Genomic DNA, 62,022 nt, shown 5'->3' on the forward strand with positions numbered 1-62,022 from the left:
TGAAACATAAGCCGCTTTTCCACCGAAATTACCTGGAACAATATGTCCCAGGAACTTTTTTCCCCCCAGGCCTGTTGCTGTCTGCGTTTCCATCACGGTCTAAACTACCGAGAAGATTAGGCAAATAGTCTGGTGACGTAACGTTAGGTCTGCGCGCGTTTCGCAATAACAAGTACGCAAATTTTCAACTCCCGCGGAGGAAAGACGCAAGTCCGGTAATTCTGCAAAAAATTGAATTAGAATCAATCTAATTCAATTAATAGAATAGAATTAGAATTAATCTGTATTCTACAAATTAATTCTTCCTCACTGTCCTCACTAGACGAAATATATCAAACACCACTGCCTCTTTTCGTTTTCATTTAAACATATTAATAGCTGCAGAAATGTAGTTCAGGGAATTAATGTACATACATTACAATGAAAAAAAATATTATATCAAACATTGCCTGTTTTCAATTGAATTTTAACACATTAATAGAACAATAGAATAAAGACCAAAGATTACCTGTTAGATTTACCCAAAACTAATGATATCTTATGTTTATCCACTACAGAGACATCAGAGCCAGCGGGAAATATCACAAGGACAAGCCGAGGTTGTGCTCCTCTCTTCGGGATACATTCACGGCTCTGAAATCGGCGAAGCACATATTCAAATAGGCACTGTTTTTATAAATAAACCGCAGATTTGAGTTTTAAACAACTACATTCTCACCTGAAATACACGCGTCCTGTGTAGGCAGACTGTAGCTGTTGTGGGGCGGCGCGTCCGGTGTAGACACAGTGTTACTCTCCTATCGGGAAGAACCAAAGCAACCTCGGCGTCTGATCGCAGGCCTTACGCTCCTCGAGTTCTCTCCAGCGCTGGAAAGCTGATCAGATAGTTATCGTTCAGCAGACGTTTTCTTCTTTTATTTTTTATTCGCCATCTCTATCTTTCTGTCACTCGGCTCAGCTGTTCACTGAATGCTCTCTCCTCCACATCACGAGTAGACACGCCCCTTACTGCTGATTGGCTACAAGTTTGTTTTGGTACTCGGCCCCGACTCAGTTTTCTAAAACGTTTTTGAAAAATTGCATATCCCACCTTTAAATCGTACGTACATCTGCACTTTGTTGTTCACAATAAGAGAATTCACGAGAGAGCAGAATTAATTCAGGAAGCACGAGCACTAAACAAAACTCCAGCATTTCAGCGTTGACTGATCTGAACGCTTCTGATTGGCCAGTGCATTCATAAATCAATAGAATCGTGTGTGATTGGTTTACGCTGTAAAAAGAAATACGAGGCAGATCTAAAACACTTTTCATTTCATTTTCACTTTATTCGCAACAGTCTGTATGCTTTATATTGAGAGCTACTGTATAATAAAGATCACGCTTTCTCGTCCCGTTTGCTCTGTTTTGTCAAACACCGTACTTCAAACTCATCAACGCAACTTTATTCATTCTTGAAGTGAACTTTTGCCTCTTTTGTTATTAGATTAACTGTTTTGGATTGCAACACGTCCAGTGTATGAAACTCTTTGCAGTTATGTGATGCGTTTCTGGTCTCAAATTGTAGCTTTTTTATTTCTTAGAATTTATAAATTTGTGAATATTGTCATGATGGTTATTATCCTTAACACTGAATGTGGTAATGAAGAGTTGGAAAAAAATAAAAAAATAAAAATAAAATCATTTTCGGATGTATGCATCAAAACAATGCTCTACTACATTGCAACACATTGTGTCAATACAACGCAGTGAACAATAACTTAAAGAGGCTGCCTGCGTTTACTAAACTGTGAAGCTTTGACTCTTGCTGCTCATTTGAATGGCAATGCTTCCCATTTTAAGTGTCAGTTGATGGCCTTTCATTTTTAACCAGAAATGTGCACGCTGATTTTCTGATGTTCATTTAAGTTTTCCGTGTCTTTTTCCTGTGTCACTTGAAATGTGTTCGTTTTGAATAATTGTAGTGAGACACGTCAGGAAAAATAATAAACCATCAGTTCTGGGACTATTCTGTCATAAATCGCATACATTAATTTCTGAACTTTCTACCATGCGTTACTGGAAATGAAATTACTGGTTGATATGTCCCGATCTCAGTAACGTTTACACACACCTTCAGTCCGCGAACTGGATCTTGCTCAGAACTTGCGCTGTCTGTGGAAGTTCGGCCAGGACTGAGACATTTTTGTCCCATCCATTGCTTATCACTGATATTTTGATAAAGAATCCAGCATCATTCCAGAAACTTTACAGCATGTATGTGCTAGTAAAACGAAAATTTCATACAAATTCTGAATGGATTATAGCCTGGAAAACACACAAAGCGCACTCCCTTTATCAAATCATCACTCATCAAAGTTCATCCCCAGATAGCACATATACGTCTGCAAGATGTCTGTTAAAGATCTCTTGATCTGGAAAGCATCTTCTGTCTACAAACGTCTGACAGATGTCTTTCAGATGTCCGTTTTACATACATTCTAAATCATAAACATCTTAAGGACATCTATAGACGTCTATTTGACATCTAAAAGGAATCGTCCTATAGACGTCTTGCAGATGTAAATGCAGACGTCAAATAGATGTCTCCGAGATGTACGTGTGCCATCAGGGTCGCAATCTCACAAAGTTCTGTAATAATCAAGCTCTCTAAACTACACAGTAAATCTCTTATTTACATCGCGTCTGTATTTAGTCATGAGATGATTCACAAGTGTGCAAACTGAATTCTGAAAAACTACAATGTTTCTGATTGGCCATTGTGTTGAAGAAATCAATAGATATGTCTGTGATTGGCTACATTGTTCAATGCCGAAAAACACATTAGATAGTTTGCCAGATCATTTAATTGTTTGTGCTTTCATTTGAGGGTATTTAGCACCATCTAGTACCCCCGTACAACTGGGTCTGGGCTGACATGGGGGATTCCATGACGATATGGGGGAGGGGGGGGGCAACTGCTGATTTAAGTTTAAGCATGATTTAAGTTTCACTTTCCATGATCCGTGACAGACAGAGGAGCAATATTGGCAGCGTCTGCTGGCCAACGTTAACACCTTGTTCTAACCAGACGTGACACGACAAGATTCCGGTGACAAGCAATGTCCATACCGGACGTGACACGAGAGAATTGCTCAAGCGAGAAGCGCACTGCACTCCCAATGAAATGGACAAGTTTATAATCTAATTCATAAATATTAATATAATCACTACCTGAGATTATCACTATCATCAGTTTCAATGTTGCTGTTTCAGCCGTGATGTCGCAGAAATAGAAACCATTTCTAAAACAGAAACTTCAAAAGTTTGACTGACCCAGCACTATATAAAAAAAACCACCCAGCAAATGCGTTAATGTATAAAACCCAACAGGCTGGGTCAAAATAACCCAGTATGTGTTCTGTCCTATATTTACCCAGCACTGGTTTGTCAAATAACCACATATTGCCAAATATTTGCCAAATTATTGCCAAATAATTTAGTGTGTATGTATATATGTATTTATTTATATACGTATTTGTTTTTTTTGTTTTTACCATAGGAAATATCTTTGCTTTCTGGAAGCTGTGACAGTCTACCTTGATTATGGAAGCCAATGATAAATTACAAGTTGTCCTTCTTGGTTCAACTGGCTCTGGCAAGAGTTCTTCAGGATGTACACACGTCATTATGATTGTAATCAAAGTCGGGCGAGTTACTGAGGAAACCTTCAAAATGATAAATAACATACAAGGGTGTCTTGACAATCCTATAAAACACACAATGATCATCTTCTCCAGAAAGGATGAGCTAGAAGCGAAATGTATCAAAGAATACATTAAGGAGAGGTCAGAGCTCAAGAATGCAGTGGAAATGTATGAATCAACGTTTTCTGCACTGAATAACAAGGACATCCATGATCAGACTCAAGTGTTTGAGAAGATTTCAGCAATATATCATCGCAATGATCATCACTTTGTCAAAGAAAGATCCAGACAGCATGGGAGAGTTAATCAAATAATGTAAACACAGAACATGAGCAGTTAAAATTATGCATGAAATAATCTTGAAATAACTTGCTTGGCTATGTTTGTTATTATATGCGTGTTTGTTTGTTTCATTTCAGCAAAAAATCAACAACAACAAAAAGAAACAACAGCAAAAAGGTATAATTTATTAGGAATACAATTTTTGTGTACGTTCAGAAAATGACAGAGGACGGGATGTTTATCATTGGTTTTCATGTGGTGTTGGCTGTTAAATGATTTGAGGAATATGTTTTGTGTAATGCTAATAAATGTTATGCAAATGTAACAAGTGACTTGCTTTCAGATAACAATAAGATCCTGTGATACTCTTTAATAAATGCATTTTTATTTTTAAATGAAGTTAGTAAAGAGCCTACAAACATTATTAGCGTCATGTAATGTTGAAATAGGCCACATTTTGCAATAAGGTTCACAAAAGTGCATAATAAATATTTTATTAAAAGTAAATTATGATAATAAGGAGTCCACAAACATTATAAGCTTAACAAATTAACTGATGTTTAAACGTTTTTTAATTCCACTTTGCAATGAAATTTATAAAATGCATCTTGCTTTTGTTTATGTTTAATAAAGTGCTGTCAATTGTACATTAGTGTTGCTAATTGTTAATTCACGGTAACTAATGCTTTAATAATGTTAACACAGTATGTATCTGAAGTGTTAAGAAATGTATAAATTAACATAAACCAAGATTAATAAATATTTTAAAAAGTTGTTGTTCATTTTTACTTACCTGTTGCAATGACAGATGTTAAAAGTATACACTATTAAAAAATGCATTAGTATAAGTGTAGTGTAACATGAAGAAAGATCAACTACTGACATATACGGATCTAATGCATTAACTGTTAGGTTAACAAATAAAACCTTATTGCAAAGTTTTACCAGAAAGTCAATATTCTTCAAATGATAAGAAGGGGTATCAATTGTTCACATATTCACACACATACAATATTCAATCTATTGATTATTCATTGATTATGAAAAAAAAAAAAAAAAAAACTATGTTACAATAAACAATTATACCAACATATGAGTAGTAATTCAAGTTTTTAAAAGTTTATAAAGTTAAAAAAAGAAAAGATAAAATTGATAATTTTGTATGCTCAGAAAATGTTTATGTGGTGTTGATTGTTAAATGATTTGAAGAATATATTTTGTGTAATGCTAATACATTTTCTGCAGATGTTAATGTGTGACTTGCTTTCAGGCTACAATAAGATCCTGTGATACCCGTTAACTGTAATAATTAAGCCACTGTATGAGAGTTTGAAGGACCCATGTGCAGCTTTATTGATATAATACAAAGTGATCAAAATAAGAAAATAACTGAAGCAAACCTGACTAAGAACATAAATGAGAGCATAAACATAAACTTGAGCTAGACTTCACTTGACTTTAAAACACTGGACATACGGTCAACACACAATAGTATTATATTCCTGTTGTTTCTTAATGGAAACACTATTACACAACATACAGGAGACTGCACAATCATGTTAACATGCATCCTATCTACACTTTTTTTTATTGCACCCCTTTCTTTTTCTATGGGCCTCTGGAATTGCACATGTTAGTTTGCAGTCGGTTGTAGTCTGTGCGGTGTGTTCAAGTGCAGCTTTTTGGTCCGGACGCTGTTGACGCAAGGCGACAACACCATTGGCTTTCGTCCCACTAGTTCTTTGAATTCGGCTTGGTGTGTCCCAGCCTTTAGTCTCTTAGGCTTGGCGGAGACCTGGATTAGACCTGAAGACAAACAACCCCTGCTGATTTTTCCAACCACACCCCTTGTCAGGTTGGGAAAGGTGGGGGTAGTGGTCTCCGCATTTCCAAAATCTGAAAATATCTCACTTGCTCTTATCCATTAAATTTCATGCCGTTACAGTCACACTCCCTGTAAAAATCCACATTGTAGTTATTTATTGTCCTCCAGGTCAGCTGGGCAACTTTCTAGAAGAACTCAATATGCTGCTGTCCTCATTCCCAAATGATGGCAGCCCTCTGGTACTTTTTGGTGATTTCAACATCCACCTTAAGAGGCAAATGTCACGATTCTCTGTAATGAAGGACCAACTGCAGTTAGATGCCCCAACAAAAACTTTTATTGCAAAAGTTCAAAGCCCGAAAAATGATCTGGAAATGAGAGAGAAGGCCAATCAGCAAACACACTCCAGGAAAGCCATAACACGTAGTTTGATGGGTGAAGATGAAATACCAGGCTAGTGGCTGCGGAGAGAGGCACATCATAGTCAGGGACAGGCGAGGATCAATAACAATGATCAAGTCAAGTCAAGTCAAGTCTGCTTTATTGTCAATTTTTCCACATGTACGGCGCATACATACAGAGAATTGAAATTGCGTTACTCTCAGACCCTTGGTGCATACAGTTAACATTAAACACGTTCAAATACAGATAATACAGTTTAAACATATGTACATACCACTATACAGATATACAAATGAGGACATTGTAGAAAAATAAAGAAATAGATAAAGTGGCATAAGGCGCATGGCAGAATAGATAGAGTGCAAACCAGTTAAATAAAAACAAAACGGTGCAGATATATTTGTAGTGCAAAAAGAGCTTATCAATCTGAGGACATTGTAGAAAAATAAAAAAGAGATAAAGTGGAATAAGGCGCATGGCAGAATAGATAGAGTGCAAATCAGTTAAATAAAACAAAACTGTGCAGATATATGTGTAGTGCAAGAAGAGCTTGTCAGTAGGGAGAACAGTCCTTATATCAGACTATCCGAAGAGGTAGTTTGCAGTCAATGCTGGATGAGGTAGTGATCAGTCCAATGTTGCACAAGTGACAGGTGCTGGTCACAGTTTTTAAGTTGGTGAGGGGGGGACTCATAGTGTCAGAGTTCAGTGTTGCATGGGGTAAAAGAGGGGAGGGGGGGGCAAGGACGGGAGGGAGTTCAGCTTCCTGACAGCCTGATGTATGAAGCTGTCCTTCAGTCTGCTGGTCCTCGCCTGGAGACTCCGCAGTCTCCTCCCTGATGGCAGCAGACTGAAGAAGCTGTGTGTCGGGTGGGTGGGATCACCTGCAATGCGGAGGGCTTTGCGGGTGAGACGGGTGCTGTAAATGTCCTGGAGGGAGGGGAGAGAGACGCCAACGATCTTCTCAGCTGCTCTCACTATGCGCTGAAGTGACTTGCGGCAGGATGCGTTGCAAGCGCCATACCACACAGTGATGCAGCTGGTTAGGATGCTCTCGATGGTGCCTCTGTAGAAGGTGCACATGATGGGGGCAGGGGCTCTGGCTCTTCTCAGTTTGCGGAGGAAGTAGAGACGCTGCTGTGCTTTCTTGGCCAGTGCTACAGTGTTTTTAGTCCAGGAGAGGTCCTCTGTGATGTGTACACCTAGGAACTTGGTGCTGCTCACTCTCTCCACAGTCGCACCGTTGATGGTCAGGGGGGCATGCTGAGTGTGTACTCTCCTGAAGTCAACAACAATCTCCTTCGTCTTCTCCACATTCAGAGAGAGATTGTTGTCACTGCACCACCCGGCCAGGCGGCTCACCTCGCTCCTGTAGTTTATCTCATCTCTGTTGCTAATGAGACCCACCACAGTTGTGTCATCCGCAAACTTAATGAACAGGTTGGAGTTGTGTGACGGTGTGCAGTCGTGGGTCAGCAGAGTGAAGAGGAGGGGGCTCAGCACACATTCTTGGGGGGCAGGAAGTCCAACAGTCAGTTGCACAGAGAGGTGTTGAGCCCCAGCTGGACCAGTTTGTGAGTGAGCTGTTGAGGGATGATTGTGTTGAATGCTGAACTGAAGTCTATGAACAGCATCCTGACATATGAGTCTTTTTTGTCCAGATGTGTGAGGGCTGGGTGGAGGGCAGTGGCGATGGCATCATCGGTCGAGCGGTTGGACCTATATGCAAACTGGAAGGGGTCCAGGAGTGAAGTGAAGTGAAGTGAAGTGACATACTGCCAAGTATGGTGACCCATACTCGGAATTCGTGCTCTGCATTTAACCCATCCATAGTGCACACACACAGCAGTGAACACACACACACCGTGAACACACACCCGGAGCAGTCCAGCTCCTGCTGAGGGATCTCCTCACACTGTCCGGGGACAGCGTCATCACCTGGTCGCCGGGAGGAGGTGGAGTCTTCTGTGCAGTGGTGCTGTTTTGTGGATGCTAAACAGTCTACAGATAACATTCTGGTACAACCACTACATATCTCTGACCATTTCTTCATTACATTTACTTTACATTTTGCTACCCAGGTGCCACCATCTCCCTTACCGGGTACTTTCAGACGCAACTTACGCTCCCTTTCCCCCTCCCTTCTTTCCTCTGTAGTATCCTCCTCTCTTCCCTCGCCTACCCATTTCTCTTCTCTGGATGTAAATGCAGCCACTGACACTTTATGCTCTACCTTAACCTCTTGTCTAGACGACATCTGTCCTCTCTCCTCCAGGCCAGCACGGGCTGCTCCTTCTAACCCCTGGTTATCCGATGTTCTTTGTGAGAATCGGACCAAACTCAGAGCGGCAGAGAGAAAATGACGCAAATCAAACGATCCGTCGGACCTGAGTAGGTATCAGTCTTTGCTTTCATCTTACTCTGCTGAAGTCCACACTGCCAAATCCTCGCATTTCCACAACAAGATCATCAGCGCTCCAGACATGCGTAATCTCTTCAGAACATTTAATTCTCTCCTCTGTCCCCCTCCTCCACCTCTCACCACTTTGATAACCGCTGATGACTTTGCCTTTTTTTTCACAGACAAAACTAGAACAATCAGTAACCAGTTCTCAACTCCACAGGACCTCCAATCAACCACATCCACTGCTCTAACTCCCATCTTCTCCTTCTGTCCCCTCACCGAGGCAGAAGTATCCAAACTTCTCCTCTCTAGCCATCCTACAACATGTCCTCTCGACCCGATCCCCTCACACCTTCTCCAAACCATCTCTCCCACACTCTTACCGGCACTCACACACATTATCAACACATCTCTCCTCACAGGCATAAACCTACATTAAACGCTTCTCTTTTAGATAACTACAGACCTGTCTCTCTCTTCCATTCATAGGGAAAACACTCGAACGAGTTGTCTTCAACCAGCTCTCGCGGTTTCTTTCACAGTACAATAAACTGGATGCTAAACAGTCAGGTTTCAGGAGTGGCCAATCGACAGAGACTGCGCTACTCTCAGTCACTGAAGCCCTGCGAACTGCAAAGGCTGATTCCAAATCGTCAGTCCTCATTGTGCTGGATCTTTCTGCTGCTTTTGACACTGTCAATCATCAGATTCTCCTGTCTACACTCTCATCAGGGGTGGTGATGGCGCAGTGGATAAGACACATGCCTTTGGTGTGAGAGACCCGGGTTCGAATCCACTGTGAGACACCAATGTGTCCCTGAGCAAGACACTTAACCTAGTGTCTTGCTCTTAACCTAGCGTGCGACCTCTGACATATATAGCAATTGTAAGTCGCTTTGGATAAAAGTGTCAGCTAAATAATAATTTATCATTGGCATCACTGGGATTCCACTTCGCTGGTTTGAATCTCACCGGTAGATCCTTCAGGGTGGCCTGGGGAGGGGAGGTATCCAAACCACATCAACTGGTCACTGGAGTTCCTCAGGGATCGGTTCTTGGACCCCTCCTCTTCTCCACATACACTACATCGCTGGGTCCCATCATACATGCACATGGCTTCTCCTATCACTGCTATGCCGATGACACACAGCTCTATCTCTCTTTTCAACCACATGACCCAACGGTAGCTGCACGAATCTCAGGCTGCCTGGCGGACATCTCGGCATGGATGAAAGAACATCACCTACAGCTCAACCTGGCAAAGACGGAACTTCTGGTCTTCCCTGCCACTCCGACTCTACAGCATGACTTCACGATTCAGTTAGGCTCATCAATGATTACCCCATCAACTTCGGTCAGAAATCTTGGTGTAATCTTTGATCACCAGCTGACCTTCAAAGAGCACATTGCAAAGACTGCTCGATCCTGCAGGTTTGCACTACACAACATCAGAAAGATCAGGCCCTTTCTGACAGAGCATGCTGCGCAACTTCTTGTCCAGGCCCTTGTTGTTTCTAGACTGGACTACTGCAATGCTCTTCTGGCTGGTCTGCCATCAAACACAATCAAACCTCTACAAATGATTCAGAATGCAGCGGCACGACTGATCTTCAACGAGCCCAAAAGAGCGCATGTTACACCTCTCTTCATCTCCTTGCACTGGCTACCTGTGGCAGCTCGCATCCAGTTCAAGACACTGATGCTTGCGTACAGAACTACCACAGGCTCAGCACCCTCCTACTTCCACTCACTATTACGAACCTACATCCCCTCCAGAAGTCTGAGATCTGCTAGTGAGCGACGCCTTGTGGTACCATCACAGAGAGGCTCAAAATCACTCTCCAGAACATTCTCGTTCACCATTCTTGGCTGGTAGAATAATTTTCCCACCCCTATCCGGAACGCCGGATCCCTGGCAATCTTCAAGCAACAACTGAAAACTCATCTCTTTCGGCAGTACTTGACTTCATCCTAAACTCAAAAAACTCTCCGCTTACTAGCTTGTACTTATTTGAACAATGACTGAGACTTGGTGTTACGAGCACTTCCTCTGTCTGATTGCCTCTTCAAGATTAATCGCTTTTTGTATTCCCCAATTGTAAGTCGTTTTGGATAAAAGCGTCTGCCAAATGACTAAATGTAAATGTTTGCGTCAACATATCGTCCATTTCGACATTAATCACTGTCATCTGTAAACACTTGGTCTGTGGGTGGGCACTGTGACAATATCTGATCAGTGGTAAAGGTATAGAGTAGGTGCCATGGGATGATGTGCCACAAGTCCTTGTCCCATGATGCTTCGATCCTGGTTCTGGGTAATCTGGAGAATTCGGTTTTCTAGGTCGAGTGATATACTGAGACTCGGACATGTTAATGCTCTTGCTCCCTGAGGTAATGCCACACCAGCTGGGCTTTTTCACCAGATCCAAAGCCTCCATGGAGTTTGTCTTTAACGGACGAATGCCACATACAAAACACAAAATAAAGTCCAGGCCTGGTCCTCTCTTGTCTTGCACTGTCGTCGCTCCTCCTTATATCCTTCCGGAGCTCCCCCGTGGGACTCAAGACCGGTGAGTGGCGCAGGTGTCGCTCATTATCATTAAACTCCACCAGCCTCACTCCGCTCCCATGGCTCTCGGCCCCACACCACTCACTACAGACTGGTAGGGTTAGGGTTAGAATAAGTTGACGTACTTGCAAAATTACTTACAGTCAGTAGAGTATTTGTTGGGAGACTATCACAATAAAGAGTTAGCAGATATGAATCAGACAGTCTACTAATACTCTAATGAGAATTTGTTGACATGTAGTTGCAACATTACTTAGTGTCAACAGAACAGTGGATAGAATAAGTATGTTTTGGGCTAAATTTATTTCAATTATATTTAAGCCCCATATCCTCGCAAGTCGTGACTCATGATTCTCAACTCGAGAGGACTCTCTTTTCGTTATTGTCACATAGAGAACGATTTGACTGAAAAACTATCAGAAGAGATAATGAAAGAAAGATAGTGGTCATCTACGCAATTCGGAAAAAGAGGCAGCTTTTCTGCATTAGGTATGTTTTTCACTTTCTCTATAGTGAATTGACGTTCACCATTTTGCGCAAAGTTTGTGCGTTGCTTGCTTGAGTTGCTTGAGCCCTTCCCCATAATATAAATTGTTTATAGGCCACATATTAGGCAATATTTTTAGGTTTTTAATGTTTATTTTTCAATGTTAATGAGAGTGACACCGAGAGATAAAAAACAGGAAAAGTATTTGGAAATCCTTGGGGGGGGGGGGGGGGGCTGTGCTGGGGCTAAGGAAGTTTCTGATGGGGCTATAGCCCCGCCCTAGCGCCGCCACGGCAGAGGAAGCTGCCGGGATGACATCCTGCACCCGATGGTAAGAGCTGGAACAGGAGGAGGAAAGCACGTACTGAGGTCCTACACCCTCCATTCCTGACTTCACATCAAAAGATAATGTCCAAATGTCCTCACAAGGAAGGTAATACCAGTCATTTTTAACTCCTTCCTTTTATTGTTGTGATTAGTTTAATTCCTTTCATGTAAAGCACTTTGAATTACCATTGTGTATGAAATGTGCTATATAAATAAATTTGCCTCATTGCTTGCCTTGTGGGGACATTGTTTGGGCCCCACGAGGAAATCAGAAAGTTTCTGAACGGGGCAGGGTTAGTGGACTGAAATGTTTTTATTTATTTATTTATTTTTTTTAAATAAATTTGACATTCGACTAACACAAACAGAAACTACACTTTCCATTGTTTTGTTTTCTTGGGTTGGGTCAAGTGCTATGATCAAGTTTTACACGTAAATCTTTCACCACACAATAGGACGGCGATGTCCTGTTGTGATGAGACAGAAAGCCTTGCTCACATCACTGTATATTGTGATCTGTAACAAAGACACACAAATAGTTTGCACAAGATCAGAACAGAGACCTTTGGAGGGGCAGGTGCTCTGAAAGGGGCAAATGGAACAAGGTTTTAAGGTCAAGGTCCACCTGGTCGGGTAATCTTTCTGTAAAATCCAAAACAAAGATACTGTATATTGTTCGAGCTGCCATGAAAATTATAGGACTGAAAGACTATCCGAGTATTCAGACTCTGTACGAGCAATGTACACTGACTGAGGCAGAAATGATCCTAAGTGACCCATCTCATGTAGGCCTACTCTATCGTTGTTACGAACTCTTACCCCTCTGGAAGAAGGTATTCATAGCTTTCAGTCACGTGACTGGCTCGAAGACTTGGAGGGCAAACATCTATAGTATAGAACTGCAGCACAAGCGTCTACATTTTTCATGTTTCCCAGCTGCAAATATTTAGATCACCTCTCAAAAGAATAAACAAAGGTATTTCGGAACAAAATGCAAGTTTTGGCCATTTGCAATCCATATTAAGCACCCTCGGCAGTATTTCAATCATAAACAGTGTGACAAAATGTTGTAAAAACACTTAAAGTGCCGTAATATATTTAAAACAGTAATATTAAAAGATGAACTTCAGTATTCACAATATTAATGATGCATAGTTTACACAGGCAAGCAGATGAGGCTTTAACGTGAAACTTTGCACATTGTGTTTATATTCAAGCTTCATCTTCTTGCCTGTACAATTTAAATGAATCATTTGATATAATGCACTTATTGTGCGCATGTTTTCATGCATGTAATTACATCTGTAATTTCTGTAATAACATTCATAATTACTCTGTTGACCCATCCCTTACACCTTAACCCACCCTTAAACCTACCCATACCACCAAACCTGTCCCTAACCTTACCTGTATCCCATGAACATTAAGTGTTTTTCAATACAATAAGTGCATTGTACTTATTTTTTGATGCAAGTACATAGTTAAAGCCACCTAATATAAAGTGGGAAGTAGTAGTATCCTATACCATGTGTCCAAATGATGATTTATGACATTGAAATTATGATCCCTGTCAGCGTTGATTGACAGGTTATCATATGTCAGATGTGTACATGGGTAGTTTTTATGACCTGATTCATGAGTAAAACAAACTTATAAAGTTTTTGAAAATCTTAAAACGCACAAAGTTTTCTGTAAGGGGTAGGTTTATGTGTAAGGTTGGTGTAGGGTGGTGGAAAATATAGTTTGTACAGTATAAAAACCATTACGTGTGTGTGTGTGTGTGTGTGTGAGAGAGAGAGAGAGACCAAATAATCAGCCACAGTGTTGATTATTTGTCTAAAGCAGGGCTTATTTAAAATGCTTATTTGTTTGTCTTGTCATATCCTGTAATGTACTTTGATTTCTTTTAAACTATATTGTTCAGCACAATGGTCAACCATTATTGTTTTATTGTGCTTTATAAATAAATTGAACTGAACTGAACTAAAGCATGATTCTGTGCACATCTATATGAGGTGGATGCTGTACAGCCATTAACACAAGCACATAGAGGATATCTGTCAGTTAGACACCTTCACTGTTAGAAGGAAATGGATAGGGTGGGTGGTCTGAGAAGTTGGTGATTTGAATAATTTTTAACTTAAGACTGCTTCTCATAAGTTTATCTATTTAACCTACAGATTAGGCTGTTCTGATCCTACAGAGGTGTTAGCATACACACATAGAGATGATAAAGAAAAACATGCCCGGACATAGCACCTTTTTTCAGAGGTGGATGTAGTCGGCCGTAGGAACAAATTGGTGACTAGGCATTAACTTATAACATACAGCTCAAACAAACATTGATCCTGTTAAGGTGTCAATATGCACCCCTTTGCCCCCCCACTATTTTTCCACAATCAGGAAGAACCTGACACGTCCAGCTAGCTACAGCTCAGGAAGGAACACCATAAAAACGCCATGGCACAGGAGAGAGATAAAAACATCATAAATCCATCAAAAGTCAAATCTAACATCTCATTTGATCTTTGATTTACACACCCTACTGTCATGTCAGTCAGGGGGTGACAGAGAGGGTCACATAGCCATGAATCAGGTCATAAAAACTACCCATGTACACATCTGACATATGATAACCTGTCAATCAACGCTGACAGGGATTATAATTCAGGTCATAAATCATCATTTGGACACATGGTATAGGATACTACTACTGTGGAACCCAAAACTTTATAGAGAATGTGAAGTTGATGTCATGCCGTGTTGAGCTCTGGGTAACGTTTTGACTTGTTGTTTTGATTAGGCACCACATTAGGAGGATTACACTTTCTACTAATGAGTTTATGTAAATGTTTAAATTTTCTTTTGCGATTGTGAAAAATGTTACCACTATAGGTCACTACTGCTGTAAAGAGATGGTAGGCGCCATTTACGAGTTATTAGGATAGTAAAATGCTAATATGTTGTGCAAGCAATAGCAAATCGAGTGATATCAGATTAAGGTGCAATATTGGACAATATCAGATATATGGTGATGTTTCAGTTATATTTGGCAATATAAACAACAGGGAATAGTAGTAACATAGAGACTGAAAACAAAGCTTTATGGAGCTCCAAGTGCAAACCACTCTGCAGAAAGGCAGAAATTGGATTACTTATTACTAAATACTTTCTAAATCCAAAATCAACCTCAACCAGTTGAAAAAAATACAAGGATAGGCACAAAACTGCACTTTTAATTCTTTCAAATAAACAATATACAATTGCGTAAATTATTCTTCAACTGACCAAAGTGTGTAAAGGGAGAAGGTTACACTAAAATATACATGTTAACCTTAGATGTTAAATTTTGATTTTAAATTTTGTTTTATACAAAATTGTTCCATACAGCATTTAATGCAATTACATCAGAACAGTAAATTACAGGAAAAATAATAGAGTAATATCTTACTTTTTTAAAAGGAAAAGTAATTAAATTACAGTAATTAGATTACTCTGTAATGAGTTAATAACACAGATAATAATTTAGACACTCAAGCCTATGATGTGTTACAATTGGCTGCTTTTTCCAGTACTTTTATTTTATCTTGTAGGCCAGCAATAATTTCCTCTTTTTCCTTCACGATTCTCCTTGTATTGTTGAGCTCATTAGCCATTTGTAACATGTGGTAGTTGTAGTAGCTGTTTTGATTGTGTGATATCATGACTTCAATCTTCCTCATGAGCTGATCCACTTGTGTACGGTCTGATTTCTTTCTGTTGTTAAATGCATGACACCTCCCCTCACATGTGATACTCACTTCATTCAGCTCTGGAATCTCGTGAATATACTCTTCAATTGTTCTGTCTTCAAGATCATCTGCCCTGGTGAACAAGATCATCATGTGTCTGAACACAACATTTCCAAAGTGTTCTTGGATCAGTCGAATGATGGATCTCTCCTCTGCAGTGAAGCGGCCGATGGAAAGGACGAGAAGAAAGACGTGAGGACCTGGAGCTGCAAGAGTGATGCATTTCTTGATCTCCTGTACCACTTCTTCATTAGAGAGGTTTGTGTCGTATAGACCAGGAGTGTCCACAACAAGCACCTCTCTGCAATTTATCATCTTTTTTCCAGATGAGCACTGTTTAATGCTCGATGTAGCTCTTGCTTCTGAATTGAACATCTTCTCACCGAGAATAGTGTTTCCTGTGGCGCTCTTGCCAGCTCCTGTATTATCCACCAGAACAATACGAACGCTGTTCTGACCTGTTGTACTTCAAGGAGGTACACAAAACACGGCAGGCAGGTATATCAAAAAGAATAAGCTTTACTCACGACAACAAAGGCAGGTGTAACACAATAGCGGACAAATGAACGGGAGAACACAGGCTAGAAAGGCAGGTCACAATCAAGGGAGAACAGAAACAGGTGTGGAGTTAATTAACTAATAATCATAGGGATAAACTAGGAAGGTAGACAGAGACATAACTAAACAAAAACAGATCAGAATCGTGACAGTCAGTCAATAAATGGGAAAAATGTAACTGGCGTTACTTTTTTGAAAAAGTAACTCGGATATTTTCTTGTAAATTAAAAAGTAATGCGTTATTTGACTAGTTACTTGAAAAAAGTAATATTATTACGTAACACGTTACTTGTAATGCGTTACCCCCAACATTGCTTATGACTGCTTTTGTGCTGCGGGGTCACATTTAGTTATCACTGTTAGTCATAAAGCATCACAAACTGCTAAACTGTATTAAATCTGACTGGCCTAGACAGAGACGGCCTTTCTACATCATCTGGGAAACCGCAGGCAATACAGTATGTAAAAAAATCTCATTTTAACTATTGCTTAGAAAAGGTTATGCCTTTTATTAATTATGAGCTCTATAAATTCAATTGATAAGACATCCTTCTTGATTATTAAAACTGAATTAAACCATAACAATAATAATAATAACAAAACAGATTTAATATGGCCCCACAAATCTGTTTTTTGTTAAACCTTTAATAAATCATTGATAATTTGTATATGTTGTAGAATTTCAATCAATTGGACATGTTTTTTATTTTATTTTATTTTTTATTACAAGAGTACAAACTGTAGCAAGCATGAGGGGTCTTGGATCATTTCTCCATTCTAAGTGATTCCTGGCCCCAAACATTTAGCTGGCATAGACAAATCAATTCTAAAAAACAATAAGTGGAAGGCTAACACGTGAGCAGCAATCGTTTGATCATACATTTGAATTAGAGATGGCAGTGAGCACCCTCTTGAGGACAGACCACCAGAATAAAACCAAAAATATAAATAAAAATAAAAAACAGCTCATGATACATGCACCTATAGCTATTGTATAAGGAAGGACACTGAAGATGTTTTGACCCTTGGATTGAGTGCTAATTCATTCATATATTTACATTACATGTCTGTCTTAGTAATTGCACTATATAGTGCTTGAATACACCTGTTTGGCGTATTTCTGACAAGATTTCAGCAATATTTAATTCTTAGTTAAACTTGTCAGTTCTACTACAAACACTGTTTGTTTGTTTGTTTTGAAGTCAGTGCTGTTGACCAACCACGAGATGATGCCCTTTGATTAGACATCAAGTAAGTCTTGCTCTTTGGAAGACTTGAAATAATGCTGCACCTCTTTTTGAGCATTTAACATACTTGTCCTTCTCATGTTGTTTGTAAGTGCTAGAGTTGTTCCTCCATAAGAGGTTTGCTTTACTATGCACAAAGGAGTTTTCTTTTTTTTTTATTGTTAGACAAGATCAAATGTAATTAATGATTTAATATTACCTCACAAAATTTTGTTAGATTTTTGCCAATTTATCCAAAGTTAAAGGGATAATCCAAGACCAGCTGTGCGTTAAACAATTTTAATACATGCTATGGAGGCAAAGAACCTCACTTTGTGTCATTTGTTTCAAAGATGTGTTAATACACTCACCTAAAGGATTATTAGGAACACCTGTTCAATTTCTCATTAATGCAATTATCTAATCAACCAATCACATGGCAGTTGCTTCAATGCATTTAGGGGTGTGGTCCTGGTCAAGACAATCTCCTGAACTCCAAACTGAATGTCAGAATGGGAAAGAAAGGTGATTTAAGCTATTTTGAGCGTGGCATGGTTGTTGGTGCCAGACGGGCCGGTCTGAGTATTTCACAATCTGCTCAGTTACTGGGATTTTCACGCACAACCATTTCTAGGGTTTACAAAGAATGGTGTGAAAAGGGAAAAACATCCAGTATGTGGCAGTCCTGTGGTCGAAAATGCCTTGTTGATGCTAGAGGTCAGAGGAGAATGGGCCGACTGATTCAAGCTGATAGAAGAGCAACTTTGACTGAAATAACCACTCGTTACAACCGAGGTATGCAGCAAAGCATTTGTGAAGCCACAACACGCACAACCTTGAGGCGGATGGGCTACAACAGCAGAAGACCCCACCGGGTACCACTCATCTCCACTACAAATAGGAAAAAGAGGCTACAATTTGCACGAGCTCACCAAAATTGGACGGTTGAAGACTGGAAAAATGTTGCCTGGTCTGATGAGTCTCGATTTCTGTTGAGACATTCAGATGGTAGAGTCAGAATTCGGCGTAAACAGAATGAGAACATGGATCCATCATGCCTTGTTACCACTGTGCAGGCTGGTGGTGGTGGTGTAATGGTGTGGGGGATGTTTTCTTGGCACACTTTAGGCCCCTTAGTGCCAATTGGGCATCGTTTAAATGCCACGGCCTACCTGAGCATTGTTTCTGACCATGTCCATCCCTTTATGACCACCATCTACCCATCCTCTGATGGCTACTTCCAGCAGGATAATGCACCATGTCACAAAGCTCGAATCATTTCAAATTAGTTTCTTGAACATGACAATGAGTTCACTGTACTAAAATGGCCCCCACAGTCGCCAGATCTCAACCCAATAGAGCATCTTTGGGATGTGGTGGAACGGGAGCTTCGTGCCCTGGATGTGCATCCCACAAATCTCCATCAACTGCAAGATGCTATCCTATCAATATGGGCCAACATTTCTAAAGAATGCTTTCAGCACCTTGTTGAATCAATGCCACGTAGAATTAAGGCAGTTCTGAAGGCGAAAGGGGGTCAAACACAGTATTAGTATGGTGTTCCTAATAATCCTTTAGGTGAGTGTATATGTGTGACATGCTGCATGCTTATAATTGAATATAAATTTCTCCCTTTGATTTCATTTCACTGTGGCAATTTTAGTAGCATTTTTTTTCTTTTATTACTGATGTGATCTCAGTCTCGGTCTGGTATTTAAATTTCTACCTTTACATATTTCAATGTTTTTGCAAGCCAACACAAAGTTTCTCAAGCAAACGTAAAACATTAATGCTATTTTTTATTTTTCTTTCACCTGTATATGTTCTCTCACAAACATTTTATGAGGGATTGCTAATTTCTGAAGGAACACAAAAGTTTTGTGAGCAAAGGAAAAGCAGCTAAATATAAATATCCATACTATATTAATCAAGATTATTCAAGGACACAAGTCATAATGAAGTATAATTTTTAATTTCTCATATTTGAATATTCTCATATTTCAATTTCTCTTTTCAGCCACCAAATTACATTAGGAACCAATACGATATGAATTGGAAATAAATCAAATTTTATAAGAGTCTCATTTTAAGTCAGCCACTTTATTTATTACTTTCTTAGTCACAAAAATGGTTGAATTTTAAACACAACAATCAACTGCTTCTTATGAAACATTTTTTATTTTAAATTTTATACATAATATTATTAACGTTTACTTTTCTACTAAACATACAAAACATTAAATACATATTAACAACCATTAATAAATAAGTGCACAAGTTAAGGAAAATACAAGAATTCAATATAAAACTAAAGTCATGTGGGAGTTTGGAAATTTGGAAAAGTTGGCAACTTTGCATTGTTTAAAAAAATAGATTAACTTAAAAAAAAAAAAGTTTTCACAAAGAACAACAAACGCTAATCTTCCTTCATTAGAAGTACTAGAATTGGTTAAGTGTAAGTGCTAACTAATTCAGTTCTTTTGTAACATTCACAGCAGACAGAGGAAGTTTGGGTGAGTCTCCTCAGTGAGATCACAGAGGACCTTAGTGAAACACTCATCACAGTCTCAATCTGTGTAAGAAGGAGTCAGATTGACGTTAAAGCGTCCGGTTCCTCTCATCTTGATGCTGTGGTCACTGCGCTGGATGCTCGGTGTGGATGAAGTATGTGGTCAGTTGTCCTTTGCCCTTCACGTTGACCACTCCTCTCAGAGTTATTTTGTAGCCCAGCGTTTGAGCCACCTGCGCAGTCTCCTCTGTCACCTGAGAACACAACAAACACACACCTGAATGAGATCACCTGCTATGAAGGTAATTTAATGCCTAAAAAATTTGCATGTGTAGGGTAAGAGTTGTTGTGCAATTGTACATAAGATGTACACTTAATTCACAAACATAAATTAAATTTGCATGCACAATAAAAGTTTTGTAAAGGTGCAAATCAAGATTCAAGTGCAAGAAAAAAGATTCACAGCATTTTCCTTTTTTTGCAAGTGTAATTCATGTATTGTGAAACTGCAGCTTCATGCTAACGCAAAATAAATAAGATCTGTATTCTTCCACTTTCCATTTCTTTGCACTTACACTTTTGGCAAGTTTTTTTTCGCCAAAATACGGTCAAATATGCTATTTTGACTCTAATGCTGTGTTTCTATATTCCTATATTAACTCTCAGCTCATTTTATTATGATATGGATATGGAAGATGGCGGTGCGATCAGATGCAGCGGCTGCTCCGGATCCCAAAGACGGTGCTTTTATGTCTTTTAATGTCGTCTGTTCGTCTCCAAATAGTGTCAGTTTACCGCTAACTCACAAGGAAATCACTCCAAAACACATCTATGATCGCCAAAGTCTTTTGGATATCAGCAACGCATACAAACATCAACTCTCGTCGGCGGCTACTGAGAAGCTACGAGGCCTTTGTTTACTGCTCGAATCGGACCTCGAGACCGCGGCCTCGCCTACTGACACTACCCGCACAAGGCAGCGTCGCAAGCGGTGTGAGAGAGGACGGAGGCGCGGTAAGTGCGGAGGTATACGGGCTAGGCTAAGAGCTAACCCCACAAGACCGGCTCTTCCAACACTCATGCTCTCAAACGTTCGTTCTCTGGAAAACAAACTGGACTTAATTCAACTCAGTCGGTCTACACAGCATGAGGCAAGGGATTGTTGTGTGTTTTGTTTTCACCGAAACATGGCTAAACGACAACATCCCGGACTCCGCCATTCAGCAGCACGGGCTATCCCACTTCCGAGCGGACAGAGATTCATCACTGTCTGGTAAGACCCGCGGAGGTGGCTTGTGTGTGTATATCAACAAAGACTGGTGTAACAATGCTGCGGTATTCGGGAGTTCACGGTCATTGTTATCGTCGCGGTTTACATCCCCCCGTGTGCAAACGCTAAGCACGCGCTTCGTGAACTGTATAGCGCCATCAGTGAACAAACAAATAACCCCGACGGGTTTTTCATCATAGCCGGTGACTTCAACCACGCAAACTTAAAGACAGTTTTGCCAAAGTTCTACCAACATGTGAACTTTGCAACAAGGGGAAACAACACACTGGACTTTCTTTACTCAACAGTAAAGCACTCTTACAAGGCTGTTCCCCTGCCCCCACCTCGGGTACTCAGACCACATCACTGTTATGCTAATCCCAGCATATAGACCACTTCTCAAACTCGCCAAACCGGTTCAGAAGCAGATCACAGTATGGCCAGACAATGCCACCTCAGCACTGCAGGACTGCTTCCAGGACACAGACTGGAACATGTTTAAAGAGGCAGCCACCTACAACAACCACACAGACCTGAATGAGTACACTGAAACTGTGACTGCTTACATCAAAAAGTGCACTGATGATGTGACAGTCACCAAGACCATTACCACACGTGCCAACCAGAAGCCATGGATGACAGCAGAGGTTCGTGGGCTGCTAAAGACCAGAGATGAAGCATTAAGATCAGGAGATAAAGCTGCCCTCAAAACAGCAAGAGCCAATCTGTCTCATGGCATCAAGAAGGCAAGACAACAATATGCTAAAAAAAATCAACAACAACTTCACAGACAGTAAAGACACTTGGTCCCTGTGGCAAGCCATTCAGACCATCACTGACTAAGCCCCCGCCACAGGCCAGTGACGATGACACATCCTTACCAGATGCACTCAACCACTTCTACTCACGATTTGAGATACAGAACGACACACCTGCACAGAAACTACTCACATCTACTTGAACTTGAACATCTCCAAACGACCAGGTACTCTGTCTCTCTCCAGCCGACGTAAGAAAGACCCTGTCCCAGATTAACCCACGAAAGGCTGCGGGCCCTGACAACATACCTGGACGTGCACTGAGAGACTGTGCTGCACAGCTGACGGATGTCCTAACAGACATCTTCAACACCTCGCTGAGCCAGGCAGTCGTCCCCACGTGTCTCAAATCCACCTCCATAATTCCAGTACCAAAGAAGTCACTCATGTCCTGTCTGAATGACTATCGTTCCATAGCACTGACCACAATCATGATGACGTGCTTTGAGAGATTAGTCATGCATCACATGAAGTCCAGTCTCCCAAACACACTGGACCCATTCCAGTTTGCATATGCAAAATATTTGCTAACAAATGTAAATTTATCATGTATGTAAATGTAAATGCTTCCTTAAATTACAACACAGACAGATTGATATTTTGATAGTTACAGGTGCATCACCTGTATTTTATCCAGGACTCCAGTGCTGTCCATCCTGCTGGCCACATTAACTGTGTTTCCCCAGATGTCATACTGAGGTTTATGAGCGCCGATGACGCCTGCGATCACAGGGCCGTGATTTATACCTGAACACAACACAACACCAAACGCAAGTCAAAGTTATGGTAGATAAATACGATTTTTCAGTGTTTTCAAAAGATGTCCCTTCTGCTCACCAAGACTGCGTTCATTTGATCAAAAATACAGTAAATACATTAAAATAGTTTTACAAATTAAAATAACTGTTTTCTTTGTGAATATGTGTTAAAATATAATTTATTTCTGTGATCTGCAGCTGTATTTTCAGCATCATTACTCCAGTCTTCAGTGTCACATGATCTTCAGAAATCAGTCTAATATACTGATTTACTGCTCAAGAAACATTTCTGATTATTATAATGTTGAACACAGTTGTGCTGCACAATATTTTTGTGGAAACTGTGATAAATTTTATTTTTCAGGACTGACAGATGAATAGAAAGTTCAAAAGAACAGCAATTATTTGAAATGGAAATCTACTGTGACATTATACATGTCTTTACTGGCAGTCTTTTCTGTTTGGCAAATCCTTTTTTTGATTGATCTTAGGAAATATTCTAATATTTTGAGATACTGGATTTTTGACTTTCATGAGCTTTAAGCTCTAATCATCAAAATTAAAACAAAAACACTTTTGAAATGTTTTACTTTACATGTAATGAATCTAGAATATATTAAAGTTTCACTTTTTGAAATAAATATACTTTTTTCATGATATTCTCATTTTATATATACACACTGTGTGTGTGTATATATATATATATATATATATATATATATATATATATATATATATATACACACACACACACACACACACACACACACAGTATATATATTAGTATATATATATATATATATATATATATATATATATATACTGTATACTGAATAAAGTCTGTGTTGTACCGATCCTCAGTTTGAAGCTGTTGAAGGAGTGCATGTTGATGTTCTCCAGTCTCCCCATCAGAGCGATGGCGAAGTCCAGCATGCAGCGGATGTGACTGTAGAACATGTCGCAGTTCTGTAGACGGTAGAATCAGATGAAAACTCACACATATGCGAAACATGTCCTGTAAAGCACACACACACATGCACCAGTGACTTACCTGTCTCTCCTCTGCTTTGGTAGGTTTGGTCAGTCCAGCCGCTGCCATGTAGGTGCTGCCGATGGTCTTGATCTTTTCCACGGCGCTGAACTTGGGCTTGTTAAGGAGCTGTAAGAGAAGGTTACGAGGCAGGTGGGTTAAAACAACCACAAACGGATAGACAAACAGACATCAGATGGACAACCACCTCGTCAAAGTCTGAAATGATCTCGTTGAGGAAGCGAAGGCACTCCAGGCCGTCGTTGTTGACGCTGCTCTCGTTGTAAAACTCCTTAAAGAAATGCGGCACGGACGCGAACATCACGCAAACACACTCGCACGACTTACTGTACAAGTCCTGAAACACACACACAAACACACAATAAGTACTATCACAGAACTCTAACACATAATATTCAATCTTGAGGCTTTTGTGGCTCATATATTGAGATATATTGGTGGATAAAACAGCTCAGTTTTATAGAGAGACTCAAACTGAGCAAAAATATGAATTTGCTGCAGATGCTGATGAGATCTTTATAACGTTGCAGCAGATACTGACATAAAATGATCTAAATATCAGCGGTCGCTCTATATCTCCAGTAATATGTCTCAGTAAGATGAGATGTAAATGATCCAAACATATAATGCAATGCTGATTGAGAGATGAAGAAATAAACGCTCCTCAGAAGATGTGAGATGAAGATCATTCCTCCGCTGAGGAACAGAGAAAGTAAAGCTTCTGGAAACAAACGCTCCTCAGAAGATCCTGATGATCAGATTTGAGACGCACTGATTTTACTAGAAAATGATTGATGGAGAATCAAGTAAAGCTGAGCTGCTTCAGTCCAGTAAGAGTTCATCTGGAGATATGACTGCAGTTATTCTGACCTTTACTTGATCAAAATCAGTCCAGATTTGACACGAGAAGCAGCAGCTGATGTTGGACGCTTGTACAGTTACACTAAAAGAGCTTTTTCTGGATAAAACACTCTAAACTATCAATCAGGGACAGACGACATGAGGAGTTTGTAAGTAAAATGGCAAATATAGAGGCTTTTATGTATCAGATATGATACAGTGGTGCTGTAGGGTTAACATCCATTCAGAGATGTTAATACAGTATATTAATACGCCTCTAGGTGGTGCAGTGGACTCAAAGAGCCTCTGTGAGTGTTTGACCTGGTTCTGGATGTCTTTGCCGATGAAGAAGTCTGTGACGTGTTCTGGCAGAAGGTTCTGCAGCAGGAGTCTGTTGACGTTCTTGGTCGTCTCCATCTCCTCCGTCTCTTTATTAAAGCACTTCTCCAGCAGGAACTCGGCCCGAGAGCCCAACTCATCCTGCATCATATTAAACACACACAGATTACTCTAATGACACGGCCTGAATTCTGCTCAAGTGGGAGACACCTTTCCTTCACGTTTCTCCCAAGAAAACAAGAAAAAGATGTGCAATCGAGAAACATTAGACTAAAATTATTTTGTGGTTTTGTTATTTTATCATCACCATCATACTATATATAATTATAACTTTTATTTTCTGCTTTATTTTAACTTCAAAGTTTAGATAATGTTTTTGTGGTTTTATTTTTATTTTTTCTATTAGTTGTATTTATATCTGAAATATGCATATGTAGTTTTTTTTTTTTTTTTAGTAATGTTTTAGTTTAGTTTCACTTTTAGCTTTTATTTTAGTACAAACTAAATGACATTTAGAAATGTTGTCTTGGCAACTAGCTGAGATAAAACAATTTAATGTTTTTATATATTTTATTTCAGTTAATGTTTAAGTAAAAAAATTTTTTTTTTTTTTTTTTTAAATATAATAACCCTATAAAAGTTTTTTTTTTTTGTTTTTTTAAATATAATAACCCTATAAAAGTTTTTTTTTTTTTTTTTTTTAAATATCGGCTCGGCTATCCAGTGTTAATGTTTATACTATTATAGTTTTTTTTGTTAATATTTTGAATTAGATTTGTAATTTTTTTATTTTTCTGTTTTAATTTTAATTTTGGTTAAAGTTTTAACATAATTTTGTTGCGTGTTAATATTAATTAAAATATGCACATTTGATATAAGTTCTCATTTATTTAGTTTTACTTATTTTAGTACTTCAACTTAAACTAACTGAAAATTAAAAATGTTACAACTAGCTGAAACAGAAAAGTGTTTTGTTTTTTTTCCTGTTAATGTTTATTTTATTTCAAGTATTAACAAAGTTTTTTTATTTTTTTTATTTTTGGATTTATGTAACTATAATAACCCTGCTGTGGTCGGAGATTCTAACAGTAGTTATAAATAAATATGTAAAGAACATTATTGAAGATTAAAACTAGTTGAAGACCATCCTTGACTCATCAGCTGATCAATATATTTGAGTAATCAGCACTTAACTCGTGTCAGATATTTATAATGTATGAATCAGTTGCTGTAACACCCATGATTCCCCACAGATGAAGGAAGCAGCACCATTCAAAGACAAAAGCTACTGTGTTTCGAGAAGTAGTTAGTCATCTGGAGCGGATTTGTTTTTGTAAACTTCCCTATTACTAAATACATAATATAAAACTAACACACACACACACTTTTACCTGTCGCACGAGAATAAGGGAAATCAAGTAGAAAATGACCAGCCAAATGCCGGACATGATCTTGGGCTCCTTGAGAACTCCCGGCCTAAAACACACACAGTGAGATATCACAATAAATAATCATTTCCACTCAATTTATTGACTTTAACAACAATCACAGAGTTTCTGGACACATGTTAGAGTTAAAACTCAAAGGCCTGGTTTCACAGACAGGGTTTAGGTTAAACCAGGATTAGGCCATAGTTCAATTTGGATATTTAAGTACTTTTTATAAACATGCCTTTGAAAAAAAAAAACAATACTGATGTGTATCTTGAAACAAAACAAAGGCACTGATATATTTTAAGATCAATTAGTGCAAGTTGAAACAGCATATTTACATATTAGTCTGGGATTAGGCTTAAGCCTTGTTTCTGAAAATGGAGGTAAGAAACATAGAAACAGCATCTGAACCACAAAAGTCACAAAATCAATTCAAACTCAATATACCTTCTTAATTCATATTCCTGCTCTTATTATGGACTATTAATCAGTGACATAATAAAATAAAAAAAACTGTTTGTCTTCATAATCTTTCATTAAAAGTCTTTGATCACTAATCCTTATTTTTCAACCACCTATAATAAAATTGTATTCTTTCCATGAATTAAGATTCAGTTCTCATTAACTATATGAAATACGTCACATTATTGAAGTACATTGGGCAGTATGTGCCACTTCATGATGGCTTTGAAATTGAATGTAATATGAAATTCATAAACCAGTTTCAACACATTCTAAACTAAACTTACAATTAACTTTGCTTATGCTAAATATTCATGCAAATAAAACTGCATTTGTGCTAAATATTAATGCATCTGATTGTGATTCATTATTTAAATTAGGTCTGCACAATGAATCAACATTAAAATATCAATCGTTATTATCATTTTTAATACATATTACTTTTTACAGTACAATTGTATTATTAAAATATTAATATATAGTCTTAATTTTTATAGTAAAAATTATAAGAACTGTTAACATTATTGTTGTTCTAAAAATTCAAATGAATAATCCAATAATAATAATAATAATAACAACAATAGTACTTTTTATTTTATAGTTATTATGTATAGTACTTATGCATAGGTATTATTATTATAACAAACAATTAAAATGATATATTAGAATAATGTAAAATAATGATAATTGATATAATGCTATGATTTAAAGTTTATAATCCAATAATAATTATTGTTATTATTATAGTTTTTGTAAGTTAAAATTAATAATAATAATAATGTTATTTTCTATTGGTATTGTGTTATAAAAATCATACAAATTTTCAATTGATTACTTTGCTAAATATCACTGAGACGCTATTACAGGTTAAGTAGGTTTGAGTCCACTTTTCAAACAAAGTCAAAGCAAGGATATTTTTACACTCTTTTCAGTCACTAGATCTCATATATCGCATTTATATAAAATGCAATATATGTAACAAAATAATGGCAGTACTGCAGAATCAGGTGTGTGTGTTTGGCTCTTACATGCTGTTGTTGCTGTAGAGCTGTTTGATGTAGCAGTCGGAGCGCGGCGCATAAACGTGCAGGAAGAGTGCAAGATAAACCACCACAGCGAGGGTCAGGAGGAAGACTTTAACAGATACACTCACACGCACAAACACAATCACGGCCAACATCGCCAGCAGACAGCAGTACAGGTAATACTGCACACACACAATAACATCATATTAACATATGATCAATATGACATCAACACTAATGTAAACGATCACCTGTATTGATCATTTATAATATAAGCTAAAAGCTCACCGGGACAGTGTAGAGATTGAGAGTGTTCAGCACTGTTGCATTGTGGGAAACACTTAAACAGTTATCACCTGGGATAAAAACCTACAAAATAAAAAGATGAAGTTTAAGACTTTATACAGACTTTTAGAAATGTACTTTCTTTTAAAATAATACATTTGATCTTTATGGGACAGAGGATTGATAGAACAACAAGAAATTTAGTTCTTCAGTAAAGGCTAAAACAAAATAAATGCATTTTTATAAAATATGTATAAGATAAGTATAGACTTTCTTAGAGGATGTTCAAGATAATAAAAAGCAGCAGGTAATAGTAACACTTTTGTGCTATAGTTTTCACACAGACATGTTGGATTCAAACAGGATTCACTATTAAAATCACTATTAATTAACTATTCAACTATTCAGTGAATTAACTATTCACCGAATGTACTCAGGAAATACTGAACAAACATCAATCAACTTTTAAGGCAAGGTGAATATTGTCAAATTTGAATAAAATATAACTCATAATGACAATACTTTCCCAGTTGATTGATTGCATTAAGAACTGCAAACATTTCTTTGTAATTACAAGTTTTTTTTTTTTTAAATGTTATGTTCAAATGTGCCAAAGAACTGGATGAATTCAGGTTAAAAATTCTTGTTTTATTTTGTTGACATATTAGAGTTAAGTGTTTTTCCAGAGGGGATTTAATATTTCTCTTTTTACCACTCCATAAACCAGAAAATACTATTAATAGCCAAAAACATACACTTTTGCCATAATTTAGCAATAAAATATTGTATAAGTTCAGGTGAAAGACATATCAACAAACCCCTCAGCAAACCCCTTCAGAATATAGAGAGGAATACAACTGCTAAGTTTGGTGTCTGTAAGTGAAGCTGAAGTGGATATAAAACTCACTTTAGGAAAACTGCTTTTAGAGATATGTATTATAATTGAAATCTACAGATGCAAATAGATGAAGTGCAATAAAAAACAGGTGAATGATATATCAACAAACCCCTCAGTAAAAACCTTCAGAATATAGAGAGGAATACAACTGCTAAGTTTGGTGTCTGTAAGTGAAGCTGAAGTGGATATAAAACTCACTTTAGGAAAACTGCTTTTAGAGATATGTATTATAATTGAAATCTACAGATGCAAATAGATGAAGTGCAATAAAAAACAGGTGAATGATATATCAACAAACCCCTCAGTAAAAACCTTCAGAATATAGAGAGGAATACAACTGCTAAGTTTGGTGTCTGTAAGTGAAGCTGAAGTGGATATAAAACTCACTTTAGGAAAACTGCTTTTAGAGATATGTATTATAATTGAAATCTACAGATGCAAATAGATGAAGTGCAATGAAAAACAGGTAAATGATATATCAACAAACCCCTCAGTAAAAACCTTCAGAATATAGAGAGGAATACAACTGTAGATATTGGTGTCCGTAAATGCTGCTGAAGTGGAGATAAAACTCATTTAGAGAAAACTGCCCATAAAAACATGTATTGTAATCGAAATCTACAGAAGCAAACAGATAAAGTGTAATAACAAAACTCATGTGAATATTGATATATTAACAAACCCCTCAGTAAAAACCTTCAGAATATAGAGAGGAATACAACTGCTAAGTTTGGTGTCTGTAAGTGAAGCTGAAGTGGATATAAAACTCACTTTAGGAAAACTGCTTTTAGAGATATGTATTATAATTGAAATCTACAGATGCAAATAGATGAAGTGCAATGAAAAACAGGTAAATGATATATCAACAAACCCCTCAGTAAAAACCTTCAGAATATAGAGAGGAATAAAACTGTAGATATTGGTGTCCGTAAATGCTGCTGAAGTGGAGATAAAACTCATTTAGAGAAAACTGCCCATAAAAACATGTATTGTAATCGAAATCTACAGAAGCAAACAGATAAAGTGTAATAACAAAACTCATGTGAATATTGATATATTAACAAACCCCTCAGTAAAAACCATCAGAATATAGAGAGGAATGAAACTGTACATTTTTTTTGTCTGTAAGTGCTGCTGAAGTGGAGAAACAACCTCATTTTGAGGAAACCTCCTTATAGAGATATGCATCACAATAGTTGAGGAGCATTATAATGAACACTTAAACGTGTATTTTGGCTGTTTTCGTTTTGCTGCTTTGAAAGAACATGCAGCATTACAAACATCTATCTGTGGCGTATAATCTGCTTTTGCGGTTTTGGCAGCTTTGACTATTTTGTTTCATCACAAACAGTCCTGCCGCTCATGAGCTGATGTTTGTGCAGGTGTGTCTCAGTATGTAGCTGTAACTCACTATGTTCAGCACTGCCATGAGCAGCATGATGAGCAGACAGAGAAACACCAACAGCAGCCGCAGTGCCGCCCTGGTGGCCACACCGTCAAACAGCGTCGGGACCCAGCGGATGCTGCGTGGAAACTTTGAGTGCCAGCGCTGACACACAAACACATATCACAACATTAACACAAGATTCAACCTAGAGTCATTATAAAACATCCTTTAGTTCTTTTTTATTAACACATTGTTCATAATAGTAAGCATTAACAATTTAAAACACCACAACTACAAATATGAATTTTCTTAAAATACATGCACAAACAAACATAAATAAGACATGCGGTCATACCTTCAGGAATTTAGTGAAGACCACAAGCACTATCAGTATTTGGACAGGGAAGGTGGCACCGTACGACACAGCCAGCGCAAAGTTTCTGTATGTGCACAAAGAAAATGCTTTCATTTAGAAAAAATATTTAAAAATGTAGAAAAATGCTTGTGACGAAATAAATAATGGCCAATGTGCCTTGTGTTAAAATGAACAGAAATCCAGTTTTACAACTTTATTAGCACCCTCGCCAAAAATACAGATAAAAAACAACTGTAAATCATTTAATTTGAGGATATTTAACATGAATAAATGTTTTAATCATCATTGATTGGTAAAAAGTGTCTCTGTATGACAAGTGGAACAGCTGAAAATACAATGTATTTGTAAATTCAGATAAAAAGGAAAGATTTTAAGATAAAAAGGGTGATTACATATATACACATATCATAGGGATTCCCAAACTTTTTTGTCAGCCGAACCCCTTTGAGCTACAATATCATCTTCAAGTCATTTTTATCTTCATTTTTATTACAATACTAATTATAATATAATAATTAATACAATTGTAATATTTCAGAAATTTTAATATTCACGACATGCAAAATATATTGTATCAGTTTTAGTAAGTGTTTTATTTTGGATGTTTTATTTTAAAATTATTAATTTGAACATTTACTCACTTTTGCGAGGTCAGCATCTGAACCACAAACACAGAGATGAAGATGAAGGCCAAACATATGACAGAGCGATGAAGCCCCTGGACTTCACTTAACGAATACTGACACAAACATATACACACACAGTTACATATACACAAAAGAGTGCAAATCAAAAACAAATGGAAAACACATGCTTTTACATGAATAAGTAATTCACACCTGTTTCTCCAGCTGAAAATTGTTAAACAATAATGTCACACTGTTCAGCTTCGCTCGTCTCCTAAACAATGAAAATATGATATTTATTCAAATATTACTTTATGAGTCATTTACTGCGAAGACCATAGATTCATGAATCGTTCGCTCACCCTTCATTTTCCAGAGAGTCTAATGAGTCCATCAGTCCGTTTTCCAGAACTTGTGAAGATCTGAGAAAAGAAACAAATAGGAAATACAGCGTTTTTACACTAGAGAACCAAATTCAGAGCACATGTACTTGAACAGCAAAGCGAACTGGGTGAAAGTGAACTTTCGTCCACCACAAAGTGGCCATGAAAGTCAGCTCTGATCTCTTTTAGCTGGTATGTGAATCAAAGTAAGTTCAAAGTATTATGATTGGTATGTATGCAAACTAGTTTCATATCACTAAAATGAATGAATAAACCTTTAATTTTCACCTTGGAGTGCTGAACTCTGGGATCTGCTGTTGATGACAAAATAAACCAATGTCAGGAATTAAAATGCAGCATTTATGATTTCAGTATATGATTGGACGGTGATCATGATTGACACTGACTGTAGCCGGCTGTGATTGGCTGGCGCTGCTGTCAGCAGTGGGCGGGGCTGCGAGCGAAGCCTCTGGTTGGTTGAGTCCAGAAAACGGTATAACGGTTCTCCAGGACTGAAGGTACTGCGACATCCGAACCGACGCGCGGAGCTTCTGACGGTTTGCCGGTTTGTTGTCCACCTTCAGCTCGTTAGTCTGAGACACACGAAAACATCCAGAAACACATTACTACTTTTATTCATCAAGGACACCTTAAACTGATCAAAAGTGACAGTAAAGACTTATAATGTCACAAAAGATTTCAAATGCGGTTCTTTTGAACTTTCTATTCATCTGTGAATCCTGAAAAATAAAATGTATCACGGTCTCCACAAAAATATTGTGCAGCACAACTATTTTCGACATTAATAATAATCAGAAATATTTATTGAGCAGTAAATCAGTATATTAGAATGATTTCAGAAGATCATGTGACACTGAAGACTGGAGTAATGATGCTGGAAATACAGCTGCAGATCACAGAAATAAATTACAGTTTAACAGATATTGACTTAGAAAACCACTATTTTAGATTCTTATAATATTGCACCATTTTTACTGTGTTTTGTTTAAATACTGTAAGTACAGCCTTGGTGAGCAGAAGAGACTTCTTTTAAAAAAATGATTACTATGGGAATTAAATTATATGGGAATTTTCACTGCTCTAGCTCTTTTCTTAAAGCCACTTCACTAATCTATGAAGCTCAATTATTTTTTGCTGCACATCATAAATATATTTATTTGGTTTTTCTCATTGTGATGATGATTAAGATGTTTTCCCTCCTATTTATATTTCTGTGAAACTGGAAGCCATGGCTGGATAATTTCATGTTCATAATCACCCTGGAGTGCTCAAAATTGTGAATATGAATGAGAATATACTTCACAGATATTTTACTAATTTTCAGGGGTGTCAATAATTGTGTCAAATGTGTATTAAAGAAAAACATTTATTTCATAATTATATTTTTCCCCATTTTAAATTGTTATTATCCAATGAAAGGATCGATGTTAGTGAATTTTTTAAATAAAATATCAAAAGCATTAATAATGCAGATTGATTTACACAGCCTTCTTTGATCATATTTACCAAGTGTCCCGGTATTTTTGGCCATGACTGTATTTTAGATTGTAATAATATTTCATATTTTTACTATGTTTTGTTTAAATACTGTAAGTGCAGCCTTGATGAGAAGAAGAGACTTCTTTCAAAAACTGTATTACTACTATTATAAAAAAAATAAAAAAACTGTTTTTAATTTATTTGACAAAGATATTCATTAGTAAGTCAGCACTTAAGCTAGTAACCCATTATTCATAAAATGTTTGAATTAATCAAAAGTGGGTCGTAATCAAATGCAAATCGCAACAAGGACTGGAATCTGTGATCATTAAACCTCAAATTTAAAAAAACACAGAAAAACACAAAGGTATTTGCAAAAAAACTGATGAAACTGAAGAAATTATCACAGAAATAAATTACTATTGAATACATTCTACAAAACAAACAAAACCTGAAGCATTTAATTTGACAAAAGATAAAGAAGTTTTTATATTTCCAATATGATTAAATTTTAAAAGTATTGTGAAAAAGTATTAAAATTTAATTTATTTAACTGCTTATCCAACGACAGATAACTGATCTATTTTAGTCAATAATGATGATTAAAGATCACCTGAGGTGTTGTATCGTAGTTTTCTGTATTAGGATCGATGACCAGGTATGTTCTCCTTGCCTTCAGCGTGGAATCACGACTCCCACCGTTTCCTTCCTCCACCTGATATTTCCCATCCAGGTGAGCGAACGTCTCCTCTGTGATGTGGACCCTCCTGTGAGGAACCACCACCATCATCATCATCATCATCATCATCATCACTGATAATTCTGCAGTAATCAGACGTGAGCGGTGTAAAGTACCCAGCCACTCCTCCAGACTCCATGTGATTGGCTAGAGTCACGTCATCTGACCAGACGTCATACTGCCACTTCTGAAGGCCGATTACGCCACACAGAACGTTCCCCGTGTGAACGCCCACACGCATGTTGATGTTCACGTCCGTCGCCTCCCTCAGCTTACTGCAGGGGTCAAAGGTCAAACATAACCGCACGTCAAGATGGAAACATTTTCATATTAAAACTGAAATAAAATATTAAAAATATTGAACTTATTTTATTTCAACTAGTTACCATAGTGACATTTAGTAAAATATACTAACAAACTAAAAATAATAAATAAAAATTAGTGCTGTCAAACGATTAATCGTGATTAATCGCATACAAAAAAATGTTTTTGCTTACATGATATACAAGTGTGTACTGTGTATATTTGTTATGTACAGTATATATAAATATACACACATGCATGTATATTTAAGAAAAATATGTTACGTTTATATATTAAATATATTTATATATAATATCAAATGTAATAACATAAATATATAAATGCATGTAAATATTTTCTAAATATATAGTATGTGCGTGTGTGTGTGTGTTTATATATACATAATAAATATATATACTACACACGCATATAGTATGTAAACAAAACCTTTTATTTTGGATGCGATTAATCACGATTAATCGTTTAGCAGCACTAATAAAATTTATATAGATATTTAAAAAATGTAATAAAAATGACAAAAACAACAAAATTACATAAAATTATAGAATAGAATGATAAACTCAAATTCAAAATATTTATAAAAACTATAATAATATCAATGGTGCTAAAACAACACTGAGGCAAAGATCATTTCTGGACTGTGTTTAGGATTGTCGATCTAAATGTAGGCTGTTTTGCCAGATAAAAATAGTTGATGATAAACTCAAAAACATTAATTAATTAAGAAAAATTGATACAAATAAAACGTTCATAAAATAAAAAAATAATTTAAAATGAAAAATTATTTGAAATTAAAAAAAATATAAAAATAAAATATTAACACAACAATGAAAACTGATAAAACAAATCTAAAGTGGATACAGAATATGAGCATTAATAAAAATAAAGACTTAAAAAAGTATCAAAACTAGAAATAACAATAAATTGTTTGAAAATAATAAAATAATCATTTAAAAGTATTATTAGCAATATAATAATAATTAAAAATAAAAAAATAAAAATAGAAAAACACAATTGCAACACATTACAAAAATTTAAACTAAAGTGAAAACAGAAAATATTGCATTCATTTAAAATGATCAGTTTATCAATGCTACTATTATAAGACTGATACTAGGATGGTGGGACTCACTTTATGGCCGTGCACATGTCCAGCCCCATCTGAACGCAGTTGCGAGCGTGATGAGAGATGGGGTCAGGAAGACCTGACACGCAGTAATAACAGTCACCCAGGATTTTAATACGCAAACAGCCGTTCTTCTGCAGAGAGAAGTCAGAGAATGAATGAATGAGACCAGAGAAACACAGAGAGCAGCAGAAAGGCAGATTTCGCACCTTAGCGATGTCATCAAAGCGACCAAAGAGTTTGTTGAGGACGGCCACGAGCTCCTCAGGTGTGCAGGTGCTGGAGAGGTGCGTGAAGCCCACGATATCAGCGTACAAGATACTGCAGAGACAAAATATGACTTCAATAAACTGCAGTCGCTGGCTGTGAGGGGCTGGGCTTCGGGTTTGTGTGTAATCAGTGCACTTATGTTTTTTTTTCAACTGCTTACACACAAAATCTTTACATAATTTCTGAAAGCTGACACTCAAACAGCAGAAGCACACACCAAATCTTCAAAACCATACACTAATTCTCAGCCTTTGACTGAGACACAACACACAATTCTCTATGTAACAAACAAATCTAACAGGAATTCATATTAAGGCAAAGGTGTTTGCAGATGTTTGCTTTTGAGATGTTTTTGTGATATTTTGAATGCAGTGCTTCATTTTGCAAGAGATGTGAGGCATTTTGCATTTTTTGCGTGCAATTCTTGGATTTGTGTGTAAAGTTTTGAAAAAAAAAGAGGCTAGGTTTTGAAAATGTATAAGCAGTTGAAAAAAAACATCATAGAAAAACAACATAAGAGTGTTTTTTGTGAGTGTGTTTTTCTCTGTGTGTGTATGTTTTGTGTTTTTGCATGAGTGTGTGATTTTGTGTTTGTGTTTATGAGTGTGTGCAGGAGTGTGTTTCTGTGTTTGTTTTTGAGTGTGTGTGTGCGAGTGAGAGAGAGAGAGAATGTTTATATGTCTATGTTTGTGCAAGAATGTGTTTTTCTGTGTTTTTTTTTCAGGGGAAGTACGTGTTTCTGTGTGTGTGTTTGCTTTTGTGTGTAAGTGATATGTGTTGTTTTTGTTTGTTGTGTGTTTATGTGTGTATTTCTGTGTGTGCGTGTATATTTCTGTCTTTGTGTGTGTGTGTATGAATGTGTGTGACTGTGTGTGTGAGAGAGCATGTGTGTATTTCTAAGAGTGTTTTTGTGTAAGTGTTTTTCTTTGTGTGTGTTTTTACATGACTGCATGTGTTTTTAAGTGTGTTTGTTTGTGTTTATGAGTGTGTGCAAGAGTTTGTTTCTATGTTTATGTGTGTGTGTGTGTGCGCGCGTGTTTTTGTGACAAATGAGGACATAAATATGTATAATGACACAGGTATGACACAGGTATTACAAGGTGAAGGTGACTCTTCAGGACATTGACCCATGTCCCCACTTTTCAAAATGCTTATAAATCAGTGAGGTTTTTTTTGGGAAAGTAGAAATGCACAGAGGGCTAAGTTTAGGTGTAGGGTTGGTGTATAGGCAATATCACACAGTTTGTACAGTATAAAAACCATTACGCCTATGAGATGTCCCCACTTTTCACAAAAACAAACATGTGTGTGTGTGACCAAATGTCGCCACAAGGATAGTAAAACCTGAAATTTTTGACATGGGTACCAGCCTGTGGTCCCCAAGATGGGAAAAAAAGTATTAAAAATAGTAAATTATGCTTATCTGAGAGTGTAAGAATGCAAACCGGTTTCCTGTAAGGAGTAGGTTTAGGGTTAGGGTTGGGTTAGGGGATAGAAAATATAATTTGGTCAGTATAAAAACAATAGAAGTCTATGGAAAGTCCCCACAATTCACAGAAACAGACGTCTCTCTCTCTGTGTGTGTGTGTGTGTGTGTGTGTGTGTTATTACCTGATGTCTCTGTGTTGTCGTACGTAGAGACTGTGGAAGTTGGGTCGGTTCTCTTCGGCGCTGCATTTAGCTGACAGACGCTTGACGATTTCCGTCTTCAGCTCCATGGCGATGTATCGCGGCAGCACCGACAGCAGCAGATGCTCCTGCACACAAGTTAATTGATTAAACACTGTGTTTATTATTAATGTATTATTTATTTATTTAACATTTCAGCTCCATTCCAAAGCCTAAAATAACATGCACATGCTCAGAGCCCCTGTGGAGACACTCTGAATGAGGCACAGTATGTAAATCTGTACCTGGTCACGTTTCTGCTTGGCCTGTGTGGCGCGGTTTCTGCTGAAGTCCTCTCGCTTCTTGCTGGACTTCCTGTGAGCATGTTCATTGTGCCACAGGTGAAACACACCCACGCCATTAACACACATGAACAGCACTGCGTTCGCCACCAGCTGACACACACACACACACACACACACACACAGAGAGGGGTTTTGAATATGTGCGGCAGCAGGAAAATCATCTGGCGTCAGCCAACGGTCACTGTTTGCATATAACATTTCCCCTGACCAGCCATCAACTGCTCGGGTGTGTATGAGAGTGTTTACATATATATGTGTGTGTGTGTGTGTGTGTGTGAGCGTATGTAGAGCTCTCTATATATATATAGAGTGGGGGCCCAAATGATTAGAACACTAGTATCTTCAGCAGCTAAAAAATGGTTTTAAGTCAGTTATTTCTATATTTTGCTGTGGTGTGTCAGTAGGAAACATCAGTTTACATTTCCAAGCATTCATTCATTTTGCCATTAATTGTAATAATAAAGTGAGATTTTTGTCTGACAACAGCCAGTGCTTCACACAGAGATCTGATCTGATCGTCTTCCAGTCTGTCTGGAACAGAACAAACTGAGACAGACTAAATCCAGAAAAACGTCTCGAGGTTACGTATCAGTGGCGGCTGCTGGTCTTTCAAAGAGGGGAAGCTCATTTTCGGCCTACATCATAAAAATTGTCCATTTATTTATACGTAAATTCTGCCATCGTGTGCAGTTTGCTAGCTGGCTAGTTCACCGCCTGGCCTACTGTATGAATGAATGAATGAACAAACGATCTAAAAAAACATTAAACTCGACGGAGGAAATGTGGGAATTAGGTTAAACTGAAACAAGGAATGTGGTGTATAATTGTGTGAAATGTATAATGAAAATTGGCCAGCAATTTCGCCAAGCAAATATCAAGAAATAGGTTGCAGCAGTTTGTCTTTTGACTACACTTGCAAAGTCCACTATGGGACTGAGCTCGAATCAGTGTTGCCAACTTCTTTCGATGGAAAGTAGCTAAAGCCAGTTTGAAAAGTCGCTAAATGTCGCCAGATGACGCCACACGCTAATTAGCATATCCATGACGTCATCGCGTCATATTGCCTTTTACATTTGTTTGTCTTTCTGTGCTCATACTGTATTTTAATGCAGCCAAATTCTCAATAAAACTGTTTTTCTTTATATATTTTACGTATATGTTGTCAGTCAACGGGATTAATATGAAATAGTGACTGAAACGCAGCCCTTTAAGAATACATAACCAGCTCTCCCTCCCAAGAAGTTAGTCTGCACAAAAATCCTAATTTATAATCGAGCTGTCGTCTGATTAAATCAAATAATACACACAAGATAAGACAAGACAATTCCTGTGCTGTGATTTCGGCTATATTTGCATGTAAAATTAGAGAAGCAACATAATATCTATTTGAACTGAACGCGCTGCTCCTCTCAGCCGCTCACTGAACAGAGAAAGAGGTGCGTGCGCGCTGACCTCGCGCCGTTGCGGCAGTTCCAGCGATCACAGAGACTCGCTAAGGTTTGTCAAAGAAGTCGCTAGTCACTTTTGGGGAAAAAGGTCGCTAGGGTGGTCTGAAAAGTCGCTAGGGTGGTCTGAAAAGTCGCTAAGTTGGCAACACTGGCTCGAATAGCTTCAGCATCAGCGACTTCTTATAGGACACAATCGCTGTCAATCAAAAGGAGATGCAGTCTTTCGACAAACCCTCCAATCATCACGCAGAAGCCCGGAGTCCAGCCCCGCCCACTCCTCCATTCACCCCCAGAGACGCTGAGCGTCCGGGGGCGGGACATAATCGCAGCATTTATCCAATGACCGTCTAGTTTCGAAGCACTGAAAAAAACTGTTCAAAGCAGCCCCATAGAAGTCCATGGACGCTGGGCTTCAACAGGCAAATACACTGATGCTACGGGAATATATGAGAAGGAAATCGAGTCACCTGCTATATGTAGCTGATTCTGAACGAACTCGTCTCTGAGATGAACGTATTCTAACGCATTTTTAATCAATAACATGTTAACACAATAGTACATGTTTGACCATTAATTTTTTGACATTATAGGGGAAGCCGAGCTTCCCTTGCAGTCTTAAAGAAATCCCCACTGTTACGTATGTAACCTTGGTTCCCCCAAGGGAACGAGATGCTGTGTCGAACTCTTTGGGAACACCCTGGCGAGACCATGGTGTGAAGCATGTGTGAAATCAGTCCAATAGCAAAGCGAGACGTCACGAGCGGGTGGCGTGAGCAACAGGATACAAAAAGTATGATGTGATGGTTTCGACCACCCACCGACTCATGGTTTGCTTGGTCGCTGGAACCCCTTTCTTTGGTGGACCAAAGCAAATGAACAGCTGATCTGCTTTACGCCACTGGGAAGCTCTGTGAACATAAGTGTCCAGTGCTTGCACTCTACACAGCAGATTGAGTCTTTCCTGGAAGGGAGGAGGACAAAAGGCATGCAATACGATGGGACCTGGCGAGGAAGTGGGCACTTTAGGGACATACCCGGGTCTCAGGTAAAGGAATGCCCTAGCCATGCCTGGGGCAAACTCCAGGCCCGACACAGCAAGTGCCTGGAGGTCCCCTATCCTCTTCAGGGAGGAAATAGCAAGCAGAAAGATAGTCTTAAGCATGAGGAGCTTGTCTAAGGTATCTTCGATGGGTTCAAAGGGAGCTTTGCACAGAGCCTCCAGAACCACTGCCAGGTCCCACGAGGGCACCTTGGTGTGCTGTACTGCTGTACTGGCCTCAGCCTCCGGGTGCCATGGAGGAAATCGAACCCGCAACCTTTGGATTACAAGTCCGCCACTCTAACCATTAGGCCACGACTTCCCAGAACTTCTAAAAGAAAGATTTCAGTGAACTCTTTGAAACACCTCAAAGACTTGAACTTCAGTCGTTCATCAGTGGACCACTCCCAGCAAGGGGAACTAACACGTTTTCATGGCTGCTTGGGCTGAATACACGGCTACAAAGAACCTGCGTTATAAAAGGAGTCAATTTCATCAACAACTTCAATATTTTCTGGGGCCATAGATAACTGTTTGAACTGGATGGCCTCCACCCAAACAAACTTGGCGCAAGAGTGCTAAAGGACAATATCTATTTCTCCAGCCGTCATCCTTCAGTGATGTGTGCCAATCCACTTAACCTGAATGGCACACACACACACCTGGACAGAATATATCAGGACTCACGGGACTTCATATCAGCTTCAGAGCCATCATGTTGTTGAAGAATCCCACAAGGACACTGATAACGCCACACAGCCACAGAGCTCATCACAAACAGACTGCAACGTACTACAAAAGCTCCAAGACTCTGCACCCAAGGACGACTTTCTGGAAAACAGCCAGGGAAGCCAGGACGACATATCACAGCCACCGGAAACACCAGAGCCAGAGCCCCGTTCACCAGACACACTTTCCCTCTCTCCAGCATCTCCACTTCTAAGCATCTCACAGAAAATGAAGGAACTGGTATATGCTGGAACCAAACTCTCCCACTCTTTTGCTGCAAGCCCCCAGATATCAAGTAAAAAACGGCGGGCCCCACAACCACCAAAGCCTGTGGACCCAGCTCATCCTCCTCCTCCTGTGAGAGCACTTCAACCGCTGCCACAACACCAGGGCCCAAACTCTCCTCCATTGACTGTAGATGAGCCAAAAACAACTGATAGCTACTCTCAGTGATGTGTGTTGGGTCCCTGCTATGATAGCAGCAACTTTCACAATTGTTTACAGAACAAGCGGGAACCCAGTGTGCCTGTAGCTTTCTCTATCTCTGTTCTATCACGTGATAGAAAGTCTAAGACCTTCTCAAGCCGGACGGCTGACCCATCTAATGGTCTCGTGTCTGTCTATAATGTTTCAAACTAAGATTGCTGAGACACAAAATAATGCCATCAAGTCAGCATTTTTAAACATTCGCTCACTAAAAAATAAATAATTTCTGATCAATGACTTAATAACCACAAACAACCTGGATTTTATGTTTCTAACCGAAACATGGCTAGAAGACAGCTGCAGTGCAACAGTCCTAAATGAAACAGCCCCTCCTAACTTTAATTTTATAAGTGTCTGCAGGACTGTTAGGAGAGGTGGAGGTGTAGCTGCTCTTTTTAAAGATGTCTATCAATGCAAGCAAGTGTCATTTGGTCAGTACTTGTCTTTTGAATATCTAGATATTGTGCTGAAAGGTGCTTCGTGTATTCTGTTTATCATTATTTACAGGCCTCCAAAATACTCTCCAGCCTTTGTTGAAGATTTCACAGAACAGTTATCAATGATTTCCTCAGAGTTTGACTGTTTTGCTATTGCAGGGGATTTTAATATTCAAATAGATAATGCAGAAATCAAAACTACAAAAGAAATTATAATTGTTTTAAACACTTTTGACCTGATTCAGCATGTGCACGGACCCACACACAATCGTGGACACACTCTAGATTTACTCATCAGTAGAGGTCTAAACATCTCATCCATTGTTATTAAGGATGCACTATCTGATCACTTCTGTATTTTCTTTGATATATTGATCTCTGTTACCACTGAATCTAGATCTGTCTCTATCAGTAAGAGATGCATTTACGAAAACACTAGTGTGCTATTTATGGAGGCTATATCTTCAACACCAAGCATTTCTGCAGACTGTTGATCTTCTCCTGGATTCAGTTAACTCAAAAGTTAAGAATGTTATTGATGATATTGCTCCCGTGAAAGTCTGCAAGAAGATGCAGAAGAAATCAACATGGAGAAAATCAACAGCAGTTCAGAGTATGAAAAGACAATGCAGAGAAGCTGAGCGGATGTGGCGTAAGACGAAACTCGAAATCCACTAGACTTCATGCTTTCAATGTGGAACTAGCCACAACTAGACAGACCTTCTTCTCAAATCTTATAAACAGTCATTTAAACAACACTCGCACTCTTTTTGCAACTGTTGAGAGACTAACAAACCCCCCAAATCAGATTCCCAGTGAAATGCTCTCCGACAGCAAATGCAATGAGTTTGCTTCCTTCTTTTCTGAGAAGATCAATAATATCAGAAAGGCGATTGGCACATCCTCATGTTATACAGAAGTCACACATGTTTGACTGCAATTTCAAAAAGAAGTAAATATGTTTGTTTTTGAAGCAATTGACAGGAAAATATTGGAAAAAATTGTACAGCACCTTAAATCATCAACCGGCTATCTTGCACACTTCCCACATATTTTTCCAAAAGTGTGTTTAACTATTTGGAAGCAGATCTCTTAAAAGTGGTGAATGCCTCACTTCTTTCTGGGACTTTTCCAAACTCCATGAAACTCAAAACTTATCTGTTTAGCTGTGCATTTGTTGAATGAGTACTGTGCTACGTCCGAACTGATTGCACTGTACTTTCATTTTATATAATTTTCCTTGTTTTTAATTGTTGTGATTATTATTCCTCGCTTTTATTGCTGTGATAATCATTTTCTATTCTTAACTGTTTTAAATTTGTTTTAATTCAACTTTATATAATTTTAAAAGTTTAAACTGAAGGCTAAAGTAAGTGCTGTGATGGCAAAGAGAATGTGGGCAAAGAAAGACAAGTGTGTTGTTTAATCAGTTTAAAGTAGGACCTCTGAGTTCTGTTTGTTTGGTTTCTGGTTAGGGACTGTCTGTAAGCGGAGGGAGTGCGGGAGGGGGAGAGCGATGGACTCACTCAGACGGGAGTGAGGGACACCAGCAGAAGAAAACTGGTTTCATAATTTAGGCAAACATGTAAGTATAAAGGTGTACGAGTGCAGATCTATAGATTAAGAGATGTGCACAGTCCGGGGGGGACAAAATTCATTCCCTAGAGGCAATTAGTGCATTTGAAGGTATAAATACAGAGAGAATGTGAGATGCTAGAAGGGAGGTTCTAGTCATGAATCGTTCTACCAACTCTAAATTCCTTCCATTACAGACAGGGGCACGCCCCGAGTTTTAGTGAGTAGGTCAGATATGATGGTCAAAGTAAGTAGGGGGTGAATTAGTGGAATAGTTAGGTGTTTTTGAATTTTTTTTTTTTGCTCACTCAGTGCGGAAGAGTTTGGACAAAGCTTAAGAATATTTGTTTTTAAGTTTCTTGTTAAAGAAGCCGAAACTCAAGACATGAGTGCCGGGATCCGAACACCACACTCCAACACAAAACAAGGCACGCAGATGAGAGAGCGCATGAAAACGGGACATGACGGGGGTGTCAGCGCTCTGTCACAAAACCACAAATAACACTAGACCGAAGTGACAGAACCCTGACATTCCGGGCCTTCAAGGTTGATGCTGAGGATGGGGAGAGATAGCTCGCGAGCGTCTGCTACACCACCTGCATCGCCCCATATCCCTTCTCATTCGACCCCGTGATGTTGGAGTAATTAGATACTGTGGTGCTGAAGAGTCAGGACAAATATAGTTTATGCCACGATCTCTTAACCTCAGTATGGGGATCGGCGAAAAATGGAAGGCCCCCTCGTGTAGGCTGTGATCTGGCTTTAAGGAAGTGCTCGTCCAACTTGCTCTTGGGACAAGCGTTCTGTTTCTAGACTGGCCATTCGATGTTCAGTTTGGCTACAGCACAAGTCACAACCTCCATGAGCTCCTCATATGTGAGGGCCTGCGGTGGCGAGTCCGCAGTCTCCTCCGTGTCGACGCTCATCACATCAACCTCCTCGGAGGAAGATAGATGAAGCGCCTGGCCCTCTCTCTGGGGGGAAGAAACCGCGAGGCGGGTTTCCGATCCTTGAGAGGAGGCCGTGGATCTAGCATGTGAGGACCAAGATAAGGACGAGCCCGTCTCGGATCCCTCCGCTAAATCCACTTGCGATCCCCACAATAACAGCCAACACTGTGCCTGAGCAACAGCGGGGCCGGATACAGCAGGATCGCGAACCTGGCCGCCTTCATCAAAGATGGCCAGGCGGGAGCAGAGCACATGGGGCGGGAGAAGCTCACAGTCTTGGCAGGCAGCCCCCTCGAGAGCTGCCCGTACATGCTATGCTCCCAAACAGACGACTCACAAATCGATCTGAAACGCCATCTGCTTTGCTCTCCACATCTTTCTTAGATTTACACTTAGGCATTTTTCTTGCTTGCTATACAGAGATTTACTGACTGACTGAGTGCTTTGCACACACACACACACCACAGATGCGCTCGCTGAAGAGCGAGAGCTAACATGTGCGCTTGCCGGATGCGCCTTTATACTTCCTGGTTGTTCACGTCACCCCCTCGTGACGTCTCACTTCGCTATTGGACTGATTTCACACATGCTTCAGAACGTGGTCTCGCCAGGGCGTTCCCAAAACTTTCAATGCAGCTCAAGTTTCTGAAGGGGAACTGTGGCAACGTCTCCAAGATGCTTCAAGAATGGAAACACAACATGTGTGTGTGTGTGTTTGTGTCAATTTTATAATGACATGGGTATGACATAGGTATTACAAGGAGAAGGTGATTTATGAGGACATTTCCCCATGTCCCCATATTTCAAAAGGCTTATAAATCATACAGAGTTTTTTTGAGAAAGAAAAAATGCTAAAAAGTTTCCTGTAAGGGGTAAGGTTAGGTGTAGGGTTGGTGTAGGGCAATAGAAAATACATTTTGTGCAGTATAAAAACCATTACGCCTATGGAATGTCCCTACAATTCACAAAAACAAACATGTGTGTGTAGGTGTGTGTTACCTGCACGGCCAGGTCTCGTGTCTGTGGGCTGGTGACAGACACATACACACTGATGACGACGATGTGACAAACGCTGGTTCCGATGCCGAAGCTCAGAGCCCATGAGAGCGGGAGAGGAAGAACTGTATAAACGGACAGAGACAGGAAGAGGAAGAACGCAACCTGACGAAGAAAAACAACCACATCACAGGCGAAAATCAGCAGTTGTTATAGACAACTACAGCTAAATCCATAAAAAAGTGTTACTTTATGTTAACATTAATAAATTTTTTTTTTTTAATTAACGTTAATTAAAAATTTTTTAAAAGTATTTTTAGGCAACATTTCTCATATCAATATAGTTTATATTGATGTACTAAAAAGACACTAACCAAAAAACAACTGCATTTATTACTTTATGATCTTGCACTCAAATCTTGTTCAAACCAGGCATGTTCATAATACATGCAAACCTAAATGATGGACTATTTAAAGTGTATTATTAAAATTTAAAATAATTAAAATTTAGAACAGCAGAAGTTTCATGCTTCTTTAGGAATCCTCCGCTTTTTAACCAATAAATTAGTATGACTTTTCCATCGTTTCCTGATTTCCTGGATGAGGATTAAGGATGTTTAGAACTATTTTGTACTAGCAGTTTGTACTGAAAATATTTCTCAGCTTTGCATAACCATACAAATGTATATCTTCAGATACTAGATTACATTTAAATCATTTACATGACTTTTCCTTGTCTAGAAACCACACCTAAAAATACTTCAAATTATGTAATTACATTTATATTCAGGATCAGTGTACTTGCAGAAAGCATGTTTCTGGCTTTAAAAAAAAAAAAAAGAAAAAAAAAGAAAATTACATCCTTGTCATAAGGAATAGGACTAAAATAAAGTGTAAATTAATCTTCTGATCTAACGAGCGTCCTCAGCTGACCTGCTCCCAGGCCGTGACGACGCCTCCGGTGAAGATGAAGACGAAGGCGACGATGAAGAGCATGGACCAGATGAAGAGCGCCAGAGGCGTTTCTCCTCGCCGAACCACCGGCAAACACGGCAAACACAGCAGCAGCGACACGCAAACACACACCACCACACACACCACTGCAAACGCCGCCACGTGAACGCTGAGGCTCTGGATGCGTGAGAGAAACAAACACTTCACCTAATCTACATACAATGTCTTTCAAGCATTACACACACCTGCTGGAAAATCCAGCTGACGCTAGATTAAAGGAAGAGTTCAGCAAAAAATGAAGATTTGCTGAAAATGTGCTTATCCTCAGGCCAGGAGTTTGTTTCTTCATCAGGTTTGTAGAAATGTGTCTCTGCATCAGTGTCTCAGCAATGGATGCTCTGCAGTGAATGGGTGCCGTCAGAATGAGAGTCTGATAAAAACATCACAATAATCCACACCACTCCAGTTCATCAGTTAACATCTAGAGAACACAAAAGCTGAAACAAATCCAGCATTAAGATGTTTTTAACTAAAATATGAGTCCATAATAACGCTCCCTCCAGTGAAAAAGAGGTCTGGTCTGAATTAGGGCTGCTCGATTATTGCAAAAATCATAATCATGATTATTGTGGTCAATATTGTAATCATGATTAGTTACCACAATTATGAGTGGGCCATATGACCAAAACTTTATATGAATGATTTATTTAAAGGTAGCGATATATCAAATATATATTTTCTGTATATAAGGTTGCTGTGACATTTACAGAATAAAAAGATATAAATGAAACAAACTGTGCTTTATTTATTTTATGCAAAGTATTCAGTTGGCAGCCTACTACAGAAATTGAATAATCTAATTTAAAATAAAACAACATCGTCTTCACTGTAAGAATTCATTTTCCTTTTTTCCTTATTAAAGCTACAAAAGTTTTTCAGTCAAGAGCATGAGTGATTTTGTCTTGTGTTGTTTGATTAATATTAAGCACACAGTCGGCAGCAGGAATATTGACCTGCTGTCACTTTAAGAGCTGCACGGATCCAATGTACTGTTACACATACATTTTCCTTCTCAACTGTTTATGTCCATTTTTTACATAACCAACAAGGATTTACGTGAATAATCACTAAGTGCCGCTTTTTTTATAAAAAAGATGCTAAAAGATGACTTTACATGTCCGTGTTCTCCACCGTCTCTAAGCACATACACAGAAATCCTCCTGAGGAAGCGCAAGTTCTCTTTCGTGTTTTTAAAACATGTCTAAATCTCATCAACTTTTAATCAATCAAGCATGTCCCATTTTTCAAAAGTTACATTACATGATTTTACCGATTTGCATCTGAAATTAAGGCCTTTATGGAAGAGCGAAAGCGCATTGCTGGAAAGGGGGCAGAATGCGGCACAATCATTTTATCTCGATTATTGCATTTTCATAATTGCTGTAGGCTCAAATCGAAATCAAATCTGTATTTCAATTAATGCACTGCAGCCCTAGCCCTAGAGAAATCTGCACAGATCAAGCAGCGTTTACAAGCCAAAACAGCTCTAAACAAATATGTGGCTGGATTTTGATGTGAGAGACAACAGGAGATGGACCTTTTCACTGGAGGAAGCATTATGGATTATAGACTCGTATTTTAGTTAAAAACGTCTTAATGCTGGATTTGTTTGAGCTTTTGTCTTCTCCAGATGTTAACTGATGGACTGGAGTGGTGTGGATTACTGTGATGTTTTATCAGCTGTTTGGACTCTCATTCTGACGGCACCCATTCACTGCAGAGCATCCATTGCTGAGACACATTTCTACAAACCTGATGAAGAAACACACTCATCCTGATCTTGGATGGCCTGAAGGTGAGCACATTTTCAATTTTGGGTAAACTGTTCCTTATAGTGATCTCCTTAATTGTGTAGGATCAAGTTTTTCCAGCAGGGATGCACACAAAATCATGCATTTTTTGGCAAACAACAATGTGAGTAACCGATAAGTGTGTCAGTTTGCTCTTACCCGGCCGGTGGAGGGGATGATGATGATGATGGTCACACAGAAGAGGATGGCCAGCACTACTCCAGACACCAGCAGCGGCGTCTCCTCCAGACAGTGCAGAAACGCCATGTTCACCGCACGGAAACAGGAGCACGTGCCGCGGCCGGACGTCCCCCGGGATTCGCTCGGTTCATCATCAACTATGAACCTGCTGCGAGAGCTCTGAGAAACCTCAGTGGTGGCATTGGAAGTCCTTGAGGTCTCAGATAACGTCGCCAAACTGTGTCTCCTGTCAACGCCATTGGGTTCAGTCCAATCTGTGGAAGTGCCTGTGATGTTCTGAGAAGTGCTATTGCTAAGTGCATTGTTGCTGTGATTGTTGCGTTCCTCGTTAGGATTGGGAGCGCTGCCGCTAAAGGACTCCGGGGACTGACTAAGATGGTTCTCATCTCTCAATGAAGTACGTGGTTTCTGGGGTTTGGGGACGTTCCCGAGCCTGGCAACACCCAGCTCGATGGAGACCTTTGAGTTGTCCAACATGCCAGTCTCTGGGTTTTTGTTTGTGTGTCTTTTAATGTTTACTGTCCAGCACAGTTTCAGCAAGATAAATAAAGTCTTCTAAGGAGGGGATAAATCGTCCATTGTCCAAAGCAGATCAGATCAATTCTGAGGGTTTGAAACCAATCAAGACAAATGTTTTTAGAGCTCCTCAAGCTCTTCAGGTCTCTTGAAGTAAATCCATGTAGGGAAGCACCTTTTCTCTCAAAGTGTGACAGATGCGTTAGCCGTTACTTGAAGGACACTATGGTAAAGAATTATCATCATGTCAAAAGAAACACCTGACACTTCAAATCAACAAACAGTATTATGGGCTTCTATGTGTCACCACAATAAAATAAGCATTTTTATTTCCACAAAGAACCTTTCAGTGATCAGTTTTTAAAAGAACCATTTTGTTTCTCAGTGTAAAGAATATTGTATTAAGCTCGAGAAGAACCTTTTGTGCAACACTTTTAAGAATAAAGGTTTTTTACTGGCATTGATGGTTCCATCCATGGAAACTTTCCATTGAATAAAGGTTCTTTAGAGTGGAAAAAATGTTCTTTGGATGATTAAAATGTTCTTTAAACTAAGTAAAATGGTCCTTTTAAATGAAGAGTTCACCCAAAAATGAACATTTGTTGAAAAGTTAGACCAAAATGTAGATGAGTTTGGAGAAATCGCTTGCTCACCAATAGATCCTCTGCAGTGAATGGGTGCCAAATCCATGATTAATTATGTTTTTTTTTTTTTTTTTTACTTCAAACCATTGTTTTCAGTTAAAATATGAGTCTATTTGTTTGTTCCAAACATGCAGCTTTGATCTTCTCCAGATGTTAACTGATGGACTGGAGTGGTGTGGATTATTGTGGTGTTTTTATCAGCTGTTTGGACTCTCATTCTGACGGCACCCATTCACTGCAGAGCATCCATTGCTGAGAAACTGATGCAGAGACACATTTCTACAAACCTGATGAAGAAACAAACTCATCCTGATCTCAGATGGTTCAGCTAATTGTCATTATTGGGTGAACTACTGCTTTAAGATCTGTTCAATGAAAGGTTTTTTTAGGGGAACCAAAAATGGTTCTTCTATAGCATCACTATGAAACCCCCCTTTTGGAACCTTTATTGTTAATACTGTGAAATGTCTAGTTTTACGTCATTTAAAATAACAGCTCCAAGTGACGCCAGGACCGGTTTGGATGCCTTGCACACAAGAAATGCAATGAGAAACATGTAACTTCACAGCCAAAGAAAAGCTGCAAGACAAGAGTTTGCACTGTGTGTTATTTTACACTCTTGAAAATAAAGGATAAAGGATTTAGTTAGCATTGATGGTTCTGTGAATAATGGAATCCTTCCATTCCACAAAAGGTTCTTTAGATTTCTAAAATGTTCTTCACTTAGATAAAAAGGTTCTTTTACTTGATCACTGGGAAAAAACCCTATTGAAACTTTATTTTTAAGAGTGTATATAAAATGCATATGGTAAATGAACAAATATAAACTTTAGATTATGATATTGTAAAACAATAGACACAATATGACAACAGGAACAGGAACTCCAAACCGTCAAACACACACAGAAAGAACATGCAAATGCACTCATTTTCCTAAAGTACTGAGAGGCAAAGTTCAATATTCAACCGCTAACAAATGTTCTTATTCTTTAATATTTTGAGACTAAAAAAACGAAACAAAACTCAAACACATTGACGTAAGAACAGAAGAAGAACAACTGAGACAGCAGGGATATTTATAGAGTCTAAACTAACACAAACCTACTTATGTCACGTTCAGAGTGAATTTAGAACAGGATTAACTGGATACAGTGAATACTTCTTCCACACACACACACACACACACACACACACACACACACACACACACACACACACACCTGTCTTTTGAAGCAGAATAATAGTTTGATTCCAATCCCATTTTGATTGTTCAGTTTGTGCGTCAAACATTATTCTTAAAGCTCATGTACTGTAAAAAAGTTTGTGAAAAAATAACAACTTTCGGAGAATATTACCTTGAATTATGTACCATTCAAAATGTTTCTTTAAAAACAAAAAACAAAAATTAATTATTTTATTCATCAATAAATAAAACGTTATAGTAAAGGTATTTATAATGTTACAAAAGATTCTATTTTGAATAAATGCTGTTCTTTTGAACTTTCTGTTCATCTGTGAATCCTGAAAAATAAAATGTATCACAGTTTTCACAAATATATTGTGCAGCACAACTGTGTTCAACATAGATAATAATCAGAAATGTTTCTTAAGCTGCGAATCAGCATATTATTATGATTTCTGAAGATCATGTGACACTGAAGACTGCAGTAATGATGCTGGAAATACAGCTTTATATCACAGAAATAAATTACATTTTAACACATATTCACAGAGAAAACAACTTTGTTAAATTGTAAAAATATTTCAAAATTTGATCAAATAAATGCAGCCTTGGTCAGCAGAAGAGACTTTTAAAAACCCTAAAATCCGTAAAAATGCCAATAAAGCATGGGAAAAAAGTAAAGTAAATTTACCTTGTTTTATGTTTTTACTGGACAATATAAATGCTGATCAAGAAAATGATGTCTGTAGAAAAATTTGACATAAAATAGCCCTTCAATGAAAGTCACGAACTCTGACTTCAGATCAGCTGGTGTTTAACTCTGATCTGGGATCAGAGCACTTTTCTCTTTCTCAGTCTCTTTTGAAGCAGTGAGTCACAGACAAAGCCTCTTACAATAGCACATGAGTCAATGAGCAACAAAGGGCTGTATTTACGTTGTTATCGCTGGATCTGATCTTACCTGCTCTCATCATATCAAAGGAAAGCTGTGGGGCTCGTCCAGGCCTCCTACAACACTCAGTGACTGGTTTCATCCTGGTTTTTCTGTTCATTATGCATCTAGAAATCTCTGTCAGTCACGCTCTGATGCAACTCAAGAATGTAGTGAAATAAAACCCTGAACCAAACGACATTTACAACGCCTGGACACAAACGAGAAAAGAGGAAATGTGTCAGAAAACGCATACCCTACGAATGTTTCTTTCAGGAAAACTTAACTGTTGTCGTCTCTGTCTGTGTGTTTCTGGACCGCTGTCATAAAGATTTTTGTATAGTTGCATTAATTTGCATATCTGACCTTTTCATATGACACTGCTTTCCATAAACTCATCCCTTATTTTCTCTGTAACTCACACCAAAGGTCATTACAATGTCATCCGTCAGTATTGAACTTAAGGAATAAAATATTAATCAAAGCAGCAAACCCTGGAAAATGTAGTGGTGCATCACTGAGTTGAGCAACGAATGTAGAAGTCAACATCTGACGTGGATCAAAAAAGCCGATATTACTAAAAAAGCCAAGAAAATATGACTTTTTTTTAATTGATAAATGTCCTTTTAACCAGATATTAGAATCAGCATTTTAAATATTTTATTAAAATTTTAAAATTATTATTATTTATTTATTTATTTAGCTTTTAAGGATTTTGCTCTTAGGAATTATGTGCTTTGCTGAAACTCAAACACTACAGCATGGCACTTGCAAAGTAAAAAAAAATCAACTCAAACTATTAATAACGTTTGTTTTTAACTAAACATTATAAACAGAATTTTAAATATTTTATTTTAATTTTAAATTTAAAAATAGTCGTTGTTAATAATCGGTTTGTTTTCCTGTACACAGTACAGTATGGCGTTCGTTACCCACCAACATTGGTATTGCTAAAAAAATGTACGCTTACAACGCAATGCACATTTCTTTGAATAAAAGCATCTGCCAATTGTATACATGTAAATACCCTCTGAGGGAAGCTGAGAAACTGAAATAATAAAAATAAATTAAAAACAACAGCAACATGATATTTGCAGGTCAAATTGGCCCGCTAACACCACAAGCATAATCCCACAAAGTATGTTCTAGAGTCTCAAAACTTGCAGACATTTTCATGACCCTAAATGATCCTGGGTTAACCAGTATTTCAGACTGACCCAGGAACGTATAATTATTAAACACCCCTATTGAGGTCATTAGAGTGTCCTGCTCTGTTTATGTTGTGTCTGACTGCGGCTGGATGTGAATCAAACCCATGACCTTAGTGTTGCTAGCACTGCGCTTTAACAGCTAATTAATCTGAAAATATACCAGTCCGGTTTCTAAAATCAAAGGAACAGATCTGGATCATTGCAGCTCGACTCGGTCCAGCTTGTGTAATAAAGAAGAGAGATGTGAGTTTAATCCAACAAAAGTTTGATTAAACATGTAAACGTACTATTGGCAGTCTTTCTAGAAAGAAAAATCTCTAAAAGTAGCATTACAGATGCTGGATTGAGTCAGTTCAGATGTTGAGGGTGTAACAGGAGAAGATGACAGAGCAAAACACAACATCTTACTCTACTCACACTGTTGAATATATAAAGCTACTGAGTCTGACACATTTTACTCACTTGTTCATTCTCATTGTAACAGGGTTAACATCACAATTTCATCACGGTTTTAGTGAAATAAACTCTATGTGATCAAAACAAGACACAATACCTCTTAACACACATTAACCAAAGTGTTTGTTTCTTAAAAACATGCTCTTTTCTGCCTGTAAAATGAGATGAAAGTCAACATACCTCCATTCTGTCAGCTTTCCTCCGCACGCTCTCTCTGTCACCTGAGTTCTCAAAATAGTTGGCGGTTCCTTTTTTTTTGTTCGCTTGAACTTGACAAACCGGTCGGACGGCATGACTGAGCGGTACAAGGGCCGAACCCAGAGGAACCCCGTCATATTTCATAACACTGAGCACTGCTGCCTTCATCAGTGACTGCTGCTGATGTCATACCAGTAATAATAATCATATTGCCAATTATATTAATATACACATGTGACAGAACAAAAGGAAAACTCATGGGAATTACTGACTGTACGAGTTTCTTTCTTCTGGGAACACAAAATAAGATATTTTGACGATTGTTGGGAATCAAACAACAATGAACCCCACTGATTTCCATTTCATGGCCAAAAAAAAAAAAAAAAAACAGAGATCTGTCTCAAAATATCTTCATGTAAATTATTACATCATTCATGTAAATTAATATAGAGGTTTGTGTTGGCAACATTTTTCCACTCATGAACCATGTTTCCTGGGGCTGGTTGCGTAAACTGCTAAGACTAGTCTTCAAAGTTAGTCACTAATAATAGTAATAATAATAATAATAAATTCTTAAAGACTGGTTGTAACTCTTTAAGTTAGTCACATAGAATGGTCAGTTTTTAATCTAAAAAGTAAAACTACAACTTGGTTAACTGCTAGATGGTCAAACTAGTTCTAAAGATCCAGTCACATTCAGGATGAAAGGAACTGAAGACGGAGAAATATAAGTTCAAGAAGTTTGGGTAAATCTGAAAATCATAATAAATATTAATCCTATGCATTGCTGTGGCATCTGGTTCATTCTTTGGTTTAACAAATATCTGATACTTCTGCCTGTAATTCCCATGAGATTTCTTCTGTTCTGGGAACTGATATGTCCTGGTGGAGTTTGTTCAGTGTCTGAATGAAGGGTTGAGGGATGAAAGAGAGGAAAACATGACAGCATCAATAGGGTATTGAAGCATCAGTGTCTTGTCTAGCTGTTGACTTCATGTCAGAAAGGCATCACTCCCTCTAGTGTTTGAACAATGACATCAAAGAGAACGAAACAAGTGACTGAGGATTCTAAGCTACAGCATAATACTATGTATGCATAATATGTGCATTTGCTATATGAACTGAATAGAAAAAGTCTCCAACAGAGCAGATCAAATCCATAACTAATTTGCTTTAAGTATAACTTGAAAATAGGCCTACGTTTCTCCCTCAGTATATTTGTCTTGATTTCCAGTGCAGTCATCTAAAGATTCTTACAGATATGCTTCTTTTAATATCATTAGAAGTCTTGTTTTCTGTGAAATTATTTAAAATGAACTAAGCTTATGAGTAAAAAAGGACAAATATATGCCAATGGGATTTTATCAGAAAACAAAATTAATATATAATTTTACATCTCCAGTAAATGTCTCTTGATTTAAAGATAAGTAGAAATTTGTCCTGAAAACAATACAAGGTTTTAAGACATGCAGAAACCCTGATTTGGCAGGAAAAAACCTACCAAAGTTGTGGCACAAATACATTTAATGTTTTTATGGAGGGTCAATCGCTACAGCCTCGATATGGTAAACGGAGCTAGGCAGGATTACTGTAAATGTGATCATTAGCCTACTCATCTTGATTGCTATGCTTTTAACATAACTGTACAACAAATATAGTGAGTCCTTTGTAACAAACGACATTTAATTGTTTAATTTCACCATCACATCAATATTTTTCTAAGGTTCCCGCCATTGATCTGCTGCTAGCTCCTGGGAGGATCTTCACGGGTTTCTCGAGTTCTTTGAGGAGATGTCCAAACTTCTACGTTCCTCTAGTAAATCACTAATTAACTGCTGCAATGTTCGTTATCTGCAGCTGCTTGGCAGAAACTGTCACGGTGCACACACGAGGGAGGAACCAGGAACACGCAGACAAGGATATAAACTCAAATAACATACTTTACTGAAGAACATCAAGGCAGGGCAAGACAAGGCAGGACCAAAACACAGACAGGAACACCGGGGAGTAACGAGTAGACCAGACAGCACGAAACACAACAGGCAGGAACTTAAATACACACGCTAATGAGACGAACACGGCTAGACAAGAATTAACTGATGATTACATATGACAAGGACAGGAAACAAACCAAATATGGGCACAAGAGGCAGGAACACATGACACACACACACAACAGTTCCCTTACATTACTCCCCCCTCCCGAAAGGCTCGTCCCGAGCCTTAACAGTTCCATCAGGGAGGGGGGGTGGGCGCTCTGGAGGCCCCTCAGGACAGACATCCACAGAAACACAGGACGGGGACCTCCAGAGCAGAACAGACAGACAGGACCCATGGCGGAGCAGGGAGCTCAGGAGGCCATGGCAGGTGGTAACTGTGGCCATGGCATCCTTCTTCGGCCCACCCACTCCACCCAGAGCTCTACTACCCCCCCCCAAAATTTCCATGGGGAATCCAGGGGGTATCAGGAGCCCTCCGGGGCTAGACAAACAAAACAGTACAAGACACGACATGAAACCCTCCAGGGTCAGACAAACACAACAAGACATCCCACAGGAACCAGAAGCCCTCCTGGGCTGGCTAGGAAGCGGAGTCTTCCTCTGGGCATGACGAGGAGTCAGGGGCCCTCACAGGGTCCCTCAGCGACCTCCTCCACTTCTGCGACAGGGGGGGCAAGCGGCTGCGACTGGCCTCCATGGCCACAACTCAAGGAGCCGCCTGCCCCAGACGAGTCTCCATGGACAAGACATGACACGACAAGGTAAGTTTAAAATGTTCCTGTGGGCACGACGAACACAAACACGGCTCTCCTGGCCGTGACATGTGGACTTGATCCACGGAGAGGGTATCGGCGACCGGCAGGCTTGAGTCAGCGGCAATCCGGTGGGCTTGAGTCAGCGGCGGACCGGCGGGCATTGAGTCAGAGGCGGACCGGCGGGCATTGAGTCAGAGGCGGACCGGCGGGAATTGAGTCAGAGGCGGACCGGCGGCGTGCACAGGGGAGCCGCGGACGGCGGCGTGAACAGGGGGAGCCGCCGACGGCGGGTTGGCTTTCCCCGCGGACGGCAGCGTTGATCTCCCGCGAACGGCGGGCTCGGTGAAGCCGCCGACGGTGGGTTGGCTTTCCCCACGGACGGCGGACTTGGTGAACCGCAGGTAGCGGCGTGACCTCCCGCGAACGGCGGGCTCGGTGTGCCGCGGACGGCGGCGTGAACTCCCGCGAACGGCGGGCTCGGTGTGAGCGGCGAGGTTGGGATAGCCGCGGGCAGCGGCGGATATCTCCCGCGATCGGCGGGCTGGATGAGCCGCGGACAACGGCGAACTTCTCCCGCGATCGTCAGACTGGAGGGCTCGCGGCCAGTGGACTCGCGGCACTCGCGGTAATCCTGCCGAACTCCCACGCCGACTTGACGCGGGCTAGGGCAGAAGGACGAGTGGCGACTTCCATACCACGAGGGACAAACAGAACCGGAACAAACAAAAAACTTTTCAAAAAACGGAAAACAAAACGAGGTGAAGGGGCGCCGCTTACTGTTTAGGTCTGGTCTTCTGTCACGGTGCACACACGAGGGAGGAACCAGGAACACGCAGACGAGGATATAAACTCAAATAACATACTTTACTGAAGAACATCAAGGCAGGGCAAGACAAGGCAGGACCAAAACACAGACAGGAACACCGGGGAGTAACGAGTAGACCAGACAGCACGAAACACAACAGGCAGGAACTTAAATACACACGCTAATGAGACGAACACGGCTAGACAAGAATTAACTGATGATTACATATGACAAGGACAGGAAACAAACCAAATATGGGCACAAGAGGCAGGAACACATGACACACACACACAACAGTTCCCTTACAGAAACTGCTTGTTTTGAGAGTGCCTTCATACATCGCTACATTGTTATTAACTAAAAATGAACGAGTTTTGTCCAGGAAAAAGTGAAATGAAAACTAAAATACTGATCCAAAAAATCAGGAACCAGAGAAACTGGTAAGATGCGTGTATTGTAGCTGAAGGAGAAATAACTTGCGTAATAAAAATTAATATTGTAATATACGTCTCGTCGCCTGCTCTTTTTTTTCAACCTGAATGCTGCACCGGTAAAACAATTTAAACTCAAATCAATATTTTATGTCCATGTGATTATTTATGTTTTTAGTGGTGAATAAGCCCGATAATATGGGCTTGGCGACCCGACTATCACTCTCAGTATCTTTGGCGATAAATGACCGGCTAATTGGACATTCCTCACATAATTGACCCCAAAATAATTTTTTTTTCACTGAGACATTGTTCGAGATCCTTAAAAATTTCTTTTTTGTGTGTATCTTTGTGCTCATATCAGATGAGAAGTGGTTTTATAATGTATTCTTAACACTTTATAACTAAAACATGGAGATGGGGGTTGCATGGATATGCGCTTTTACGAGTGCTTATCAACGAATGAATGAAACTCCGTCTCGAATCGCGCTTCCGGAAAGTGCTTGAGAAACAGCTCGCTATGCTTTCAACTCGTATTTTTAGTCTTGAGCAAGAGACTTTACATGTTACATGATTTGACAGATTTTTATGTAGAAAAGGTGACAGCGGACCGCATTAAAATAAATGATCATTCATGTTTTCATAACAGCTGGCTAAATTCAAAAACAAAACTAAAATGAAATCATCTTTGAGAGCAAGGGGGCCCCCTGGTGTTTCAGGGGCCCTATGAATCAGAATCAGAATCAGAATGAGCTTTATTGGCCAAGTATGTTTACACATACAAGGAATTTGTTGTAGTGACAGAAGCTCCACAGTGCAACAGAAAGACAGTAACAGGACAGGACACAGGTAATGAAACAAAATAACAGGAAATAGCCAATAACCAATGTACAAAGCAGCAAAAAAAAAAAAAAAAAAAAACATAATATATAATATATAATATAGGCGACTATGTATGTACAGGTCAAGTATGTGCAAATTAGAAATGAGAAAATAAAAATAAAATAAGTGAGTGTGGTGAATGGATAATGAATTATTTGTGTGTTCTACGTTTATTTATTGAGTGTTCATGAGATGGATTGCCTGAGGGAAGAAACTGTTCCTGTGTCTGGTCGTTCTGGTGCTCAGAGCTCTGTAGCGTCGACTAGACGGTAACAGTTCAAAGAGGGAGTGTGCTGGATGTGAGGGGTCCAGAGTGATTTTACCAGCCTTTTTGCTCACTCTGGATAAGTACAGTTCTTGGAGAGTGGGGAGGGTTGTACCAATGATTCGCTCAGCAGTCCGGACTTCCCTCCGTAGTCTTCTGAGGTCAGATTTGGTAGCTGAGCTGAACCAGACAGTTATTGAGGTGCAGAGGATGGATTCAATGATGGCAGAGTAGAACTGTTTCAGCAGCTTCTGTGGCAGGTTGAACTTCCTCAGCTGGCGAAGGAAGTACAGCCTCTGCTGGGCCTTCCTGACAATGGAGTCAATGTGAATATCCCACTTCAGGTCCTGAGAGATGGTGGTGCCCAGGAATCTGAATGACTCCACTGCAGTCACAGTGCTGTTCATGATGGTGAGTGGGGGGAGAGCAGGGGGGTTTCTCCTGAAGTCCACGATCATCTCCACAGTTTTGAGCGTGTTAAGCTCCAGGTTGTTGAGACTGCACCAGACAGCCAGCTCCTTAACCTCCTGTCTGTAAGCAGACTCGTCACCGTCCTGGATGAGGCCGATCAGTGTGGTGTCGTCTGCGAACTTCAGGAGCTTGACAGAGGGGTCTTTAGATGTGCAGTCGTTGGTGTAGAGGGAGAAGAGCAGTGGGCAGAGTACGCAGCCCTGAGGAGCTCCAGTGCTGATGGTTCGAGTGCTGGATGTGAATTTGCCAAGCTTTACTAACTGCTGTCTGTCTGTCAGGAAGCTGTTGATCCACTGGCAGACGGAGGTGGGGACGGAGAGCTGAGTTAGTTTATTTTGAAGGGTTTCCGGGATAATGGTGTTAAAAGCAGAGCTGAAGTCCACAAACAGGATCCTCACATAAGTCCCTGGTCTGTCCAGATGCTGCAGGATGAAGTGCAGTCCCGTGTTGACTGCATCATCCACAGACCTGTTTGCTCTGTAGGCAAACTGCAGGGGGTCCAGTAAGGGTCCAGTGATGTCCTTCAGATGAGCCAGAACCAGTCTTTCAAATGATTTCATGGCTACAGACGTTAGGGCCACAGGTCTGTAGTCATTAAGTCCAGTAATTTTGTGTTTCTTTGGGATGGGGATGATGGTGGAGCGTTTGAAGCATGAGGGGACTTCACACAGCTCCAGTGATCTGTTGAAGATCTGTGTGAAGATGGGGGCCAGCCGGTCAGCACAGGATTTCAGACAGGCTGGTGACACACCATCTGGACCAGGTGCTTTCCTTCTTTTGTTCTTCCTGAAGACCTGGCACACATCATCTTCGCTGATTTGAATTGTAGGTGTGGGGGAGAGAGGGGTTGCTGGAGGTGTGAATGGTTGTGTGAAGAGGTGTTCTGGGCGGGTGTGAGGTGATCGTTCAAAACAACAAAAGAACTCGTTTAAGTCGTCTGCCAGGTGTTGATTCTCCAGAGTGCTGGGGGGTGGTGTTTTGTAGCTGGTGATGTCCTTCAATCCTAACCACACTGAAGCCGGATCACTGGAAGATAATTTGTTCCTGAGCTTGTCAGAATAATTCCTCTTTGCCACTCTGATCTCCTTTTCCAGTGTGTATTTGGCCTGTTTGTACAATACTTTATCCCCCTTTCTGTAAGCATCTTCTTTGGCCTGATGGAGCTGTCTGAGTTTGGCAGTGAACCATGGTTTGTCATTGTTGTAGAATAGATGAGTCCTGGTAGGAATGCACATGTCCTCACAGAAACTGATATAAGATGTTACAGTCTCTGTGAGCTCGTCCAGGTCATTTGCAGCAGCTTCAAAAACAGTCCAATCAGTCAGGTCGAAACAGGCTTGTAAATCCCGCTCTGTTTCGTTAGTCCATCTTTTAACAGATCTTAATACAGGCTTCGCAGACTTAAGTTTCTGACTGTAGGATGGAATAAGATGAACCAAACAGTGATCAGAGAGTCCTAAAGCTGCTCGTGGAACAGAGTGATATGCGTCCTTTATTGTTGTGTAACAGTGATCCAATATATTACTGTCTCTGGTGGAACATGTGATGTGCTGTCTGTATTTTGGCAGTTCACGGGAGAGATTTGCTTTATTAAAGTCCCCGAGAATGATTAAAACAGAGTCCGGGTGTTGTTGCTCACTCTCTGTGATCAGATCAGCGAGTTTCTGTAAAGCTGTGCTCACGTGCGCTTGCGGTGGAATGTAGACACTCACGAGAATGAACGAGCAGAACTCCCGCAGCGAATAGAACGGCTTGCAGTTAATGAAGAGCGTTTCTAGATCTGAGCAGCACATCTTCTTTAACACAGTTACATCTGTACACCACCTCTCATTGATGTAAAAGCACGTCCCGCCGCCGCGCGATTTCCCCGTTGATTCTGTGTCCCGATCTGCTCTGATCAGCTGGTAATTAGGCAGATGTAGTACGCTGTCCGGTATGTCGCCATTCAACCAGGTTTCTGTGAAACACAGAGCAGCATAGTTAGAAAAGTCCTTGTTTGTCCGGGAGAGCAGAAGGAGTTCGTCCGTTTTGTTGGGTAGAGAGCGGAGATTCGCCAGATGGATGCTAGGTAACGCCTTTCTAAATCCGCGCTGACGAGGTTTCACGAGCGCGCCGGCTCGCTTTCCCCGTCTGCGCCTCCTGTAGCGTTTGACCAGAGCTACGGCTCCGCCAACTACAATGTCCAGCAAAACGTCCGAAAAATCAAAAACCGGTAAAAGATTTTGTGGTGTGTTCTGCCGAATGTTCAGCAGATCATCCCTGGTAAAGCTGATCTTATTTGAAAAACAAAAAACAGGAAAAACAAACAAAAACAATACAAACACTGAGGAGCAACGCACAATAGCTGCCATCAGCGGCGCCATTTTGTTCATGCAGCTTGCGTATTCTGCATATAGGGAGGATTGGCTCTGGTCATTGAACAGACGCTTTTATTCAAAGCAACTTACAAATGAGGCCAATAGAAGCAATCAAAACCAACAAAAGAGCAATAAAATGCAAGTGCTATGGCAAGTCTCGGTTAGATCAATGCAGTACACGTAGCAAGGTTTATATATATATATATATATATATATATATATTTGACTTTACCTTCTACTGTAAGAGTTTAAAGGAATATTTCCTGCAAAAATTCCTGTCATATTTACTCTCCCTTATGTCAT

The 62,022-nt window shown here is 39.3% G+C and overlaps 1 protein-coding gene across 2 annotated transcripts; it reads right to left on the reverse strand.

Annotated features, from left to right (window-relative positions):
* Positions 1 to 19,638: 19,638 nt before the first annotated feature.
* Positions 19,639 to 53,786, reverse strand: LOC306879943 (adenylate cyclase type 4). Of its 2 annotated transcripts, none has more exons than XM_079433173.1 (26): positions 53,736 to 53,786; positions 48,573 to 49,353; positions 46,543 to 46,740; positions 45,613 to 45,774; positions 37,890 to 38,039; positions 37,588 to 37,733; positions 35,916 to 36,027; positions 35,713 to 35,840; positions 34,373 to 34,531; positions 34,131 to 34,284; positions 32,425 to 32,610; positions 32,306 to 32,331; positions 31,997 to 32,056; positions 31,848 to 31,908; positions 31,650 to 31,747; positions 30,988 to 31,072; positions 30,657 to 30,794; positions 28,351 to 28,431; positions 28,066 to 28,244; positions 26,534 to 26,618; positions 25,125 to 25,283; positions 24,151 to 24,300; positions 23,964 to 24,071; positions 23,764 to 23,878; positions 22,777 to 22,901; positions 19,639 to 20,320 (listed from the first exon to the last, which is right to left on the reverse strand). In XM_079433173.1, exons 2-26 carry the CDS (start codon positions 49,089 to 49,091, stop codon positions 20,192 to 20,194), a joined length of 3,513 nt encoding a protein of 1,170 aa, XP_079289299.1. In that variant the 5' UTR covers positions 49,092 to 49,353; positions 53,736 to 53,786; the 3' UTR covers positions 19,639 to 20,191. The 2 variants fall into 2 exon arrangements, with proteins under 2 accessions (XP_079289299.1, XP_079289300.1); XM_079433174.1 differs by lacking the exon at positions 53,736 to 53,786 and adding an exon at positions 51,919 to 52,194.
* Positions 53,787 to 62,022: the final 8,236 nt, after the last annotated feature.

Source organism: Barbus barbus, assembly GCF_936440315.1.
Source record: "Barbus barbus genome assembly, chromosome: 2".
Taxonomy (NCBI): Eukaryota; Metazoa; Chordata; class Actinopteri; order Cypriniformes; family Cyprinidae; genus Barbus; species Barbus barbus.

Bases quoted from the DNA above. Each gene is read 5' to 3' on its own strand.
- LOC306879943 (XM_079433173.1), bottom strand. From the start codon at position 49,091: ATGTTGGACAACTCAAAGGTCTCCATCGAGCTGGGTGTTGCCAGGCTC. The intron at 38,040-45,612 runs GTAACACACACC...TGTGTGTGTCAG, and splicing joins CACGAGACCTGGCCGTGCAG to CTGGTGGCGAACGCAGTGCT. The intron at 22,902-23,763 runs GTACAACACAGA...TGTTGTGTTCAG, and splicing joins CAGCTTCAAACTGAGGATCG to GTATAAATCACGGCCCTGTG.